Source organism: Leucoraja erinacea, chromosome 3, assembly GCF_028641065.1.
Source record: "Leucoraja erinacea ecotype New England chromosome 3, Leri_hhj_1, whole genome shotgun sequence".
NCBI lineage: Eukaryota > Metazoa > Chordata > Chondrichthyes > Rajiformes > Rajidae > Leucoraja > Leucoraja erinaceus.
The window spans coordinates 46,969,435-47,041,523 of record NC_073379.1 but is presented as its reverse complement, the minus strand read 5'-3'; positions in this window follow the sequence as shown (position 1 = coordinate 47,041,523).

The window sequence follows — 72,089 nt, the reverse complement described above, 5'->3', positions numbered from 1 at the left end:
ATTTTCATTATTCTCTTCAGGATATTTACACACCATAAGATATGCAGATTTGTAAAGTAATTTAACTCCCTTCCTAAGTTACAATTTATCAAGTAGATTTTATGGTCAGTGGTAAAGAAACTGTGCTCACTACTGACCTTGAAACATCAGTGAGCTTTTCCCTTTTCAGTCTGGGTATCATCTGTGTAGGATCCATTGAGTCCAGGAACAAGAAGTCACCATACAGGTTCAGCAATCAAGCACAATGAAAAATGCACAGAGGCTCAACACCAGTTATTATTGGATTATTTGTCATAAAGTCATAAGGGATAGGAGTAGAATTAAGCCATTCGGCTCATCAAGTCTACTCTGCCATTCAATCATGGCTGGTCTATCTCTCCCTCCTAACCCCTTTCTCCGGCCTTTTCCCCCCATAAACTCTGACACCTGCACTAATCACATTTGTCACTGAATAGAGGCAACATCATAATTTCTGGAATCAGTTTAACTGCTCAGTTTAGTTTAGTTTACTTTATTGTCATGTGTACTGAGGTACAGTGTAAAACTATTGATGCATGCTATCCAGTCAGCGGAAAGACTATACGTGACTACAAATAAGCCACCCACAGTGCACAAATACCAAACAAAAGGAATTCAGCAGTAATTATGACTGAACACACAATTAAAAACGTATTTTAATTATTAAGCTACAAAGGTGAACATTTTTAACAGCTCACTGTGAGAATAATGCAGAAAGCTAGAAAATTACTGATTCTCGATGTAACTGCATCTGCATAGACCGGCTATGTTGAGTTTGTGGAAGAACAGAATGTCATCAAGAGCAACTTTCCAATTTGTGCATTTAACTGAACTTATTTGGAAGCCAGGAGTTGGCACTTCTGTACAGGACAGATGGTGAGCTGGCATTTTCACTATAACAGCCAACTTTGCACCTTTGCAAACTTCTGAGATTTTCCCACCCTCATAGCACATTTCATATTTCCATTTTAATTTATGCAGCCGGATAATTGGAGTATTTCATTAATATGATGTGATTATCATCAAGAGACAGGAACGGTGGAAGAAATGTGCCCCATTTAAAGTTTTGAGGCTAAAGATGCTATAATGCCTTGATCTGTCCTGTAATTTGTAGAATAGAAAACAAAGAGAAATGAATGATCAAACAATTTAAGATGTTGCTGCTTTAATTTGATAGAGCCTGGTTGTTCAAGGCAAGTTCAACAGGCCATGACTCTCTTTATTGCCGTTAGGTCATATGGATCGGATAGGGTCAGGCTCCCCTTTTTAAGTAAGTGCATGGAGACTCAGTACTTACAATGTGCCTTCCTCTCATGAGCCCAGTGGAACTGATTTGATGCTCTTGGGCTAGGGTTGGGCTCAGACTGGCAGTGGGCAGGTATAATTTTGGTCAGGCAGACATACGTTATCTCTTATGCCGATACAAGAAATTGCAGATATTGGAATCAGAATGTTTTAGTCTGAAGATGGGTCTCGACCCAAAACATCATCTGTCTATTTCCTCCATAGATGTTGCCTAAGCAATTGAGTTCCTCCAGCACTTTGTACTTTGTGTCGATCTCTAATGCTTTTTACATCACTACAGTCAGACAGGTATGAATGGCTCCCACACTGTGTCAATTGGCGTCCACGTGCTTAGCGAGCTGAAACTCCCAAAACAGGATAGCTAGCCCTTTGTAAGATATGACTTTATAATTTCTGCTTCATACACAATATCCCCCACCTCCTTTCTCTGAAGGCTAAGTGACATTTGAAAGAAATGAGCTTTGTACCATGTCTTCATTGAAGATGGACACAAAATGCTGCAGTTACTCAGTGGGACGGGCAGCAGCTCTGGAGAGAAGGAATGGCTGATGTTTCGGGTCAAGACCATTCTTCAGACTTCACTTCACTGAATCTGGCTTTCACTTCCAGAATTCAACACACATCTTGTCTCCAGAGTACAGTTGTGGCTGCCAATTTTGCAGGATTATCTGATTTCACTAATTTGCAAAAACTTCCAACATAGTTTTGATCTTGCATTATCACTTAGCTTAATGGGGTAATGGACAAAATCGGGAGAACTAAGGGCTGTAAAATTGTAGGAAAATGGTTTCACGTAGATTTTCAGGGTGTGTATGTGGGGAGGGTGTTGAGGAGTTGGGCCGCCAAGCCTTAGTTCAACCTTCAAAATACAACTTCAGAATGATCTATCAAAAAAACATTGAGTGGAAAATCAAACAGTGAGATTTCGCTTTCAGAATCCAAACTATAAATGACTGCAAAATGCTACCTGAGGCTCATTAACTAACTATTAAATTGAGTAACAAGGTACAGGTCCTCCCCAGGGTTACACCAGGGTTTAGTTCCTGAGAACAGTTTGTAATCCGGACAGTTCGCAAGTCAGTAATGTGTCTGCGTACCGAGTTTTCAGACAGATGAAAATGCCCGCAGCCTGGCAGCAGCCAGCAATTCCATCCCGCTGTTCGTCCAAATGGGCCTGTTGGTCCTATACATAAGTCGAGCATTCGTATGAACTTGCATGTGCCGGCCATCACACAGAAATGTTGTCATCTTCAAAGTGAAACGAACACCATGCACTAGATAATGCACATCTGCTGATCCTGAGAAAATCAGCTTGAATGCATTCACATCAATCCAAGCTATGCAGAATTTGGGCATATGGAATAAAAGAGGCAGCACAATGCCATCTGATCTTGAATGTATGTTTTTTTCTCTCATTTTGGTTTTTCAGCTTCAACATGTCAAGTTTCCTGCTTTTAAACAATATAAAGTAAGTTGCCTGGTGGAATTCTCTCTTCCATGCAAATAAGTCCGGCTCAAGCTCAGATAGCAGAGATTTTTTTAAATTAACCATCTGCCTCCACAATTCAGCAATTTTACACAGAAATAACATTTATTACAGAAGGTAAATGCAATCACTGCATTTCAAGTGCCTCTGCTGAAGTTATAAACCACAGAACCAAAGACTGAAAGCTCAGCAGATCTGAAAAAAATGAATTACACTCATGACCCTATTACCAGCTACTTATTCATCATAATGTACCATTTATTTGCAAAAATATCACTGCATGCGACAGAGCAGCATAAAATAGGTAAAGAATGTCTTAAAGGGTATTCTAAGAGGTTACGTTTAAAGACAATATGACAGTGCTTGGGAATAAAATGTTATCCCGCTGATGAACCGGGTTGTTTTGGATGGTTTACAAGGCTGTGGCAGACCCTCCTGGGCATGTGTGTTTTAAACAATTAGATGGAGGACTGAGTAGGTTGCATTTTTCTTTGATATGATGGCAACAAGCTACTTGATCTTCCTCAAGCTCCCACCATCTAAGGTTTCTCTCACACATGCACACTTTCAGCAGGAGTCATCCATCAATGATCAGGGGCAAAGACATCAATGTGCATTCAAATCAGGAGAAGATCCTGATTTCACGGTGGCGCATTGGTAGAGCTGCTGCCTTACAGCACTGGAGACCTGAGTTTGGACCTGACTACAGGTTGTGGATGTACGGAATTTGTTCGTTCTCTCAGTGACCGCGTGAGTTTCCTCCGGGTGCTCCAGTCTCCTCCCACATCCCAAAGACATGTGGTAGCTTAATTGTTTTTTGTAATTTACCTCGAGTGTGTCATATGAGAAACTGGGATAACATAGAAACTAGTATATACTGTAGGTTATCCTTGATCAGCATGGACTTGGTGGGCCGAAGGGGGTTGTTTCCACACTGTGTCTTTAAACTAAACCAAAGTAAAATAAATGGTTAATTAAATAGGTGAGATTCTCAACAGGTAACGGGTTAAAATTACCACTGATCGTAACTCGCTGTTTAGGAATCAATCTAAACACTACATTATCAATGGAAGAATGACTGGAAAATGATTTCAGAGGAACTGAACAGATTTCTCCACTTGCAAACCACAACACTTCTCTAGTAACACTAACCTAATTCATTGTGAGGAACAGCCACAGGAGATCTGCTAGAACAGACACTATACACGCTAAATTGCAATCTGTTATTTGGTTGATTTTCTTAAATTCCAATAAAGATAAAAATAGAAAATAAGGCAGAGGCAGAAACAGCTGAAGTCAACTGGACAATAGATTAAATGGCATTACAAGAGATAAGCAATGGCAGATTTTTAAGAAATATTGCATAATTTTCTGCAAAGGTATATTCCATTGAGAAATTAATAATCCCAAAGAGGAAACGCTCCATATATTACCATTGCGAGCCACTAATCACACAGAAACATGCCATTCAATCATATCAGTCCAGATCAGCATTTATGCTCCACCCAAGTTCCTCCTTAAACATATCTGTACGATTCTCTTCAAACTCTTCCTGTGGTGGCAAAATCTTACCAGTCTATTTGTCAAGGTTGTTCTTCTGAATACTGTACTCGAGAAAATCAGTGACCAATTTAGAGTCATGGCCTCTAAATGTGCATACATCCTCCTTTCATCCAATCTATCAAAACTTTTCATCGTTTTAAAAACTTCTGTTCAGTCACTCCTTGGACTGGTTTCTCAAGAGAAAGGAGATCTAGTTTTGTCACCTCTTCTGATTATGTACTGGCAAAATCTTTTTGTTATCACTCTGATAAATCTTTGCTAAATTTTCTGAGTTCTCTCCATTAACTTCAAATCCATTAAAGTCCGTAAGGGTTGTATCATATTGAATGACGCACCATATGGCAAAAATGAATGGTAGCCTTGATAATCAGAAACATCTTCGGACACAGAAAAGGGTGATGAAAATAAAAATTGAGTGATGAGAGATTATGAGAGAAATATTGAGATAGATAAGAAGACGTTCTTATTATTAAAATAAAGATGAAAGAAGTAGTGTATGTTAGTACTTTTAGAATACGGTACAGAGAAATGAGTAGTGGGAAACAAAGAAATGGTAGAGTACAAACAAATAATTTGAAACTCTATTTACAGTAGAAGACTCCCAGAGCCAGTAATATCCCATTGATAGTAGTGAATTCAAGATTAAAATAGAGAATACAATGTAAAACTATCACTCTCACTGAAAAAGAATTTCAGCCAAATTAATAGGACCAAATGCTGATAAGTCATAAGGTCATAAGTGATAGCAGAAGAAGGCAATTCAGCCCATCATCTACTCCACCATTGGTTGATCTATCTCTCCCTTTCAACCCCATGCTTCTGCCTTCTCCCCGTAACCCCTGACACCCATACTAATCAAGAATCTATCTATCTATGCCGTAAAAATATTCATTGACTTGGCCTCCGCAGCCTTCTGTGGCAAAGAGTTCCACAGATACATCACTCTCTGACTGAAGACATTCCTTCTCATCTCCTTCCTAAAGGAATGCCCTTTAATTCTGAGGTTATGACCTCTAGTCCTGGACTCTCTCACTCATGGAAACATCCTCCCCACATCCACTCTATCCAACACTTTCACGAGCTACGTTTCAATGAGGTTCCCACCTCATTCTTCTAACCTCCAGAGAGTCCAGGCCCAGTGACATCAAACGCATCCTATGTTAACCCACTCATTCCTGGGATCATTTCTGTAAACCTCCTCTGGACCCGCTCCAGGGCCAGCATATCCTTCCTCAGATATTGTGCCCACAATTGCTCACAATTGGCCTGATCAGCGGCCTGACCAGTGCCTTACAGAGCCTCAGCATTACATCCCTGTTTTTTTTGTATTCTAGCCCTCTTTAAATTAATGCCAGCATTGTGTTTGCCAAGTCCCTTGAAGCTATCGATCTGGACGATAGCATCTTAAAATAAGTGGCTGCAGAGATAGTAGGTGGATTGATTGTGGTTTCTTCAGTTCTGGAAGGGCCCGAGACTGGACAAACTGAAAGTGTAATGTTTCTACTTAACAAAGGAAGGTGATCAGGGAAGAAACTATATGCCTGTTATCTTAACATCTGCCTTTAGAAAAATGTTGTGATCCATGAATAAGGAGCTATTGATGGACACTGAAAAAATCATCAAACAATTAAGCAGAATCAATATGGTTTTATGAAATGGAAAAGATATTTGACAAAGTTATTTGAGTCCTTCGAGGAATTAGATCTGCGGCCTCAACTACTTACAAGCTACACTATTAATTTAGGTGAAGAAGCTTTGAGATTTGGTACTAAATTTCCTGTGATACAAGGTAATCAAGACCCAAAACATCACCTATTCCTTTGCTCCATAGATGTTGCCTCACCCGCTGAGTTTCTCCAGCATTTTTAACTACCTAAGAATCAAATTCTGTACCTTTCCAAACCTTTAGTTTCCCTTTCCCCTGACTCTCAGTCTGAAGAAGAGTCTCGACCCAAAAGGTCACCTAATCCTTTTCTCGAGAGATGCTGCCTGATACTAAAACATTTTGTGTCTATATTCAATAGAAAAATCAGGGTGGTTTTAACGTGTATCATGGCCAAATAACTTTGTGTGTGCACTTCCTGATAGCAGCTGCCTCCAGCGCTTACAGTCACTGTATTATTGTCATACTGAGTGTTGAAAGGCAATTCAGCATCGTGGTCACCACAGTCAAGTTGTACAAAAGATATCAGGGAGGTAATGGAAAATGTGTCGGAAAACCTTTGTTTGGAGGTCATGATTTTTCAGCCAATTTTTGTCCGTATTCAGAAATGAGCTCCATACTCGGCATGATGTTATGAAATGCCAAGCATCAAGTGAGCAAACTTCAAATATATTGAGGTGAATTCATTTTTTTAGATTAGTTTTAGTTTTTTAGAGATTCAACCTGGAAACATGCCCTTTGGCCCACCTAGTCTGTGCCAACCAACAATCACCCCTACCATAGTACAAACCTGTACGTCTTTGGAACATGGGAGGAAATCAGAGCACCCGGAGAAAACCCATGCGGTCACAGGAAGAACATATAAACTCAATACATTAGCGATGTTACAAAACCTACCTTCAGTGGCGCTGCAGTTCTGCTACTGGCCGTGTGCTCGACTTTGGCGCCTTTGGATGGAGGGGATTATAATTAAGTTTTCTACCGCCTGTCCGAGGCAGATTTCATCGGGCTGCTAGCTGCTGCAGAATAATCGTTCCGACTTCCATTCCCGATTTATTTATTTTTAATCGCGAGACAATTTAATCATTATATTAAAATAAAAAGCGACTTCTAACGCCATCAACGTCTCAAGTACAGGACAAAACACGGTGTAAGTCGTCTATTTTACGTATAAACTTGCTTCTTGGGACGACTTTAATCAATCCTTTAATCAAGCGAAAATGTGATTTTGGCCCCATACGAACTGGCAGTGGTTTTCCTGCCGATATGGGGTTCAAATTCACTGCATATGCAACGTTCCAATCGATCGCGTTCCAGAAGCAAGATGATTAAAATTACCATTTTTTTTGGAGATAAGCCATCTAAATTGTCTATATTTTGTGTTATTCTCTCTCTCCATGATAATTATTTTTAAACTAAATATTCACAACAGTTTGAGTCACATGTATTGTGCAAAAAACAATAATTTGATTATATTTTGGGTTGATGTTTCTATATTAATTTATGGGAATTAAACATTAAATTCCTTCCATCTGGGATGTAAATTCATGACAGTGAGATTTAAAAATCATGTTATATTTTGAATTCTTGTGTGAATGGGATTAGTTTGTTATTTGGATACTTAGGCTATTTAAAAAATATATCATTTTCTTAAGAAATTGAATCTACAGGACATTGTTAATGGGAAATTAGTGGGCAGAAAGGCATGTCATGTGTGGTTTGAAGAGCAAAAACTTGTAGTTTACAATGCCAAATTTGAAAAGTTGAGGAAAAACAAGGTGTACAGAGTTGCTTATTGGTTACAATCTGAGGAGTATGATGATGCTGCTGATTATAATATGCCAATGTATTAGCTAGCAACTGCTCTTCTCCATAAATACGGTCTATTGCTTGAAATTGTAATTTATTTACGTATCTGTTACGAATTTACAGCATATAATACAATAATATTAAAGTTCTGATCTTGTGAATATCACATTTTTGAATTTTCAAGGCACGCTGGGAGTTTATTATTATTTCCGTCATAACGGTCAATTTTGTAATTAACTACAATTAGGTAATTAACTAATTATATGCTTTAATTTCAGGTCATCCAAGTAAGATTGTTTCATATTTGTTTCAGAAAGCTTCAATCTATAATAACTGAAAATTTCAATCAGTTCTCTTGATTTTTAAGAAAGTTATGGGCTTTTGACTGTCCTCGATCACAGCTTTTGTGTTAAGCCAACGGAAAAGCAATAGGGAACAAGATGCTAATTTCCGAGTATGAAAATGCCCATAACCTTTTTAATACTGAAGACATGAAAGTGAATTAGTTGTCAAATTAAACTTCTTTTTATGCCTTATCTGATGGGATAAATTGCAGAATTTGGTTTTTAAAATCTCAAAATTTTGTAACATTGCTAAATACAGACAGCATCCATAGTCAGGATTGAACCTGGGTCTCTGGCGCTGTAAGGCAGCAACTCCACCGCTGCACCACTGTCTGTAAGTATTCGGGCCAATTTCCAACGGGCCAAATTCGGGCCAAATTCAACCCAAAAATGGTCACTAGTTTGGCCTAAGTGGTCCAAAATTGTTTTTATGTGGAAGTAAAGAAATATTGCTACAAATGTGCATCATGTTGGTAGGGCCACAGATAGCGTACAGCATATTACTATGGTATCTGCACTTAATTACAGATAGATAACATTAGAGGAAGTTGCAAGAAGGTTTAACAATTAAATTCTGGAATATGAGAATTGTCTTATGAAAAGTTTGACCCTCCACTCATTAAACTTTTAAAGAATGAAGTGATCTTCCCCAAACAAATAAGAATCTGAGGGGAATGGTGACGTGGCATAATAAATACTGAGAGGATATTTTATCTAATTGGGATAACCAGAACTAGGGAATTTATTCACCAATTTAAGTAATTTCCTGTAATTTCCTGAGTTGCATAGTGTATAGATAGGTGTAAAAGTGAGATCTAACTCAGATCAGCCATGATCATGTTTGAAGGACAATATTTGTTACATTCCTTGGAAAACATTTCTATTTTATAGCAAATGTATAGCTTTAATTGTTAATCCCCAATTTTGTCTATGCCAAATGTTTCTTGCTCGCATAAACACAGTTTACTTGCGTTAATGCTGGTCCTTCTGACTGAAACAGTCAGTGACTGGCAATTTAAACACTGGTGGGTTTAGTTCTGCACATATACTGTCAAATATGGAAGTTCTAAACCTATTGACATATTTTATATGCTGAACCCATCCATTTGGCTTGTCACGGGATTCCACACAGTGCATAGTATCGCTGAGGGTTTCCAATAATAGAACAGAAATCAGCTTTTGGACACTGGTCCACAAGGGATCTGGATGAGGATCTGCAACTGTATTGATTTCAATGGGATACAGGGGCAAAGGTATGAGAAGTCAAGATAAAGTTAATTGATTCCTTCAAACAATTATTTCACTTTGGGGTGCTGTTTAAATTTTTGTTTAGTTATTGTGGCTAATCTTTTTTTTAATATTTAGAAAGACTATGTACAATTAATTTGTTTATTGGTTATTAATTGACCAGAATGCCTTGTGGAAGGCAAATTTCTTATAGAGCCTGTGTGACTTCAGATTTTTAGTTCAAATAATCATGCACTTCATCATTGTAAATGAAATTAGGCTACTGCTTGACAAGATATAATTCAGAAAATGTGTGCAAGGTCATCGCATTGATTGAAACAAATTACAAATAATGTAAGGAAACGGAGTCTTCAAGCATAATACGTGATACAATGACAAATCCCACCCTCAATTTTATAATTCTGAACAACATTTTTCAAATCCTGCCAATGCCTCATGCTTCCAATCTTCATTACTGTTCTACTGGGGAAATACCTCCAGCGACATAGAATGGAGAGTCTGGAATTCTTTCACTAAACCTCTGCCTCTTCTTTCCTCAGCCTTCTCTCACTACTGCTGCTTTTTGTTATTCTCTCATGCAGCTCAGTGTGAAATAATATACAAGCAAGCCACCTTAGGTGTTTTACTGTTTCAGATTTGCTTTATACTGAGTGGGTGTTGTATTTTATATTGTCCTACTCTTTGTCCTGCTCTTCAAGCGAACTTCACAATGCATAGAAGGAATTTAGTGATTCTGCAGAGGTTTTGTGATGAATGTTTAGTACCACTGTAGCTGACCAAGTTCCAGGTATCCTGATTCAGGGGATATCCACTGATCACATTGATGTATATTGAAAGCTATATTGAAGCAATTTATCAAGCCAAGCCTCGTTTCCATGCTTTTTATCTTCTTAGTAAAATACCTCTGAAATTCATTGTGACATTTATATTTTGAGTCATAAAGTTATCAGTGGCAGTTGAAAATTGTGTCATGTAAATAGCAATCCTACACTAATTCCAGCATTTAAACTCTACTTATCGAATGCATTAGCAGTAGCTGTAACCAAGCGCTAGAGGCCCACTGGTCCCTTTCATCATATATTTACTACCTTAGCTGGTTGGAGTGAATGATGAATTTTTGTCAGCAGCCAAGCAAAATCAAACCATTTAAAACAATTCCAAACATCCCTTTAATCATTGAGCTTAATGTGATCTCCCTCCAAGTAGCTTTTAATCTATTAGTTTGCAGAGCATCTGCATGGCATTTATTTGGAAAACAATCCCAGGGTTTTTTTAAATGTTTCTATGCACATATTTTTGCACCATGGTAATAATAATATTGGCATGAATCTTTTCCGCTAATTATGCTTACAAATTCTTGCTGTTGTAAGACATTACCACAACTCCAAGTGACATGTCAGCAAGCAGCAAGTGAAGTTCAACTACAACTACAGGCTCAAACTTAGGAAAAGAAGGGAGGTAAACTGGATACCACTTCAAATAGAGCACAGGAATCATTTTTGTGTTATAATTTAATGGTACACAAGCACATAATTAGCCCCTGTAATGGAATATTAGGAGAGCTGACTAAACATCTGAATGTCAAATTTGTGCTGCCTGCTTATCATCATGGTTTATAGTGGTGTCTGGTAGAGATCACACTGACTGGCTACATCACAGCCTGGCTCAGTAACTCAAAATTGCTTCAAAAGGGCAATTAGTATCATCAGACTGACACGACAGCCCCTGCCATACGCTCATCGCACTGCTACCATTGGGAAGAAGGTGCAGGAGCCTGAAAACTCCTGCAAAACCATGACCTCTAGGTTCAAGAACAGCTTCTATCCGGCAACCATAAGGTTCTTGAACCACATGTACAACCCGATCTCAGCAAAGAGCTACTATGTTTTTATAGGTTGTACTACATACTTTGCCTTTTTCTATTTTGGTCTGGTTACCGAGTATAACTGATAATTTATACTGTTATTGTTTATTATATATTTATTTGTCGTGTTGTTGTGTTAATGTGCCTGTAAAGCTGCAGCAAGTAAGAATTCCAGTGTAATATCAATTTGACACTCTTGACTGTCTTGATTTCAACAACTCGCAAATTGCATTGTTTTTGGCATTATTTCACCTTTTCAAAGCCCAAATTTGCGAATGGCTAGAGCTATTGATGATTTAGACCAGCAGCACATCCTAAAATTCAGCCACGCCCATCGTGGTCAGAGATGCTTACAATCATTCCAGAGAACGTGGGTGGAAAAGAGCCTCCAGAATTTCCAACACGGTATTGGATGTCTTGGAAAATGATGTAGAGGAGAAGATCATAAGATCGTAAGCGATAGGAGCAGAATTAGGCCATTCAGCCCATCAAGTCTACTCCGCCATTCAATCTTGGCTAATCTATCTCTCCTAACCCCATTCTCCTGCCGTCTCCTTATAACCTCTGACACCATAACCTGAGGGCCACCTACAAGGGTCCAAGGAAGCTTCCAGGCAAATGTTAAGACAAGAGTGAAGGAACCACATTTTTGAGGTCAATGCGCAAAATAAACCCCAACAACGTAGATACACAGCAGAAAGAAATATAATGATTTCATAGATGGGAGTCAAGTTGGTGAATGCCTCTTTAAATGCAATCCCTCACATACTACTCAATCCCTTAAATCCCAGTCACTGCTACCAATTACCATCACTCTGAACTTTGAGATAAGGCTTATTAAAAAAAATGAGTTTCACATCCACTTCATTTTATATACAGTACAAGTCATTGAAACAACAGTAATAATGTCATCTAAACACATTATATGACTCACTGTCATTCTGTTCTCTCCCTTCCAGAACAAGGTGGCATGCTATTATATGAAATAAACACTGTCAGACTACCTTCAGGTGGATAAAAGCAATGGTTTAAGAAGGCAGCTCATCACCACCTCCTCAAGGATGTTTGGGATGGGTTATGAATTCTGCCCTTGTCAATGATAACAATGGCTTGCAACTAAATGAATGATAATAAAAAATGTTATTGGCAACATAAACCAGCAGATTTTGCTGTGAATGTAATTTCACACTCTATCGGAAAGGGTACCTCTGGACGGGCAGAATGAGAATAGTAAAGGAGATGCTGTGCTCAAACTGAATCTTCCTCAAGCCCCACTTCCACCCTCATTTCACAATCTCTTCTGATTGCAAGCTGGAGTTGATGCATCCCACACTTCACAGCATCCTAACACCCAAAGGTCACCCTTATGCCTTTTCCCTTTCTGATATCCGTATATACTGCCACCTCCTCCCACATCCTCTCTCCACCTAAGACTCAGCAGCAGGAGAGCGAAGATGAAGGCACCCATCATTTGATCAGACACTCGTAACTATGTACATGGAGATCCAGTCTCCATGTACATAAGTTATTGTACGCATTGGAGGTGGGAAAGATTTGCTCAGTTGCCAGCTTCCAGGAAGGCAAGATGGCATACACTATATAAATCCTGCTCCAGAAAACGCAGCTGAGAATTTGTGTGAAGCTGCCTGCAGAGTATATCTGATGCTATCTACAATGGCATGCAATGTGTCAAGATGCTTGCCACAGTGAAAGGCCTGCCAGAAAGTAAGCATTCAACATCAAGGAGCATGGGGAGGAAGGAAGGGTTGGCATGGATCACCATAGCCACTCTTTTCAGCACAGAAGTGTTGAGACCTTTTCCCTAGTTGTATTTCCAACCATCATACAATCTGTCCTCGTACAGTGAGAGTTGATGAAGCTATGCCCTGGAAGTGAAGCACATGTCCTCCATAACAACCTCATTAATGCACAATCTTGAGACCCTACTGCCATTTTGGACCTTTCCTGAATCACAAAATGAACTGAATGCCAAATATATTAGGCATTACCTATTCATGCATTTGCAGTGCAAAACTATTTTTCTCCACATGTAGGCATATCATAGCTCTGAGGTCCACAGTTATTCGTATCTTGTCCAACTTCAAAAGGATTAGACGTCATTGTGCCTCAGCCACCATCATCCAAGATAGTTATACATGAGTATACATATTATTAGAATTGCATTCCCTTCTAACTTTACCATGTACTCTGTACTGCCAAACCCATCCCCAGTTCGAAAATCAAAGTTTTAGTGGGAGTAAAGTTAATGGGCTTGGTATCAAGCACAACATTATCAGATTCAGGATTGTATCGATGTACTATTCTTGAGTCTGACTCAAGGGAAAATAATCATTACAGTGTACAACTTACAGAAAATAATAGACACCTATTAACTTTAGAAAGAATGAATGACTCCCATCGATTTAGATACCATCATAAAACAGGCATGGTTCTCCCTGAGGTGCTATGAAAACATTGATATTGTTGTGTACTGGCTATTTGTTTAAGTAACACATGAACTGAGATGTTTGTGCTATGCCATAAACATTCTTTGAATCATTTTCTGGTCAGCGGCAAATATCAGGCTGGTATATATCAATTAACACGTAATACCGGACATAATGTGCGGGGATTGCTGGTCGGTGGGGACTCGGTGGGCTGAAGGGCCTGTTTGCGCTCTGTATCTAAAACTAAAAGTAAAAACTAAAACTAAAATATATAATGAATCATGCAATTTAGTCACAAATCTTTGGTATTGTTCAACCACTCTCTGGAACATCATCGCAACATGCCAAACACTTAACTTGAGTTAGCTTGCAGCGAGGTGTTTATGATATGCCAAATCTTGAAACATTAATAAAATGAATCTATGCCCCATCATGACAATGTGAGAATTTGAAATCTGCTGAAAATGTGTGGAGATGAAAATGTTTTCAATACTGAAAAAAAGTAATTGTGAACCTGTCAGTGTCATAACATTTTATTTGGCTTATTAACTTATTTTTAGAGTCACCGAGCTTTATAGCATGGAAGCAGGCCTTTCGGCTCAACTTGTCCATACTGACCAAGTTGCATATCTGAGATAGTCCCACTTGGGTACATTTGGTCCATATCCTCTTAAACTTTCCTTTCTATGTACCTTTTTAAAAACCATCAGTAGTGTCAGCATACTCTTACATCCCATATACTCAAGGGATTTGCTTGAATCCTTACCTGACATATACTTTCTTCTTTTAACATGTACGTCCTGACCAGATCAGATTCAGATTCAGATTCAATTTAATTGTCATTGTCAGTGTACAGTACAGAGACAACGAAATGCATTGTTGATCCGCAATATCCTTCATCAACCAGGGTTGAACAATAGTACCAGCCTTGCCCTTCATTCTAACAGGAACATGCTGGTCCTGAACTCTCCCTATCTCTCTTTCAAAAGACTCCTAGTTGAGAAGGGAAACTGCAACACTTCTTCATGCTGGCCTATATGTGGCTCAAACTTTGCACCACTGTGGTTGATTTCTCTGAAGTAGTCATTTAATTTAACTTGTAAGGAAAAAGCTGATAAAGTATTAATAATAACAAAAACTCCCAGTTCAGTTTGAAAGCTCTCTTCCCAAATCTTGCCCAGAGCTATTCTGACAGCTCCAGTGGTACGGAAGTGACAAATGGCCAGAGACTACTGAGGAGATGAGAACTGCAAAGAATAAAAAGGAAGGATATGGAGGAGAGGAGTTATGGATTGCAAGAAACAAAAAGTGCAAGAAGTGATGAATGAAAAGACAAGTAACCAATGCCAAGCCAGAAAAATAAACAAGAGTAAAAGAAATGTAGAAATAAAAGAGGAGAAAACAGCAAAGGAAGAGATCAATGTTCTTTTGCAAGATAAACACTGCTACACAGAGGCTCTATCTGTGGAATATAATTTAATAATAGGTGTAGTGGAGGTATGAGGATGTTGCAAAACTTTGTGGTTAGTAATTCTACTATTCAACTGAGATTGCATGTCTCGGGTCATGGGAGTCAGTTAAATGTTCCCTTTGGTGATGATTTCCGAAGACACAGGAAACCCAGCATTCAAATGGACCCTTGTAACCCCAAGACTGATAGTTCCCCACTTGTTTCACTGTCCTCCTGATTAATTTTACTGGGTGTATGATTCGTTGTCTTCTTCTCCTCAGCCAACAATGAGCCATTCTACATTTCCTTATTAATTGTCTGCTTTGATCTGTTGGTTTCACAACTTACCCTTCCATATATCTAGTCTCCCACTCCCCCGACTCTCAGTCTGAAAAAGGGTCATGACATCACCCATTCCTTCTTTCCAGAGATGCTGCCTGTCCCACTGAATCACTCCAGCATGTTGTGTCTGTGTTTGGTGTAAACCAGCATCTGCAGTTCATTCCTGCATTGATAAAACTTTTCAGACAGTTGTGGTTCTAAACTGGCAGTCCCTACCCCTACCTATTCCACCTACCCTTCCTCCCACCTCCCCACCTTCTCCTGATCTTTCAAAAAACCCTACATGATCGCTCCTTTCCATGTGATTAATTCACTCGATCCAACCCCAGTTCTCTCAGATACCAATCCCTTCAGATGTCCCACTCTCTCTGCCATTCACTACAATTTATTGCATCATCCTTCTTTTCAGTGGCAGCCCTCTAGATATTGATGCTCAGATGTTGCCATGTACCACTGGCTACTTCTGCCCCTCATTCTCATCAGCTGCTAAGCAACAGAGAGGGCAGAGGTATTTGGATAAAAACTTGTCGAATTTAACAGGGGAAATCAGTATTTTTCTGACGTTTCCTGCTTTATCTACCACTGACAAGCATCACCACTCATTCCCTACCCATAAATATAATGCGAATGGGTCTCTTAACTGGTTAAATATATCAAAAAACCTATTTTGTTCTTGCCAACCTTGAACTATGCTGCAAGGGAAACACATATGTTGATAAGCACATATGTTGATATTGAATAACGACCCTTTTGTGTTTAACCCTGTAAACTATGGTGCCACAGCTTGCTAGTACATTGGGAATCATGTTTGGGTTAAATCTTGTAATTCAGGACCTTTACTTTAAGAATGTATTCTCATGCTTTAATTTGACACAAGACATAATCACTTTAGAAAATAGCAGTAAAATTGGAAGTACAAAGCTTCACATTCAAATAGTAAAATACTGAAATTTGAAATGTACCATGTAATTTAATTTTAATGCAAAATGTAAGTTCACGGTGCACAAGTTCTAGGCAAAGAGCCTTATTGCTTTGTGAGCTTTTGCATTAAGCTGTAGATTAGATCATGTCAGATCAATTGAACAGAAATAATATCAAGAAATATCAGAATCTGTAATGCCAGTGAACTACTTGTATTTGATGTTTTAAATTAAGATTAGTTTGTGGTCTAAATTGCCCAATTCTGATAAAACAGTATTAAATTAAGCATAGACACAACAAACTGGAGTAACTCAGCGGGCAGGCAGCATCTCTGGAGAGAAGGAGTGGGTGACGTTTTGGGTTGAGACCCTTCTTTTCAGATGTAATAATTTTCAGGAAAATGATTTGGTTATCAAAGCTACAAAAGAAGGTAAGGTAGTAACATTGCAGGACTTTTGTGAAGAAAGACAAAGATAGTTTTATATGCATTACACTTCCTGGCTGAATATTAGAATCTTGTCTACGTTACACACACAGAATAAGATTTAAACTCACACTCACACCATATCTCCTGTGAGCTTCCAGTAAGTCAAAGGCGGCTAAATGGAATAACCCCTGATAACATGCATAGCAATGCACAATTAACCTACATCTGTTGATTATAATTAAGACAGCATGCCAACAAACAAATTGATCTCCAGGGCATGGTGTGCCTCCTTTGGCAGGACAGCGTGTTAATAGTTTAAACAGACATGTTGCAAGCTGAATTTAAACCACAAAAGTCAAAGTAAGCATGGTAGCATGCAAATAAGTTTAAATACCCAATAACTAAACTTGAGATCTCCTGTGGAATTGCTGTAAATACATAGGGTCAGAATATTCCTGTTCGATATATCAATGTTTTTGAATGAGTCAAATTGCATTTTTCATTTAGAGCACTGGAGAGAGGACATTTTAATTTTCAATGTATATACCTGTATTGCAAACAAAACCGGAATAAGTCAAATTTGTTATTGCTACATGAACCTAATTTTATCCTTTTTAAAGAAGAGGATATTAGTTTATTATTATCATGCACAGTTAAAAAAAAAACCTTTGTTTTACATGTTATCCATGTAAATGATACCATACATGAGTCCATGAGTCCAATCCAACCATGCATAAGTACAGCAGGTAGTGCAAAATGTGAAAGGAAACAGAGCACACCGCCAAGGACCGCACTGAGGCAGATCAGTAGATCATGATCACATTCAGAGCATATGAGAGGTTTGTTCAATAGCCTGATTTATAGAGGAGAAAGAGCAGTAGCTGTCAATGGAATATTAACTTATGGTGGTAGTTTTGGCTGAGGATACCTGGGATACATCTGGCATTTGTTAATATGACATTATTATTATTATTATTATTAGACTGAATTATTACATTATTACACCGAAAAAGGTGAATTTATTATGGGGAATAAGGATATGGCATGTGAGTTGAACAGGTACTTTGGATCCGTCTTCACAAAGGAGGCCACAAACAATCTTCCTGATATAGTAGTGGCCAGAGGATCTGGGGTGACGGAGGAACTGAACAAAATCCACATTAAGCAGGAAATGATGTTGGGTAGACTGATGGGACTGAAGGCTGATAAATCCCCAGGGCCAGACGGTCTGCATCCCAGGGTCCTCAGAGAGGTGGCTCTAAAAATAGTGGACGCATTGGTGATCATTTTCCAATGTTCAATCGATTCAGGATCAGTTCCTGTGGATTGGAGGATAGCTAATGTTATCCCACTTATCAAGAAAGGAGCGAGAGAGAAAACAGAGAATTACAGACCAGTTAGCCTGTCTTCGGTGGTGGGAAAGATGCTGGAGTCAATTATTAAAGAGGTAATAATGGGGCATTTGGATAGCAGTAAAAGGATTAGTCCAAGTCAACATGGATTTATGAAAGGGAAATGCTTGACTAATCTTCTGGAATTTTTTGAGGATATGACAAGTTAAATGGATGAAGGGGTGCCAGTGGATGTAGTGTATCTAGACTTTCAGAAAGCCTTTGATAAGGTCCCGTACGGGAGACTGGTGACTAAAATTAGAGCACATGGTTTTTATATGCATTCCCCCCATTTTGCCTCATCAGTCGGTGCTTGTTCAAGATCAAGCAGGACTCTGCCTCAGGCGTTTTGGTAGTACCCGACTGGCCTACACAGCCATGGTTTCCACTCGTTCTGGGAATAATAACACAGCCTCTAATGGCTGTCCCCAAACGCAGTAACCAGCTGGTTCACCCTGTTAGTGGGGAGAACCATCCACTACATAACCGTGTTAATCAATTGGTTTGCAGATTCTGAGGAGACCGTACCTGGGGCTCGGACTATCAGATTGTACCGTGGATGTGATCACCACGGCCTGGAGGGATAGTACCAAAAAACAGTACATCTCTCATATTAAGAAATGGGAGGTGTTCTGCTCACAGTCGAACATATCATATCACACGGCACGCATATCGGATGTGTTGGAATTTATTTCTACACTATATTTTGATGAGCGACTAAGCTATAGTGCCATCAACAGTGCCAGGAGTGCCTCATCATCGTACTTATGGCTGGGATTGGGACAACACTCTGTTGGGTCTCACCCTTTAATATCCAGGTTCATGAAGGGTATTTTTAACTCTAATCCCCCCCAGGCCCAGGTACTCGGAAATTTGGGATGTGAGTGTGGTACTCACGCTGCTTCGCCAGTGTTAAGGACGACAGATAGCACAATGGGCTAAGAGTTCGGCTGGCGACCGGAGGGTAGCCGGTTCAAATCCCGCTTGGAGTGCATACTGTCGTTGTGTCCTTGGGCAAGACACTTCACCCACCTTTGCCTGTAATGGAATGTTACGGCGGCAGGCGCGGGCACACCGCGACGCTCTGTGTCTCCCGACGCTCTGTGTCTCCCTTTCAAGGGAGATGCTAAAAATGCATTTTGTTGTCTCTGTACTGTACACTGACAATGACAATAAATTGAATCATTTCATTTCAATCATTTTTTCAGTGGACTCCAGCTACATCCCTGTCTTTGCCCAAACTCACTCTCAAAGTGGTCATGCACATGGCACTGGTTTTAGCGTAACGGGTCCAGGCATTGCAGAAGCTGTGACTGGACAGGATGGTTTCATCTGTAAATACCATAACGTTTTATGTTTATGATTTATTTAAGCAGAGCAGACCAGGGGCGTCAGGGCTCAAACTTATTTTTACGGCATACCCCATGGACCTTCGGCTGTGTGTAGTTACGCACTTACAGCAGTATATCAAGGTCACCAAGGGCCTCAGAGGCTCCGAATTAATGATATTCATCAGTCACAAAAAGCCTCATAAGAAGGTGTCGGTACAGACCATTTCAAGGTGGCTGAAACAGCTTCTGGCTTGTGTGGGAGTAGACACTGACATTTTTAAATCTCACTCCACCAGGGCGGCATCAACGTCAGCAGCGAGGGTACTGGACGTCCCTCCTGACCATATCCTCGGTCGCAGGATGGTCAAATGAACTGACTTTTCAAACGTTTTATAATAAACCTCTTGCCAGACTGGGGGTATTTTCCCACTCCATTTTAGATTCTGTTTTATAACTTCCCCCTGGAAGAGAGGGGTCGCTATTGTTTTCTTTTGCTAATTAAAGCATCAACATGCTTAAATCTATGTCATGTTTCTATACATTATTTATTATTCACTCATCCTGGGTCAACTGATGCAGTGTGTGACGCATGGACTCGTATCACGGCATAAAATCACAGAGCTTTGAAGTCTTCACACAGAGAGTGGTGAATCCCTGGAATTCTCTGCCACAGAAGGTAGTTGAGGCCAGTTCATAGGTTATATTTAAGAGGGAGTTAGATGTGGCCCTTGTGGCTAAAGGGATCAGGGGGTATGGAGAGAAGGCAGATATAGGATACTGAGTTGGATGATCAGCCATGATCATATTGAATGGTGGTGCAGGCTCGAAGGTCCGAATGGCCTACTGCTGCACCTAATTTCTATGTTTCACGGAATCACTCACGTGACTCCGAAGTAAAATAGTAAGATTAAATGAGAACTTACCAGTTTGAAGTTTGATATTTAATTTATGAGGAGTTACGATGAGCGAGTACGTGCCCTCCGCTCCCAACCCTCGTATCATGAAGGTCATCTGGTAGTTCTAGTCTTCTCTAATTTTACTATGTCACTTCAACTACTGTTACAGTATTTGTGATTTCACACCGCTGCTTTGAAGATTGACGCGCATGCGGACTGGTGGGCTTCTTCATGTAATCGCTCATCGTAACTCCTCATAAAATAAAGACCAAACTGGTAAGTTCTCGTTTAATCTTACTATTTTTGTTCAGTTACAACACCAACATTAGAAAATGTGAGGTGCACTTGCAGCCCTCGTGTTTAATCATCAAGACCACACATCAGGAAGTTGCATTTACACACTTCACAATCTTCCAAGCATTTAAATCAATAATAATAAATAGAAAGAGACTGTGATTGGACAGAATTCAACTCTTAATAATGCATGGAGACAGAAGAGACTGTAGATGATGGAATCTTGAACAAAACACAAAGTGCTGGAAGAACCTAATGGGTCAGACATCTGTGGAGGGAATGGGCAGGTGTCCTTTCTGGTTGGGACCTTTCTGCAGACTGATTGCAGTAAGGGAGAGAAAGCCAGAAAAGAGGGAGGGGAAGGACAACATTTGGTAAGTGATAGGTGGATATCGGTGAGGAGGGAGTTGGATTGACAAATGGATGGAATTAGTGACAAAAGCCAAAATATTTTCAGAAAAGGAGGGAAGAGCCGTGAAATGTAAAGCCAGTGGGAGGGATAGAGCTGAGGGGGGTTAAAAGTTAATTGAAGGATCAGTAATGGGAGATGAGCATATGAAGGAGAGGAAAGTAGCAGCATGGCTGAGGGGACAGGTGATAGTGGGAGAAATGAGTGAAGATGGGGATTAGTCCCAAGACCAGTTAATGCATTTCGTTGTCTCTGTACTGTACACTGACAATGACAATAAATTGAATCATTTCATTTCATTTCATTTCATTAGAGGTGGTACAGGAAAGGAAGAGGGTGTTGGGAGGTATTACTTGAAATTGAAGAATTTAATGTCAATAACATTGGGTTGTAAGCTACCCAAGTGGAATAAGGGGTGCTGTTCCTCCAGTTTGCGTGTGGCCTTACTGTGGCATTGGAGGAGGCCAAGACAGGAATGATTAGAATGGGAATGGGAAGGGGAGTTAAATGTTCGCAACCAGGCGATCCAGCAGGCCTTGGTAAACAGAGCACGTTGCAAACTGATGGGTCTCCCGATAGATTAGTTTGTACTATTTGTATAATTCTCAGTTGGCTAATATAAATACATGAGCATGGTGGAAGGGGGAAGGGGGGAAATCAATTATTTTGCCATGGGAGAGGGTGGTAACTGGTAAAACATATAGTTTAATTTAACTCCAAAACATTTAAAGGATGCCATAACAAGTACCACCAGTTAATACAATGGTTTTTCAACATGTAGAATTATTTTAAAAAAATATCAGGAAGGGATTTACAATAAGGCACAGTGCGTATCACATGTGGTAAATGTTAAGCTCTCATTGCTGGCACCCATGTTAAATGCAGTGGTTTGGCTTGTATACTTGATTGTTTAATAATTTGCCAGTCTGATACAATGTGCAGCATTGTGCATTTGTCATTCAGACTAAGTGGCAAGGCAGTTGAAGTCACAAAAAAAACACAGGAAAACAGTGTAAAACTAATCAGCTAATGCCAACTTAGACCGTTCCTTTAAACTCAAGCTGTTCCAACAATCTGAAAGATGAGCAAAATGAGATCCATTTATGCGTCTCAACGACACACATGTAATAGGTCTGTTACAATGAACAGCATTGCGCTGAACTGTCAGCAGTTCTTTTCATGCTGCTCTCTGCAGCCCTCATTACACGTAAAAGAGTAATGATGTGCACTTCAACTGTATAAGAGTCAAACCACAGTGTGCACAGATTGAGCTGAATTAAAGCCCTGAGCCCTCGTGTTCTTCGAGTTCTCTTTTTGCTTGAAAAGGATAAATTGTAATGGACCTAAAATAGATAAACAGTTGACAAGTCAACTAATGGATGGATATCATCTGTGGTTGTTCTGCTGCATACCAACTTGCACATTTAGATTAGTTTATGTTAGATATACAGGATGAAAACAAGCCCTTCGGCCCACTACGTCCATGCTGACCGTCGATCACTTATTCACACTAGTTCTATGTTATACCTCTTTACATGCACACACTTGGGGCAATTTACAGAAGCAAATAAACACAAATTTTACATCTTTAGGGTGTGGGAGGAAATCGGTGCACACATAGGAAACCCATTCAGACAAAGGGAGAACATGCACACTCTACATAAACAGCAACCGATGCCAGGATTGAACTTGGGTTTCTGGCACTGTGAGGCAGCAGTTCTACAAGATGTGCCACTGCATTACCAGCTATCGTCTCTTTAATAAAATCGATTGCCAAGGAAAATTATGGACATCTTACCTTGTTTGGAAGCTGAGAAATGCATCAGACTCATTGTATGTTTAAGAAAGAGCTGCAGATGCTGGAAAAATCGAAGGTAGTCAAAAATGCTGGATAAACCCAGCGGGTGAGGCAGCATCTATGGAGCGAAGGAATAGGTGATGTTTCGGGTCAAGACCCTTCTTCAGACTGATGTGGGGAGTGGGGGGGGGGGGGAGACTGGAAGAAGAAAGGAAGAGATGGAGACAGTGGCTGTGGGAGAGCTGGGAAGGGTAGGGGAATGAGGGAGAAAACAAGGACTGCCTGAAACATTGACCTCCAATTTCAGGTAGTCCTTGCTTTCTCCTTCCCCTCACCTTCCCAGCTCTCCCACAGCCCACTGTTTCCGCCTCTTCCTATCTTCTACCAGCCCCCACTGCACATCAGCCTGAAGAATGTCTCGACCCGAAATGTCTCCTATTCCTTCGCTCCATAGATGCTGCCTCACCCGCTGAGTTTATCCAGCATTTTTGTCCACCTTTGACTCACTGTGAATATTTTTATAACTTTGATCATATTTGCTCATTAGAATTCAATGGCTGACTCATTGATCATCAATTGTGCCATGGGAACTGAATAGCTGTTTGGCTCCAGGAAATGGATTACGAAGTTTGGCCGATAACATTGATTTTGAGGCTATAGTATTTGAATTTCCATTGCCAAATATAATACTTTCATATCATCTCAACCATAGGAAGTCTTACTCCTCTGACCTGAATTAATACATTGTCCCACCTTCACTCAGCCTGACTTTCACCAGTGGCATGCAGCAAGCAATAGATATGCTTTGGCAGTCAGAACAAGAATGTTCAATTTGTATATATCTCATAACTCTCTAATTTTCTCAAATCTTCAATATCCTTCATTATCTTCATGACCAATGTATTGACTCATTTTGGAATTTTAGAGAACCAACTTGAGTTAGCTAATACTGTCACAAACATCCTGATCCAGTGGTAAGTTTACTGTGTCACTCATAACAGGACCAGTCAGGGAAATAACATGAGTCTTGCAAATATAATGAGAATAGACGTGCAAAATAGAAAACTAGAAAAACCACTGGTCTTATATAACATCATCTAGCACCAGAGTCAATGAAAGCTAGAAACATAAACTAGGTGACTATAGGCTGCTTAGCATAACATCTGCCATTGGAAAAAGCTGGAATCCATGGTTATGGACATTAAGAGCAGAACATTAGAAAGTCATAAGGCAAACATACAGAGTCAAAATGGTTTTAAGAATGGAAAAAGTGTATGATAAGCACGATAGAGCATTCATCAAACACGTTCGTGAAGCAGCAAAGAGGCGAGGTAAAATGGAGGCACAAAAAACTTCAGATGCTTTAATATGTAGCAAAAAACAAAAAAAGAACTGCTAAGGGAACTCAATGGGTCAGACAACATCAGTAGAGAGAAATGAACAATTGACATTTCAAGTTAGGACCCATTATCTTCCAGTTTAGATAAAGGTTCTCATCCTGAAACATTCAGTATCCATTTCCCTCCACCCAATGAGCTCCTCCAACAGCTCTCCTTTTTTTGGCTTCTGGAAGTAGTTTTTTGAATTTCCAGAATGTTTTCACAAAGGTGACGCATATAAGGGTTCTGCACGAGATGAGATAGTAGAGATTTAGTCTGGAGAGGGGTGGCAATGACAAAATCAGAGAGAGGGAGAGATGGGTCATTTTCAGATTAGCAACTAGTGCAGTGTAAAAGGGACAATATATTTACATTCACATTGGTGACTTGGGTGAAAGGACTGAATGTCGAAGGCTGTGAGGAAATCAAGTGAGGAATGAGAATGAGAGTGTTTGAGGTCAATATTGAATCAGCCACAACATTATTAAATTGCTGAGCATGTATGTGGGGCCAATTAGCCTAACCTTGACACTGTTTCTCATATTCAAACCATCATTAACTATTTAATGTGGATCTTCCTGCAATGCATCAGCAAATAGACAGGCAGGCATGAGGTTAACTCTTCCATACAGATATTCTAACTCAGATGACAGTAAGATGGAGAGACCCTGCCCTTTTGTCACTTTCTTTAGACTTTAGAGATACAGCATGGAAAAAGGCCCATTGGCCCATTAAGTCCGCGCCGACCAGCGATCACCCTGTACAGGAGCAGTATCCTACACACTAGGAACAATGTACCAATTAGCCTACAAACCTGTATGTCTATGGAGTGTGAGAGGAAACTGGAGCACCTAGAGAAAACCTATGTGGTCTCAGAGTGAATGTACAAACTCCATACAGACAGCTCCTGTAGTCAGGATTGAACCCGTGTCTCTGGCGTTACAAGGTAACAGCTCTATAGCTATGCCACTGTGCCATCGCTTTCCTTTAGTCACATTTCCTTTTCTTTAGGCCGATCTAGTTTGCAACTCAATGCTCAGGAAAATTTTCTGTTGCAGACTGCCACCAGGAATAAGAATCATTTGCAGTGCCATGTTGTTGGGCAAATCATGACACAATGTCATAGAGTTGTATGGCACAGAAACATGCCAGTCAGCCCAACTATCATGCCGACCATGATGCCGATCTATGCTAATCCCAATTTCACTGCATTAGATCCATATCTTTCATTTCCTATCCAAATGCTTCAACCACAAAGGCATTCTCCTGCTCCCCAGGGCGGATGGGCAGGAGTCTTACCAGAAGAGGAGAAGGGATGGGGGAGTCTTATAATGGTGGAAAGGCAGGCAAAACTCAGATTGGTCTCCGATGGACATGTGGGGCTTTGACTGAGCGAGCAACTGTCTCTAGTGGCGGAAGGGTTGTAAGCAACACAAACAGGTTTCTGATGGAGTCCCATCGTCATAGAGAGATACAGCACAGAAACATGCCTTTCTGCTCATCAATTCTACACCAACCATCAATCACCTGTTTACACTAACCTTACACTCATCCCATCATTTTATTCTCCACTTAGTCTCACTGGTCTCCTCGCATTCTAGCACTTACCTACACACTTGTGGCAATGAGCATAGGCCAATTAACCTCCCGACCAGCTGAGCTCTGTGATGTGGAGGAAACCAAAACACTCAGAGGAGTATTTCCGGTATTTTATGTTTTTATTTTAGATCTCAAGAATGTGCAGATTTTATGTTTAATTAAACCCTGACATTTCAACTCCTCAAGTATTTGTTTGGTGTTCTTGGTAAATATTGAAATTGCTTTCTCCATGCCTGAGCCCATCAATTATCTATTTGCAGGAAGGAACCGCAGATGCTGGTTTACACCGAAAATGCTGGAATAACTCAGCAGGACAAGCAGCATCTCTGGAGAGAAAGAATGGGTGACGTTTCTGGTCATTAATCATCTATCCATCCATCCATCCATCCATCGGGAAAGATTGGACAAGTGAGGACTTTATTCCTTGGATTGCAAGAGGCTGAAGGGAGATCTTAGAATCATCGAGAGGTGTACAAAATCATGAGGGCAATACTAAATATACTGAGTCTCTGAGTCGACATTGTTGGGTAATCAGGAACTGATAGAATTGAATGAAAGTCTCCAAGCAGCTCCTGACATAGTCAAGGGGGAGGGTGAACAGCCAGAAGTTATTGTGCATGTTGGCACAAATTACATTGGTAGGAAAATTAATATAGGGAGTTAGGCAAAAAAGTTAAACAGCAGGACCTCCAGTGATTTCAGGATTACCACCAGGAGCACATGACAGTGAGGATAGGAAGAGGGAGATCAGACTGAGGCAGGTAAAAGGCTGGAAGTTGGTATGGAAGGCGATGTAAGAAAGCTCAGTGGACAGGATAAGCAGAAGCATGGCGGGGAGTGAGGATTGAATTACATTTCTTTTAATGTGAGAGACCTGATGAGTAAACTGGGTGAACTCGGGACATGGACGGGTGCATGACACTGGGACTTTGTAGCTGTTACTAAAACCTGGCTACGAGAAGAACAGGACTAGCAGCTTAATGTTCCAGGGTACAGTTGCTACAGGCGAGGTAGAGGAGGGAATGTCACTTTATTGATGAAGAAGAATGTAATGGAAGTAGTCCAAGATGACATTACTGATGGTTCATCCAGTTAAACTGTATGGGTGGAGCTGAGAAATAAAAAGGGGATGATCACCTTATTATGAGAGTACTATAAACCCTCCTCTTCTGTTCTCTGCTCACCAGGGGACGAGCAGGGTCTTGGCTTGGTGGCTTCCCGCTTCCAGGCTGCAGCACACTGGGTCTTTCTGTGTCAGCCTGTGCGACCCAATGGGTCTATCCGGCGGGATTTTGGGTATGCAGCAGGCGAGCCAGGCCTGCAGTCAGGTATGCAGATAGAGTCAAAGAATGATACAGTGTGGACACAGGCTATTCAGCCCAACGTGCCCACACCGGCCAACATGTCCCAGCTACAGCCAACTAGTCCCATCTGCCTGTGCATGGTCCATATCTCTCCAAACCTGTCCTATTCACGTGCCTTACAAGCTCTCTCTTAAACATTGGGATAGTCCCTGCCTCAACTACCTCCTCTGGCAGCTTGCTTCATACACCTGGTTTTCCTGTTCTTCTCTTAGCTAGGTTTTAGTTACAGCTACAAAGTCCCAGTTGTATGTACCTATCCATATCCTTCTCTCACATTAATAGAAATGCAATTCAATCCTCCCTCGCCGGGATCGATATGCCACATGGCTCACCAGGACCCTTCTGCCACCACATATATCGTATTACATTTGTTGTACCCCTTCATTTTTTGAGCTTTAAGAAAGATAGAAATAAAAGAAGTAAGGAAAGTGAGAGAGAGTCGTGATAGTGCAGGAAAGTGTTGGGAAAAGAGAGCCCATTAGAAAGAGAGTTAGAGAAGAAAGTTAAGAAATAGACCCTAGAAAAGAAAGAAAGAAAGAGAAACAATCGCTCTATTATAAAAAACTCAGCAAAAAGGGATATACCAACCATATTTTTCACCCCCCGTTACCAGATCCTGGCACCAATAAATAAATATACTTACATTTCTTTACGCTTCTGCACCATTTTTTGAACTAACTAGTATTTTCAGTCGAGTGACCACATTGTGGGGGCTATCATAGAGCAATCTCATCCTTTTTTTAAAATACTATGACATGTTGATTATTGCACCTTTGGCACACATTTCCTCCCTTCAGAGACCGCTTTATTTCCTGACATCCTGACAAGCACGGATCACACATTGAAAAGGAAAATATTATGGCACAGTGATATGGGAGCAATAAAGTATAATGATATGAAAGACATGCAATCATAATACATTGAAGTGGAACAGTTGGCTGTTTGGCCCATTAGTTCTATTCATAGGTGTATGAATATGGTTCAAACTCACTGAATAGGTCTCTCATGACTTTGTTGCTGGTGAGTTACAAGGTCAAGAAAATAATAAAGTTCAATTAAAATCTTACAGTTATGGGCAACTAATTTAAAACCATGGATGATTTTCTGTACAAAGCTCCCAGAAGAAATCTTTCTCCTTGTGGTGTTTGCATCTCAATGATCTGCCACACAACTGAAGTGGCGTGTGCAATGTTGCAGCCTTATCTTAGCCATTAACCTAATTCCTTCATAAAATAAGCAGGCAACACAGCAATTATAGACAACTCTGTACATGTGTCATGAACTCCACCCCTTCAATCTGCTATCAAGAACATCACAAGGAGGCATCAGGATACCACATGGCTTGGCTGAGGTCTCTTGGTACCTGAATGAATAGATGCACCGTATTAATAGATAATGAGGTGTCATTTTAATGGTAGGATTTCATGTTTTAATAGTGGGCGGGATTCTGCTGTGCTGCAAATAATGAATATTTTGAATCTGACTCTCCCCCACATATGTTTACCCTGTAACATGATTTCCTTGCGATTTTTGTAAACAGAATGTTGCAGCAGTAGCAGCCGTAAGCAGCAAAGTAAAATTTGAATTGTATAGTAAATGAGAAAGGTATCAAATAAAGTTTTGGAAATCCTATTAAAACCAGACTGCGCCAGTCATTTTAGTTTCTTGTCAGTCATGTTAATCCCTTATTTTGTATTCATCTCAGCAGTCAGTCTCCAATGCTACCAAAGCTTTTGCTATCTGGAAACGTTATTATTATTTTTATTTCCACAGAAGCATGTATGTATTTATTCTCTATCCCTCCTTCTCAGCATCAGTGAGATAAGTGAAATAACAACGTGCCTCATGCTGATATCAGCCTGGCAACACTGAAGAATAATGCCCTTCACCCGTGATATTCAGCCATACTTGCTCATTGAATTCAGGTGACCATGAAACTAAACCCACGGCTGGATCAAGGCAAGGAAAAATGGGGGAACAAAATCTCTGAAAAATACACGCCTATTAAAAATGTGGTGCTGGGTTGTTGCCATATATTCAACGCAGATGCCTTTCTCGAGTGAAGCATTTTTTGTGTTTGTCTGGAAAGATCTTAGAAGATGTCAATTCAATAATCACAAAACATAAAGTGAGGAAGGATTAGTGGCAGGAGTGGGTGATTGAATGGGAGCAAGTATTATTACCTACTGCAGGCTTGCAACCCGCTGCCAATAGGAACCGCCAAATAGCGAGCAGAAGAGCCTTTATCCATCTCTCTAAAATTTGCACTTTGAATTAATCAAATTGCTGAGAACATCCTGCAATCTTAATGTCAGTATTTGGGATGGTTGCAAAGGAGCTAAACAGATGATTTTATAAACAGAGACAGGGTGCTTAGAATGTTAGCTCTAATTGCATATCTACGCTGTGCATTCCTTCCTTTACATGTGTGTACTAATTTATTCTGGACTTTGACAGCCATCTCCAAAGGATTGTAAATGCTAGTTGAAAACACCAGCAAAAGTCTGAGTCACACTTTCTTAGCTCTTACCAACAACTCTTACCAATCTCCACAGATGCATCACAGAAAGCATCCTATCCGGATGTATCACAGCTTGTTTTCTTAGCTCTGCTGTCCAACACTACAATAAATGCAAAGTTGTGGATCCACTCCAGTTCATCACACAAATCAGCCGCCATACTCTCAACTTAATTTGCACTTCAAGCTGCCTCAGAAAATATACCAATTTAATCAAGAACCACCCGCACCCAGTTCATTCCCTCTTCTCCCCTTTCCTGTCAGCAGAAGATACGAAAACTTGAAAAGCACTAGTTTCAAGAACATCTCCTTCTCTGCTGTTATCAGACTGTTGAACTGGTCTCCTATAATTTAACGATGAATCCATGATATCCTAATCTTGTTGAAGCATTTGCACTTCAGTTGCAACTCAAAATTCTGCACTCCATTGCCTCTCACATTTTGCACAATCTGTTGGATTCATGTAAGAGATAATTGTACTCATGTATGGTAAGATTTGACTGGATAGCACACAAAGTCTTTCACAGTATTGCGGTCCATATGTCAATGATAAACTAATACCAACATCAAAATGTTGTGGGTGCTTTGATATAATCAGTGAATGTGACAGAGCATGCCCTCTGCAATGAGTCTTGTATGTAGTCAGAAGTGTGCTGTCCAGCCAAGGCCGTATCAACTCTTGATATGCCAGGAGGAACAAACTTCCATTGCACCTGATTTTCAACAGGCTTCTCAGGTTGTAGAGAATGCAGTGGACATATATCAGTACAAGATAATTCTCATTTTCTATCTGTGGAGACTGAAGAAACCTTATCGTACAGCAATGGACTAAAAGTAAAAATACTGTGCAGCAACAGAGTATACTTGCACAAAACAAAAGTTGGAATACCAATTATTCAACCCAAAGCATAAATGATAGCAGTGCATCCCTTGTCTCTGCAATCCAATTCAGAGAGTCACTTGGAAAAGGTGATCTAAACCAAACCTAAATATTGGGAGGACCACAATCCCAATGACACAATATTCTCACCAGACAACTAATTAATGCTTCTTTCTGGCAACTGCTTGAACCAAGATGTTTGCAATCTTGGTAGCACATTCGATCCTGAGATGAGTTGTGGATTATAGATCCATATCGCTCCATCTGTTAATTTTCTCTTCCATAAAAAGGTCTGTTTTGGTTCCTGCACAGCTTATCTATCTACAAAACCTACATTTGTTATTTGGAAATCTCTAAACCTTCCATTTCAATGAACTCCTGGCCGATAAAAACAAATTATTAGACACAAAGTGCTGGAGTAACTCTATCTTCGGTATAAATCAGCATCTGCAGTTCCTTCCCATTACCCACAAATTATTAGCAGGACAAGAACACTGGAGCTTAATATGATGCTGGCTACTCAGTTTTTATCACAATACCACATTACTGTCTATCCATAGTAATCACCTTCTTATGTTTCTATATCTGTCTTAAAAATATTTGAAGCCCCTGCTTCCTTTAAGGAAAATAAAATCTGAAAAAAAAAACATTGAGCTCTGCTCTAATTTAAATAGATGACCATAAATTTTAAAATAGTGACACTTTATTTGAATTCACCATCATCAATGGAGATGCAGACGTATAAAAATGCCCTGCTAAAGTAAGGGCAAAGCACCTGCTACAGATGATACGAGGAGATAATGGAAAAAAGTTCTGAGTCAATTTAACCACCAATTTTTTCTTACTTGCTATCTCTTCATTCAAGGATTTCTCATTAGGATTACAAGATTGCATAATTAACCTGAGTGTACTCCTTGAAGGAAGGAAGTGGTTTAGGAGCAAAGTGAAGTTTATCTAAATGAAGAAGTGAACAGAACATCACCAGTTTCTTGGTCATTACTGATCTGACAAAACCACGCATCAGTTAACCAACCTTCTGGGATTCCAGAAGGGAAGCTGTTAGTCCATCTTCTAAAGTTATTAATTTTGCACACAGATATTACTGACTTTGTCAGCATTATTACAACATTCATCATTGGTCGGGTAGGTGGTGGTAATCGGTCTTCTTAAACCACTGTTGCCCTGGTGAAGTGTTGTTGGCAGGAGGGGTTGCAGGATTCATAAAGGAACAGAAATAGATTCAGGTAAGTCTAGGTGGCGTTTCCACATGCCTTGCCTTTCAAGGGTCTGGGAGATATCTAAATTTAAAAAGAGAGTAACTGCAGTGCATTTTGTAGATGGTATGCCCACGAATCAGGGAGCGATTTTGAACTTTGAATGTTGCCCTCTGTGCTCGGATGAGATTGTATCAAGAACATCCATCTCCATACGATAGGGTGGGATGATACACAAAGATTCCAATGAATCTGATCAGATCTGCTCTTCATATCCTCAATACATTTTAAAGTATTTATCTTTGTCGTTTCACTGCTCAGCAATGATTGAAACTTAGATTTTGCAAATTCTTGTTCTAGGTGAGATAAGCAGAGTCAAATAATCAGATTGAGGGTCAATTGTTCCGTGTAGGTCAAAGTTTCTATTCAAATATATTCTTTTTGGCATTTAGCTTCTCCAATGTGCTCCCATTATTGCACTAAACTATGCCTCTTTTGAGTGCCATTTATAATGATAGTAGGTTAAGCAGGTATCTGTATGAAATATATATATATTGCATATAATGTAATTTGGGAACACTGTGGTTTTGAACCAAAATTAGTGAGATGTTATTCAAGAGTTGGTCAATGCACACCTGATAGTTACCTCCAGGAGGAATTATAGTTTACTTTCATCACCAGTGAAGATTTAGATGTTCACATTCAACACAAACTCAAGAAACAACTGAGTAACCTGAATCAAGGGAAACAAATTATGATGCCTGAAAAACATGGGCCAAGAAATCAGCTTGAGGCTTTTTTTGCTGACACAGTCCTTTATTTGTCTCATTCCAAAGCATCCATCAATATTGAGGTAATTTAACTAAATTCCCAAACAGGCTTCACACAGGGAATGACTTCTGAACATTGCTTTAATTGATTCAACATTTGATAATGTCAAAAAAGGCCATTTACACCTTGGCGGACCTGAAGAGGAATTCAATAGTCGGCACTATATCAAATTGTTCATGCAAGTTGAAACATCAAAATGTTACACTTTAATGTAATCGACTTGTGAAACATGGCCACATTGTCATTATCACATTGTTGACATTATCTGTTAGGACTAATTCAGCAGCCAAAGTTAATAATTATGATATGCTGTATACCGAGAAGCAAATAGACAGTAGGTAGACTCAAAAGGCTGGTGTAAATCATCGGGTGAGGCAGCATTAATGGAGAGAAGGAATAGGTGACGTTTCGGGTCGAGACCCTTCTTCAGTCCACTGAGGAAACTACTCATGACCATGCAGGCGACACCCCGGCAACCACCGGTGAACATGTGGCGACCATGTGGCGATCGCATAGTCTCCTGCAGTCGCCTAAAAAATCGCCTAAGTGGGACAGGCCCTTTAGTCTAAACTGCTGGTCACAGTTTTAGCCACATGCAATTTTGTTGAAGCATCTGATTCCACATTAACTTCCTATTAAAGGTGTCAACGGTATTTTATTGTTATGTGTGCCAATTAAGGTACAGTGATATGCGAATTACTTTGCTTTTATCTTTTGGGTAATTTTAAGTCAGTTTTTTTTTTTGTCTTCCTACTATTATAACAGTGCCCTGGTCTTTAATGTGCAAGGACTCATACCAGATATTGCCAATGTGCGAGATGAGCTTGATTGGCGATCTGCATCCAGTTCAGTTAAGTGTGATTTGATGAGGTGATTTAGCTGACTTTAGCCTCTGGTGTCAGTAACACATCTTCTCCAAGGTAAAGGCAGGGTTTCGTTCATGTTAACTGTTCATAACATGTAGTAGGTTTGTACGTGCGAAGTGCAGCCACTAACCGAGTTCCCTCACGGCAGAAAATACCTGTCGCCGTGCAGCAGCCGGCAAATCCGTCTCGTCAGTCTCACTTCATATGCATGGGTTGTACATAAGTTGGGTATTCATAAACTGGAGAGGGCATGTGCCCTGAAATGCTTTGCACTGAAAGTTGTTTGCATTCTTTGAAGGCAGATTTCTCAAATCTGCTCTTGTTTCAGTTAAATGTAAAAAGTTGTGTATACATTAAAGGGTTATGGGTCAGTGGGTGATATATTACTAAGTGCAGATTTCAAGTAAAGGACAGTGTGGGGAGAAGACATGTACTTTTGCAATGATAACTGCTTTGCACAAGACCACAAGAAACTGCAGGAGATAGCCCAGCATAACCCACCAACCAGCTGCCCCCTTCTCCACTCCTTCCACCACACTCAGCTTAATCTACAGTTCATGCTGCCTCAGGAAAACAGCTAACATTATCTAGGGCAGCTCACACTCTGGTCATTTCTCATCTCCCCTTTCCTGTCAGGTAGAAGATTAGATTCAATAGAATTAGCATCTTGTCCGACAGGACAGATTATGATTGGCCTAAACACCCTGGAGTTTGGTAGCAGTAGAGATCTCATTGACATACAGAATCCTGAGGGTTAGACAAGGTAGAAACTGTGGGAATGTTTTTTTTAGAATGGAGAGTGTGGAAATAAGGGCCATAGGCTAAGGACAAGCATTGACCTCTAAGCACAGAGATGAAGAGAAAGTTATTTTCTTAGAGGGATATAGATCTTCAAAATTCTTTATTCCAACGTATTGCAGAGCTTATTCTGCAGTCACTCATTTTGTATTGGCAAGACAGAGGTTAAGAGAGTTTTAAATCATAAGATTTCTAATCATCGTACATAATAGAAAACAAGGTACAAGATCAAGCATGATCCCATTAGACAATGGAGCCAAAACCTGCTCCTAAGTCCCATGTTCCTAAATACAACGCATAACAATCTGTGATGGTGCACCTGGTTCACCTTTTACTGGTGGAAAGTAAATTAGTGTGTGGACCTTAAATGGGGCCAAATTATACAAGAACTCAGTTCACGCAGAACTGCAGATGCTGGAATCTTGAGCCAAGCACAATATGCTGGACAAACATGTCGGGTCAGGCAGCATCTGTGGAGGGGATGGACAGATGATATTTTGGGTTGGAAGCTTTTTTCAGATCCAAGTGTCAGAAAAAAGGGAGGAAATGGACATACAGGTGCACAACCTTTTATCCGAAAGCCTTGGGACCAGACACTTGTCGGATTTCGGAAATTTTCGGATTTCCGAATGGAAGATTTTTAGCATAGATTAGGTAGGTAGCGCGGGTGGCTTGAAAAGTCTGGAGCGGCTGCCTCCTCCCTGGAGACCGGGGAATCATTATAAATCATTGCATAAATGTTAGTCAGTTAGTTTGGAGGGATTTTATGTGGTGGGGGGGGGTGAAGGGGGAAACTTTAATTCTCAGTCCCCTACCTGGTCGGAGAGGCGGGGAGCGGGCAATGCCTTACCGGGTCGCTGTGCAGTAAGCTCCGGAGCGCTATGGCCGCCGAGTCCCAACATTGTGGAGCTGGGGGCTGCGGGCATCTTCCGGCCGCGGGCGGCGCCGGTTGGAGCTCCGACCCCGGCAACTCTACCCCTGGCTGCGAGGCGCTCCAAATCCAGCACCGCTCGCGGAGCGGATGGCCCGTAGCTGGGGACCCAGCGCCGCGATGTTGGAGGGACCCCGGCAACTCTACCCCGGCTGCGAGGTGCTCCAAATCCAGCACCGCTCGCTGGGATACCAGCTCCGCGGGGAGTCGGCGGGGCAATGGATACCAGCGGGGAGCGGGCAATGCCTTACCGCGTCGCCGTGCGGTAAGCTCCGGAGCGCTGTGGCCGCCGACATACAACATCGCGGAGCTGGCGCTGCGGGCGTCCGGCCGCGGGCCGCGATGGATTTGGAGCGCTGCGCAGCCAGGGGTAGAGTTGCCGGGGTCGGAGCTACAACCGGCGCCGCCCGTTGCCGGATGCCCGCAGCCCCAGCTGGGAGTTGGCAGCCACAGCGCTACGGAGCTTACTGCACGGCGACCCAGTAAGACATTGACCGCTCCCCGCCTCTCCGACCAGGTAGGGGACTAAGAATTAAAGTTTCCCCCTCACATAGAAGCCCTCCAAACTAACTGACTAACATTTAAGCAATGATTTACAGATGTTTAAGTGTCTCCCCGGTCTCCGGGGAGGAGGCAGCCGCTACAGTAGTACAGACCTGGGTTGACCGTGGGTCGTTTCGGGTCAAGTTTGGCACCAAACACGAGCTTTGGTGTGCAGACGACATCCTGGAAAAAAAATGGCCGGTTTTCGGAGTTTTTCGGTTTCCGGAACACCGGATAAAAGGTTGTGCACCTGTGCTGCATTTTGGGTCAGGACCCTTCTTCAGATTCTGAGGTCTGAATGGTCCCAATTCATGGCATTGCCTGTCCATTCCCTCCACGGGTGCAGTCTGAGCTGTTGAGTTCCTCCAGCAGTTTTGTGTTCGTATCAGTTTAGTTTATTGTCTAGAGCTCAGTTTAGTTTATTGTCATGTGTACAGAGGTGCAGTGAAAAAGCTTTTGATGCGGGCTAATCAGTCTGCAGAAAGATGAAACATGTTAATAATCGAGCCTTGATAAGGGAATAACTCACTGGATGGTTTGATTTTCTGTAAATGCCAAAACCTTAATTTATCTTACATTCACATACTTATCAATTTTAAGTAGTTATTCACAGGGGGAAAAAAAAATTAAGGATTCACAAATGTAAGGAAAAATATTCAAAACAACTTTTGTAATCTCACAGTGTTAATTTGTTTTCACTGGTCATGGCTTCCAGGAGAAGCAAGGAAACTACAGCTGTGACTGCTGTTTTCTGAAATCTATGTCAACACGCTGAATGATTGAATAATTAAGTGTTTTATTACTACAAAATCATGTGTCATCACAGCAGTGCAATTCTGTTCAGATTTGTGCCATTAGCTGATGCTAGCTTAACAAGAGAGGGATATTAAATCCTGAAAAAAAATCCTTTTAATAACTCTCTGTTTGCAATTTTAAGCATCGGATCTATTATAACTATTATGCACAGTCGTTCCTTAATAAAATGCTTCATTACGACCCAGACACAAAGCAGCACGCACCTTCAATAACATCCCATTAGTGTTAATTATGATTCTGGTGTAGGCATCCCAGCCTCACAAAGCCTGCACTAAACACACGCCATTTAGTGAAAGTGTCCATTGGAATTTGAAGAGATGGAGTAATTTCCAGCATAATCTAAAGCTCTGCAATTTGAGAAAGCACTGTTCCGGCACATGTACAGACTGCTGAAAGATTGAGTGGCTCCCAGTGCTCCACCTTCATTTTCTCTTCAAGGTTGAGCGATTTCCACTGAAGCTCAACACTTCGGCGAAGTAATGGCGGTGAGGTTGGTGGGTCAGAAAATAAACACTGTTATGTTAAACTTTAACCTGGTTCTTCATTACTTGTCGTCATTTCTTGATGAATCTCATTCTTTAATCCACTCTGGGTATACAATATGATAAGCAATCGGTGTTTTAATTCACTGTATTGATAATAAATGATTTGATTTTATCACTACTTAAAATTGAAGAGGAACTTTGAATTTATAATCAATTGCATGGCACCAGTGATTTATTTTTCTGAAATCGAAGAAAGGAGTGTCTGTCCTGAGGAAACACAACAGCTCTGTGAACTGAGTGCAGGCATCAAACATTCCCAGTTGAACCGGGGAATTGACTTTGCCCCCAAGACTATGCCTGGAGTAACAACCTCAGATGAACAAACTCTTTGCACCAATGTGACACCATCAATTTCTCGTGCCACACATCATAAAACAATTCTGTCAGAGACAAATTAGGGGTAGTTTTGTGCTGGAATTTATTTCCACCCAGGAAAGAGATTATAAATGCCCAAACGCATATTGGAAATATCTATTACGGAAAACCTCAGAACCATTATGTGCAGGCTGAATTCCACAGGCATCCACATAAATAAAAATAATCTCTGAAGCTTACCATCTAGTTTTACCTCTCCTGCTGAAAGGCAGAAACAATCGGTACGTTGTCTCTTCTTTTCAATGTATTTATCTGACATACAGTTTATATAAATCAAAAAGAAATACCCACTTCATTTCTCCAGATGGTACTGTTTATAAAAGCCATCTTCACCAGTTTATTTAATTCTGATGTAGGAGGGCTCCCCAACTTCTGCCAGCCCTGTGAGCCTTCAAACTCCTCTCGCCTCAGGCAAGTGATGGATCTGTTCAGAAATGTACTGCATCTGGACTCAGGCTTGTGAGCTGGATGTGAGGAATGAGCAACTGCTGAATTACAGCGTAACATGATGGATTCAGGTTTTTAGGCTTAGTTTAGTGTTTAGTTGAGAGATACCAGCCCTTCGGCCCACCGAGTCCATGCCAACCATCAAACTCACATTCACACTAGTTTAGTTTAGTGTAGAAATACAGCGTGGAAACAGGCCCATCAGCCCACACCATCGAGTCCGCACCGACCAGCAATCCCCGCACACTTACACTATCCTACACACACTGGAGAAATTTACAATGATACCAATCCAATTAACCTACAAAACCTGCACGTCTTTGGAGTGTGGGGGACACCAGAGAAAACCCACGCAGGTCTTGGGGAGAACAAACAAACTCGGTACAGACAAGCACCTTTATTCAGGATTGAATCTGGGTCTCTCGCGCTGTAGGGCAACAACTCCACCGCTGTGCCATCGTGCCACCGGTAGTTCTATGTTATCCCACATTTGCATCCATTCCCTCCACAATAGGGGGAATTTACAAAGGCCAATTAACCAGGAAAATCATACATCTTTGGGATGTGGGAGGAAACCAGAGCAGCTGGAGGAAGCACACATAACCATATAACAATTACAGCACGGAAACAGGCCATCTCGGCCCTACGAGTCCGTGCCGAACAACTTTTTTTTCCCCTTAGTCCCACCTGCCTGCACTCATACCATAACCCTCCATTCCCTTCTCATCCATATGCCTATCCAATTTATTTTTAAATTATACCAACGAACCTGCCTCCACCACTTCCACTGGAAGCTCATTCCACACCGCTACCACTCTCTGAGTAAAGAAGTTCCCTCTCATGTTACCCCTAAACCTCTGTCCCTTAATTCTGAAGTCATGTCCTCTTGTTTGAATCTTCCCTATTCTCAAAGGGAAAAGCTGATCCACATCAACTCTGTCTATCCCTCTCATCATTTTAAAGACCTCTATCAAGTCCCCCCTTAACCTTCTGCGCTCCAGAGAATAAAGACCTAACTTATGCAACCTTTCTCTGTAACTTAGTTGTTGAAACCCAGGCAACATTCTAGTAAATCTCCTCTGTACTCTCTCTATTTTGTTGACACATGGTCAAGGGAGAACATGCAAACTCCACACATGCAGCACCTAAGGTCAGGATTGAACCAGGGTCTCTGACACTGTGAGGCAGTAGCTTAACCAGCTGTGCTGCTGTGTCACCAGTGGTCTACATTTCTTTTCTTCTTTTGTGAATGCACAGATCATGAGATGGCCAGAATTCTCCAGGAGCAATAAAGTGCCATATATATATAATCACATATGAATCTCCAAATATGGGAACTGGCAACCCATGTACAACTGACTTGCATACCGTATATCCATTTTCACCATGTTCATAAATGGTAGGAGCAGAATCAGGCCATTTGGCCCATCAAGGTTACTCAGCTATTCAATCATGTCTGATCTAACTCGCTCCCTCAATCCCATTCTCCTGCCTTCTCCCCATAACCACTGACACCTGTACTAATCCAGAATCTATGTACCTCTACCATAAGAATATCCATTGACTTGACCTCCACTGCTTCCATATGAACCCAGTTCTGTCTACTGATCATCATAATGTATAATAGCAGGAATTTGACTATCCGTTTGAACATTCTTGACATGCAAGTTGGTGGCTCAATTGGCCTGTAATGTCTAGGTCAGTGATAGAATATAGGGAGAGTTGGTGAGAATGTGGGGAGAATTAAATAATGTGATTACTGTAGGATTAGTGTAAATGGATGGGTGATGGTGACAAGGTACTCAAAAGGCCGAAGGGTATGTTTTTCACTGTATCATGGATACACATGACAACAATGAACCAATTCATTGGTTCCTCTCTGGGTTGTGTTCTCGGTCCCTTGCTCTACTCGTTGTATCATCTGTGACTGTGTGGTCAAGGATAATGCCAGTTCCATCTTTAAATTTGTTAATCACACATTGCACCGATGTGCAACAATGCTAAAATGAAATATAGCAAAGACTTCAAGACCTTGTGTCATAGTGTCAAAACAACAACTAGCTCTTAATGCCAGCAAGACAAGGGGGTCAGTCATTGACCTACAGAATAGTAGACAAGGCTGAACATAATCCAATCCACATCAATGGAGCTGCTGCAGAGATGGTCAACAGCTTCAAGTTCCTTGGCATCAATATCAACAGCATTCTAACCGGTTCTTTCCTATTGTTCTCCGATCAAGAAAGTGCATCAGCGTATTTAAGCCCCTCTCACACTTTCATGACCTAATTCATGACCAATGCCGAGTTTGCCCTTGACTCATACTCGCAGCATGGTCGCAACGAGGTCGTAGGAGATCATAGGAGGTCGTAGGAGGTGGTAGGTAGGTCGTAGCAGGTTGTGTTGTTAGTCATAGGTACTCGTGGCATCATGTAGGTCGCGGCGTTTTTTCTAACCTGATAAATGTCCACCAGTAAAAAAAAGGTTGGCATGGAAAAAATCAATATATTTTACTCGTAGGTAGGTCGTAGGTAGGTCGTAGGTAGGTCATAGTAGGCCGTGATGCTAGTCGTAGGTAGTCGTAGGTGGTTGGAGGCAGTCGAAGGTAATAGCTACGGGGTGAAAAAAAGGTCACTAGAAAAAAAAAGGTTATTTAATCAGAGAACGTCTAGGCATGTTCACTCCAAGGCATGTTCATTCATAGCTGGAGAGTTTTTTGGAGAGGGAACTTGTGTTTTAGAGATGGCATGAAAAAGGCAGCAGCGCAGGGGGAGGGCACAACCCTAAAACAAAAACGGCCATGCAGGTGTTGCCCACCCAGAAGGAGGAGTGGCAGGAGGTGATGCCACAGGAGGTGACTGTGCAGGAGGAGGTAGCCCTGCATGAGAGACCCCTGGAGGAGGAGACCAGGGTGGTAGTATATGTCCCCAACTCCACCCCATCCTTCACTGCCTCATTTGAAGGCAGCAGGGCAACCTTTTCTCCTGTGTCTGACACAGCATCAGAGGCAGATCCCCATTGGTGGTGAGGGAGGACCGGAGGAAGGTTATGCCCTACACCTTCACCAGGCAGCAGGAGGGGGCCCTTGAGGAATGGTTCCAGCAGAATGCCATCCTGTACGAAAAGGAAAATGAGGGGTACAGGGACAAGGACACGAATGGCATGCTTGCCATCCACTGCCCCACATGTGTGCTTAAAGTTCCATCTTTTGTCAAAGCCTAGCGCCATTCTCTTCCAGTCATCTGGTGTATTGGGACAGTCCATCACGTCATCTCCATTCACCCATTGAGAACTCTTCTTGTGCTTCCTCTTCACCCTTGCTCTTCCCCTTCTGCCTTTCATAAAAGGTTGCTGAAGAAAAAGGGCTACTGCAAACAGCAGTAAAACATATATGGTCAAAGCCAGTCTTCAACATGGTAATGGGAGGTCTTCAACATAGTCGTAGGAGGTCGTACACATAGTCATGGAAGGTCGTTGGAGGTCGTACACATAGTCGTGGAAGGCTGTAGGAGGTTGTAGGTTACCACGACCTTGGGTTTTTTTTAGGTCGTTTAGGGTCGTCAGAAGTCGCGAATTGGGTTGTGAAAGTGGGACAGGGGCTTTACTTTCTCAGAGGTCTGAGAAGATTCGGCAAGTCCACGTGATTTGTTCAAACTTCTACAGAAGCACTCATAAAGTATTTTGACGAGATGCATCTCAGCCCAATATGTCAACTGCTCTGTCCTTGACTGTCCAAAACTGCAGAGAGTAATGGACACAGCCCAGTCCATCACAGGATCATCACTTCCTTATATCCAGCCCATCTTCACCTTCATCAGGAAAGTTAAAAGTATCAGCTTTTCTTTTTTCCCTCTTCTACCTTCTTGGAAAGATGCAGGAGCTTGAAAGCCCAGACATCCAGACTTAAGAACAACTTCTTCCACACTGCTATGAGACTGCTGAAGCAATCACCTCGATCACACCTCCTTCCTGGAGGTGCTGTCACAATCTTACTCTGACCTCTTCCTTATTCCGTTATTCCATTACTATAGTTTAATGTGTATGCACTACTTCAGAGTGCATTACAATTTTGTGCCTTTCTGCTGTTTTGGACGTCATTGTATTGTTTACTCTAAGAGCATCATGTGACCAACAAATTTCAGTGACCCTGGAATATATGACAATAAACTAACAGAGTAATACTGCATGGAAACAGGCCCTTTAGCCCAATGTCCCTGCCGACCAAGATGTCTCATCTGCATTTGTCCCACCTGCCTTCATTTAGCTCATATCCCTCTAAACCTTTCCTATCCATATACCTGCACAAATGACCTTGAAATGTTGCTATAACTCGATCTAATCTGAATTTATCATTTTGTTCAATGACCTTATGTTTGTGGTAAAAGTTGGCAAATTCATCTTTTTAAGCCATCTTCAATGACTACACTCACAGTCTCAGACAGCCTAATTCACAATAACACAATGCCGTATAACAATAGATGTGCTTGGTATATCTGTGCTTGTTTTACTAATATATTTGCACGCAGCAAATCTCCCTGAATTACTGTTACAGCAGCCTGGGCTTAGTTCCCACCACCATCTGGCAGGATAGCAGGAATGTGTAAATCTCAGAGCACTCACACTTCACAAGTGTGAAATATGTAGAGTTCAAAGTCTGCTGTAGTCCAAATTATGATCCACAAATCCTGCAATAGGTGTTTGTTGCAGGCTCAGCTCCTTGAAGGAACAGTAAAGTGATGCAGGCCAATTGGGTTCATAACTACCCAGGAGTTGCAGGAGATAGTTATAAGGGACTATTATATGGGGGTAGGATTGAAAACATTGAAGGCGTGAAGAAGAAGGGTAATTGCACTTTAATTGAAATTAAACAAAAATGTAAGAATATATTTGCACAAATGAACAGAGTTCCAGAGCACAAAACTGAAGGACACAGATATCAATCCTTAATGTTCTGTTAATAAACATTTATAAATGTGCTTCTGTTTGTTGATTATGTCTCTAAGATGTTACAGATGCACATTTTATTCAAAGAAGTGGAATGATATAGTTGGATTTTTAAAGGTGATATTATTTTCAGGCAAAAAATGTTGTGCTGTGAAGTGAATCAGCACGCCATCTTCTAGATTTCTTTCCATTCTGTCAATGCTTTGTACTTCAATAAATCCAAAGTATGACGTTATTTATTTAGTCCCTATCGTGCACCTTCATATCTGGCACTGTGCAGCAAGTTAGTAAACTGCAACACCGTCGTCCCAAAGGCATACCCATTGCATGACATGTTCAGATACTTCTATGATGTAGAAGAAGGCCCCCTTGGCCCATCAAGTCTTTGTGGACTCCAGTATCATCCCAGCAATCTCATTCCCCCACTTTATTCCCCTGTAGCCTACTCTTCCTCACGTCTCCATTAATTCTATTTTAATCCAACCACCCACAAAAAAAGGGGTAGCTTGCAGTAACCAATTTACACACCAAATAACAGGACTTTGGGCAGTGGGAAGAAACTGAAATATACTTGCCATTCTTGCACTAGCGCTAGGTATAAAAGCTGGGATAGGAATACCAAGCCCTTTCACTTATATACAAAAAATGTATTCCACTGTACCTTGGTACACATGACAATAAAGAATAATTGAGCCATTGAACCATTCAATGGGGAGTATTGGCTGCAAACAGGTAGGATGACAATAAAGTAATTTACATTTTTCAAAAAGTTGCAATTACTGTAATACTTTTATATATTTTAACTTAATTCTTTTATTTGAACAATTTTTAAAACTGGAATTGTTTCATTTTGTTAGGAACATGCAGAAAAAATTAAAGCGATAAAGGTTTGACAACTAAAGCTCAGGGCATAGCTGTCATTGGCTGTCAAAGCTTCTTTCAGTCACCACCTGGCTTTCTGGGGGGAGAGGCTGATCTGGCCACTGCAAACATCAGCATTACATCTCTCAAAGTAAATCGATTGCACCATTTTATATTGACACAACTGAAGGTATGTCAGGATAAACTTGAATAATTTGATCTGGAATTAAGTTCTGGTCCAGTTGAAATTTAGGGCGAAGTGCTCAGCACAGTTAAATAATGTGGCTGCACATTCCAAAGGTTTAACTTTATATAATATATAATAGATATAATATATAATATATAATTATATAATAGATAACAAAGCAGCAACTCTGTAACTTAGTGAAATTTGTTAGAAAGCTGCTCACAGTTAGCTGCTTTACATCAGCATATGATATGAGCTATCAGAAAGAAGAATATCACTGTGAATAAGATTGAAAGTTAAAAAAAAGCAATGCCGCATTTCACACTATTTTCAAGAGATTGCAAGTGATTTGGTGTAATTTATATCTACAAATTGTGAAGCAAAACAAATGTGAAAGGATTTGTCTTCTCATAAAGCATTGACAAATTCAACAGAACACAATTAATCTCCTTCTTCCTCCACCCGCATCCTATCTTATTATGATATTTTTGACTTCCTGAGCTGCTCACTATTTTCGCAGACAAGTGATTGCACCACCCCACTGTTCCCAGATTTCTAACAAGGTCAATTTACACTGAGGGAAGAGGTAAATATAGTGAAAATACACTTGATACAGCATGATGGTTGGAGAAAGTGAAGTTCAGATTTGCAGGATTTTTCAACGTAATCCTGCAACTAACAGGAGGGATCTATTTAATTTTATGCTAAGTCAATGCAACAGCCTCCATTGTCATTTCATAAGGTCATAAGTGATAGGAGCAGAATTAGGCCATTCGGCCCATCAAGTCTACTCTGCCATCCAATCATGGCTGATCTATCCCCTCTCCCTCCTAACCCCATTCTCCTACCTTCTCCCTATAACCTCTGACATCCGTACTAATCAAGAACATATCAATCAATGACTTTAAAATATTTGGACCCATCTTCACACATTTGACTTCACTGACTTCATTAAATATCAGCAAGTAAGTGCAACTTGCAGAATAAATTATTACACACTTTTTGGGCTCATGATGACAATATTTCTCCATGGTATCCATACTCATTGTGTACTGGTTCATCATTGGGTACAGATATGTCAGTAAGCTTGGTTTTAATTGGATTGGTGGATGCTCATCAGAAAATGTGTGGGACTCCAACTTTTAGCTCACTGTCTCATCTTAAACAATTAATAAATCTGTTTATATTCAGCCAACGACTACTCAGGAAGTAGTAAATGGTGTGCATCTTTACTCTTTTGATGATGAAACTGACTATATTCATTTGCAAAGAGAAATTTCAAAATTATTTATAAATAAAACCAAAAGGCTTCTTGCATTTTGGCAAAATGGAGCTATCATTCAGAGTTGAATATGACTTGACTGAGTTTGCACTCTATTCAAGTTGCTAACAATCATTTTTTTATTTACACAAATGCATCAGTTGCATCCATTTCTCTTCTCTTTCGGCATCATACAAATAAGCTCAACAGGTGGCTCCACAACTTCTTCCAAGCAGTTAAGGAGTTGCAACAACAACCTGAACCACCAAACTTCAGTTGTTTTCCTCTTCCACTGCAATACATTAATCTAACATTGCATTGTCAAACACCATTAGTCATAGAGTGACATAGCATGTAAATAAGCCCTGTGACCCAGCTCATCCATCCATTCTGACCTAGTTGCCCAACTGAACGAACCCCACTTGTGTGCACACGGCCCATATTCCTCCAAACATTTCCTAACTGTGTACCTTTCACATGCATTTTAAATATTATAATTGTACCTGCCTCTATCACTTTCTCTGACAGCACATTTCATGTCTTCCCCACCCTTTGTGTTAAGTTGTCCCTCAGGTCCCTTTTAAATGTTTCTCCTCTCATCTTAAACCACTGCCCTCTAAACGAGACTACCCTGAGAAAGACTGGTAATTCACTTTATCTATGCCCCTCATGAACCTAGAAATCTCTACTTGCCAACCCCTCAGAATCCTCCGCTCCAGGGACAAAAATTGCCTGCTCATCCAGCCTCTCATTATAATGCAAACTTTCAATATACTTGAATAATCTCTTTAGATTCTACCTGCCCTTATCTGTCAAAGCTACCTGTCTCTCCAGCTTCTACAGATGTGCCATAGAGAGCACTTTATCAGGATGCATCACAGCACAGTTTGGGATCATCTCCATCCAAGACCGCAAGAAATTGCGGAGAGTTATGGATACACCCCAAACAATCACGCAAACCAACCTCCCTTCTATTGACTCCATCTACATTTCATGCTGCCTTTGAAAAGCAGCCAGAATAATCAAGGACCAATCTCACCCGGCTAAAACCCTCTTCTCCCTTCGCCCATCAGGCAAGAGGTACAGAAGTTTGAAAAGCATACTTCCAGATTCAGGGACAGTTTCTTCCCAGATGTTAAACCTCCTATCACTAACTAGAGAGCAGTCCTGAAGTCCCATCTACCTCATTGGAGACCGTCAAACTTTATTTAATCGGACTTTACTGGACTTTAACTTGCACTAAATATTATGCCCTTTATGCTGCATCTGTACACTGTGGACGGTTGGATTATAATCATGTAAAATATATTCACTGACTGAATAGCACAAAACAAAAAAGATTTTCACTGTCCCTCAGCACACACGACAATAATAAACTAAACTCAATTATCTCATGTCCTCATTTTTCTGATTTTCTAACTTTGATTTGAAACATTTTAGGGGGACAAAGCTATCGAGTGGAATGTAACATGGACCATTAATCATAATAATTATGGAAAGCCGCAGGTTAACTTATCATCAACAACAGATGAAGCAGTCTACTCCTGCTAATTCAAAGTAATTTCTTGTTCAACAAAATCAAAGTAAGTAGTAATTTAACCTACCAATATTTGTCCATTTAATCTTGAATTAAGAGGAAATTAAGAAACAGTGTGGTATACAATTCCAATTACAATACAGGGCTAACATCAAATTAGAAAAATAAATGGAACAAGTCTCTCAATAGCTGGTGAATTGAGTTAATGGACACATTGTATGGTTGTGAACGTTTCACCAGATGCCAATGGTGATGGCTGTAGAGAGTTGTCATAAATGGCAGAGGCAAATGGCAAGATGACAATTAAATTGTATCTTGTATTGTATCTCTTGTTTAATAGGTTTGGTTATTTCAGGAGTGCAAACAAAGGAAATGTGATACAAGTAAAACTGTTTTTTGAATGCAGAAGAAAAAATAACGTTTCAAATGGAACCATTGTGATGAAGAGCTTGACCTAAATTGTTAGCTTATCTTTCTCTTTCAGATGCTGACTGATTTATCTTGTATAGACAATTTTTCTTTCATTTTTGGCAATTTTAAGACAGAAATCTGATTGTTATTCTCAAATTAAAATTCATAATGGATAGATTTTATGGAAAAAGTGATGATGAAATTATTGATGTTTGCCATTATTGTTCGACAAAACTGACAAAGGTATTGGGATTTATGTACGTGTAGTTTAATATTAAAATCCTGAAGCCACTGTCAATGATTGAGTCTTACAATGCAGAATGCACTGCATGAGCCTTCTCCACCCCAGTTATGGAAACTCAGAGTATCTCACTTGAAATTCAGTAATCAGTAAAGTCTAGTTTTTTAGTTTAGTTTAGAGATACAGTGCGGAAACAGGCCCTTCGGCCCACTGAATCCACACCGAACAGCGATCCGCGCACATTAACACTAGGGACAATTTTACACACACACCAAGCCAATTAACCTATATACTTATACGTCCATGGAGTGTGGGAGGAAACCGAAGATCTCGGAATAAACCCACGCAGGTCACGGGGAGAATGTACAAACCATACAGACAGACATAGCCGTAGTCAGGATCGAACCCGGGTCTCCGGCACCACTAGTGCTGTAAGGCAGCAACTCTACCGCTGCACCAATGTGGCCGTCGAAAGTCGAATTACAATACGCAGTAAACATCTAATGGTTTGTTGCATTTGATTTTTGGATCTTGTTTACCCACAGAGCCAGAATGGTTTTTTTTCCGGCTGGAGGTTTGTGACCAGTGGTGTTGCACAGGGATCAGTGCCGGGATCTTTATTGATTGTGGTTACATATAAATGACTTGGGTGTAAATGTAGATGGGTTGGTTAGTACATTTTCAGATGACACAGAAGTTGGTGGAGTTGCAGACAGTGATTCAGGCTGTCAAATGATAGATTAGTCGCAGGTATGGGTGGAGAAATGGCAAACTTTAATCCAAGCTAATGTAAGGTGTTTCATTTTGGGAAGTTGAATGTAAGGGGGATGTATACCTTGAACCGCATTGATGCAAGAGGCATTTTAGGGTCAAAGTCCATAACTCCCTGAAAGTGGCAACACAAGTAGATAGAATGATAAATAAAGTGTATGGTTGCTTGCCTTCATCAGTCAGGGCATTAGGAGTCATGTTGCAGTTTACACAACTTTGGTTAGGCCAAATTTGGAGTATTGTGTATAGTCTGATTGTCCCATTACAGGGAGAATTTGGAGGCTTTAGAGAGGGTACAGAAGAGGTTTACCAGAATACTGCCGGGATTAGAGGAAATTGGCTCTAATGTTAGGTTGAGCAAAATTGGATTATTTTCAATGGAACATTGGAGGGTGAATGCAGAGCAGATGGAAGTTTCTAAAATTATGAAAGGCATCGATAGGGAAGACAGACAGAACCATTTCCCAGAGTGGATATGGCAAAGGCAAGCTTTCAGGTCAGAGGGGGAAATTTTAAAGGAAATCTGCAGGACAAGTTTTATTTTTAACACAGATAATGCTAGGTGCCTGGAACACTCGGTCAATGGTGGTGATGTTGGAAGCAGATATGAGAGTGATATATAGGCGGCTTTAGGTATGAAAGTGTATATACAGGGAATGTCAGAGGAGATCATTTTAACTTGGTATCATGCTCCACACAGACAGTGTGGGCTGAAGGGCGGGTTGCTGTACTGTTTTATTCCCGCTTCTACGTTTTACCAGATCCAGACCACTGAATGGAATATTAACTTATTCTTGCTTTTTAGTCACCTGCCATAAATTTATAGAGATACACAAAGTTGTTACACACCACAGAAGTAGCCATTTTGCACCAACTCGACTATGTTGACTGACTTGCATCATCCTATTTACCTTTCAGTCCTTATCCCTCTGATCTTTTCTAAGTATGTACCTGTCCAAATGTATTTTTTAAACATTATATTGACCATGACTCCTCTGGCACTTATTCCCTTTGCCCAGCTCCGTATATGTGAAATGCTTGTCCCTCAGATAATTATTACAACAATTATTACAATACGTTTTACCGCTTACAAACAATCAATTTGGTCAGAGGTCCTCATTCTAGCAAAGCACTGCTGCCTATTTCTGATCAATCCTGTCTTTGAGAATTGATTATAGCCATTAACTTATTCTTCCAATAACTTCCTTACTATCGATGTGCAACTCAACAGCCTGTTATTGTTAATCCTGGCCAGATTGGAGGGGCTAGGACATTAAAATTGAGTAAAGGCTTCACGGCTGCTAAGCCATTTGGTCAATTTGAAAATGGTCTCTGTAGAACTGGGACAAGCTGCAGAGTGGTGCCAGTTTGTCTAGAGCCTAGATCCGAGCTGCATGAAGGGAATGGGAATATCTGTGGATCCTGACAATTAGGTGTAAAATGCATGGATGGATTGGATGACGGCAAACCAGACGTACACCTTGTAAATATTTGTAAATAATGTTGCAAAGCTTTAATTTGCTGAATGTTGATTGGATGAGGTATTGAGTCTTGTCTGGTTTTCTTGCATATCAGAGTGAATGTTGCAACATTCACATCCTCTGAGAAACACTGTTTGATTATAATGTATTAGCCACTGTATTATTGCATTAGGAAAATGTTTATGATGTATGGGGTTAGTCGATATCTGTAATTGGATTGTAAAGAGTCCACCCCTATGTGGTTTGGCCCCTCGAGGTCCGAGGACCCCTTCTGGGAGAGCGCTTCGGACTACATGACCTTCTGGAGTGTCTCTGTTTGAGCGAGGCCTACAGGTCTTGAACAGGCAGATAGGAGGATCGAACCGGTGGCGGTTAGGTACAGTGGTGGGAACTGTAATTATGTTTTGTCAAAATAAAGATTAGTTCCGCAAGTGCTTGATTCAGTGGTTTATTGGTTAGCACTCCTTTGGGATAAGGGCGCAAAACCGGGCGTGGAGTGGCCCACAACATGGTGGTAGTTGGCAGACTGCAGCTGCTTTAACGAGAGCGTGACACGCTTTATTGTGCGAGGAGCGGCCCAAGTTTAGATTTGGTATCCAATTGGTGGGGTATTGAAACATAAGGTATTGGGGTATCTTTGCAGATTGGAAAGGTGCGCTCTGAAAATCGGCATCGACGAATGCCAGCACGAAGAGGCTAGGCACTGAACCTTCATTGCCTAGCAGAGAGGAGTGCCTGCATGAAGGTATCTGAGTCACTCCCTAGAGTGACGGACAAGGAACCTCATTAAGGTACAGGGCCCGGTGGACAGAGTATAGATTGGCTGGGAATACTCTAGTCCATTTGAGATTTTTTCATTGGGTAATTTAGTTTAATTTGCAAGCCCGCGTATGTGGAGTGGTACGCACTAAAACTAGGAGTTCGAGAACGAGTCTAGATTTGCAGTATCAAATTTCCAAATGCAGAATTTTACATTGAATTTCTGCCCATAAGGTAGAATTCGAATTCTTGTAGATTGAACTTCGGAGTGGTGCATGTCCGTGATCGATTCCAAATAGCGGCTGATCAACAGTGAATAGTAACCCTCTGGTCGATTGTTGATTAATACCTGATAGCGAAGAGTACCTGAGAGATGAGAACCTGTTTACTTGGTGAAAAGTAATCCAAATGTGATGGGTACCCCTAATTCTGTAAAACTTAGCGAGGAGGGATAGAGGTCCCCCTATAGAAGTCCAGTCTTAGCGTGAGGATAGTAACATTCGGAAGGAAAAGTAGTCACTTAAGGAATAGTACCTCTCAGCAAAGTGTAACCTAGGAAGGGGAAATTTTTCGGTATCATTGTTAGGGAGAGGTTCATTGAATGATAATAGCATGATGCGGCGTTGAGATCGAATGTTTGTAAACTGTGCGCTAGTGCTTTAAATCATTTTTGTAAATTGTTAAAATCTAACTTTTTGTATTATTATCAGATCCGAATTGTGTAAATATTCTGTGTATGTAAATAAATTACGAAAGTTAAGATTTAGAAAGTTAAGATTTAGTGTGTGTTAAGTTTGCGGACCGCTGTTTGTATTGCTGCTTGTGCGAGTGTTTACAGATTTAGATACTTGAAGTAAAAGTGTGTTTGAGTTAAATATTTGTAATTGTTTCGATCATAGTATTGTGAGAATGATGGTGGTTCGATCAGGGGTTGTATTCTTTCGATCGCTGTGTCGGGGAGGAGTCATTCTGCTGACCGATTGTGCCACGAGGAGGATTTATTAGAGTGCATGATCTATAATAAACAAATGTTTGTGGTTTATGTAGGAGTGTGGTTGTGCGTGATATCCTGCTTGTGTATTGTGTTACTTGCGTGTCTGAAGATCATTTTCGGGTGTTTCGATTGACAATTAAATGAGCGCGGGAATGTGTTTGATTGTGCTTGGATGTGTTTGATTGTTCCCTGGAGTACTCTGATCCTTGAATGACTGGGGATTGAGAAAGTTGCAAGGTTGAAAGGGTGTGGACTTGTGGGAGATAGGAGAAGAATTTGAATAGGAGAGTAGGATTGGTGGAGCAAAGGAGAAAAGAGTTACGAGGTTGCGATAGCTTTGAACCAGCCATTGTTTAAAAGCGAGCTTGATAATTTATGGATCAAAAGGTAGGATTTAGGATTTCTGTTTTAGGTGTTCGGAAGCATGGGGAATAATGTGGATTGAGATGTGACAGAAGAGGAAAAGAGTCCATTGCAACTGATGTGTAATGAATTCCCTCACAAGGCAGAGAAATTAAGAAAATTATCAGGAGCGTTAAATAAGAAATTAGGAAACAAGTTATGGCCACCGGGGGGCATTAGAACAGTAAAAGGGATAAAACACATAGAACGGATTATTTGGCAGCATAGTAATAACAAAATTGCAAAATAATTATTAGGGTTATGGAGAAAATATTACGAGGAACACAAGGCGAATAAAAAGGTTAAGAGAATGGCTAGTTGGGAAAAAGCGATCGCTAAACTCGGAATAGAACTAAAAGAAAGTGAAGTAGATCGACCTTCAGGCAGTAGGAAGGACAGGAGTGGTGAGGAAGGGAAACACACAGAACAAGGGAAAGGCAGATCTCCTGGAAGGAAATTAGTTCCTGTAGAATTAAAGATTAGTAATCCGATTGTTAGTGCTGACTTTGGGGGGGAAGGAGATAAATATTTGGAAGAATGGACAAATGTTAATGCTAGTGGAAGATCGCAGCTTCCACCATGTTCCTCTTGCATTTCCCAGGCTTCACTAGCAACTTGTATGACGTCTCCGTAAGAAATAATTTAGGTCTCCAGAATCTATAACAACTCCTGCAGATTCTACATCTGAACAGATTCTACCAACAGCAGATACTGGGGTATCAGATTCTTCGACCCTATCCATGCCATCATTGATAGATCGTCCAGTGGCTTATGGCACCCGGAGTGGAATGAAAAGGTTTGCTCAGGTGTTTAATGAAAATGAAGGTATGTTAGATATGGTGCAACCGCCATAGTATTCCTGTGAGCCACAATCTAGACAGATTACACAAGTAGAAAGGAAGAGGAATGATTTATTTGGGCAGTATCGGGATACCCCTAGCAAACGGGGTATTTTCATCTGAGGGTGAGACAGTGATTGAAGATACCGAGATAGATTTTGACGTAATCGAAAGTTTACAAGTTAAGCAGATATCCCATAGGCAGTTCCCAGTAAGGGAAGGGCTGGGTGCAGCAGATTCGACCAGTGCAGTAAGGATGAATAATCCCCGTGCCACAGACGTCCATACTACCTATAAAAGTACCGCTGCAACAAGGTCTAGCGTCGATCTTCTTGGAGAGCGCTTAGGACTGCTTGACCTTCTGGAGTGTCTCTGTTTGAGCGAGGCCTACAGGGCTTGATTGAACAGGCCGATACGAGGATCGAACCGGCGGTGGTTAGGTACAGTGGTGGGAACTGTAATTGTGTTGTGTCAAAATAAAGATTAGTTGCGCAAGTGCTTGATTCAGAGGTTTTTGACTGAAACTAGACTGGGGGAAGTTTAGAACGAGCAATTTACATTATCACCAGGCTCATCACTACTTACGATGTTATAATAACCAAACCACATTTGCTGTGCTACGATTTTCTGGCACCTCAACAGTTATCAGTAAAGATTTGAAAGTGTTTGTCAGAGCAATTGCGTCTTCTCCCTTTCCTCCCTCAGCTTGTGGTATTTGCTGGGTATAGTAAGGTACGCTGGGTGTGTTACCGTCAGAGACTTTGAACCCTGCAGTCGCTAACTCACCTGCTAACGCCCCAAAGCCTGAGCTCCATTGCCAATGTTCAAGTCAGGGGTGAGATGGTATCATGTCTGACGAATCTTATAGAATTTTTCGAGGATGTAACTAGTAGCGTGGATAGGGGAGAACCAGTGGATGTGGTGTATCTGGACTTCCAGAAGGCTTTCGACAAGGTTCCACATAAGAGATTAGTATACAAACTTAAAGCACATGGCATTGGGGGTTCAGTATTGATGTGGATAGAGAACTGGCTGGCAAACAGGAAGCAAAGAGTAGGAGTAAACGGGTCCTTTTCACAATGGCAGGCAGTGACTAGTGGGGTACCGCAAGGCTCAGTGCTGGGACCCCAGCTATTTACAATATATATTAATGATCTGGATGAGGGAATTGAAGGCAATATCTCCAAGTTTGCGGATGACACTAAGCTGGGGGGCAGTGTTAGCTGTGAGGAGGATGCTAGGAGACTGCAAGGTAACTTGGATAGGCTGGGTGAGTGGGCAAATGTTTGGCAGATGCAGTATAATGTGGATAAATGTTAGGTTATCCATTTTGGTGGCAAAAACGGGAAAGCAGACTATTATCTAAATGGTGGCCGATTGGGAAAGGGGGAGATGCAGCAGCGAGACCTGGGTGTCATGGTACACCAGTCATTGAAGGTAGGCATGCAGGTGCAGCAGGCAGTAAAGAAAGCGAATGGTATGTTAGCTTTCATTGCAAAAGGATTTTTGAGTATAGGAGCAGGGAGGTTCTACTGCAGTTGTACAGGGTCTTGGTGAGACCACACCTGGAGTATTGCGTACAGTTTTGGTCTCCAAATCTGAGGAAGGACATTATTGCCGTAGAGGGAGTGCAGAGACGGTTCACCAGACTGATTCCTGGGATGTCAGGACTGTCTAATGAAGAAAGACTGGATAGACTTGGTTTATACTCTCTAGAATTTAGGAGATTGAGAGGGGATCTTATAGAAACTTACAAAATTCTTAAGGGGTTGGACAGGTTAGATGCAGGAAGATTGTTCCCGATGTTAGGGAAGTCCAGGACAAGGGGTCACAGCTTAAGGATAAGGGGGAAATCCTTTAAAACCAAGATGAGAAGAACTTTTTTCACACAGAGAGTGGTGAATCTCTGGAACTCTCTGCCACAGAGGGTAGTTGAGGCCAGTTCATTGGCTATATTTAAAAGGGAGTTAGATGTGGCCCTTGTGGCTAAGGGGATTAGGGGGGTATGGAGAGAAGGCAGGTACGGGATACTGAGTTGGATGATCAGCCATGATCATATTGAATGGCTGTGCAGACTCGAAGGGCCGAATGGCCTACTCCTGCACTTAATATCTATGTTTCTATGTTTCTATGTTTACTCTCCACTTGCCTGGATGATCATAGGTCCAATGACGATCAAGAAGCTGGATGCCATACAGGACATAAAGGCCTATTTGATAGGCACCCCATCCACTATGAGTCACTCACTCAACCACCAGCAATTTGTAGCATGCGCTGTGGCAACTAACCAACACTCCTTAGATCTTCCAAACTCACAAACCTTACCAGCTTTGAAGGACAAGAGCAACAAAAGCATGGAAACCCCACCATTTGGAATTTCCCCTCCAAGCCACACAACATCCTGACCTGTGACCCATTCAGAAACTCTCTCCCTGACAGCTTTGTGGGTGTACACATAAATCTCAACAACCACAGTGATATAAAAAGTTGTTCACCAACATATTTTCAAAGGACATTAATGAAGGGCAATTAGCCTATGAAGCACAATCCCTTGAATAAATATATATTTTTTAAATCTCCTCAGATCCTGGGAAGTTATTCACCTTTAATCCCATTATGACTTCTAAAACCTCCTTTTTTTAAATAACATGTTTTAGAATTTTACTGTGCTCCTCAATGGATTTCAAACTACAGTGTCCTTCCCATTAATTAATAAAGATGAGAAAACTTAATTTAACACCTAATTCCTCTGACTTTGCACAGGTTGACCCTTTGGTCCACAATGCTTGAGTCAGTAGCACTAAATTTCAGAAGCACAGTTCAATGCACGTGATGCCAGGAATACATTTCTACCTGATTCTTGGGTCTGCAGACAGACACAAAAAGATGGAGTAAATCAGCGGGTCAGACAGCATCTCTGGAGAAAAGGAATAGGTGACATTTTGGGTCGAGACCCTTCTTCAGACTCTTTGGTTCTGCATGTGAATTGTGCATTAAATTTTCTCTGGATGGTAAGGGCTTGCTTGCATTGAATAACGTGCTCATTTAATAATAAGTGTTAATTTTCTGACAATTAATTTGTTTTGTCCAGATAGCCCCAAATGATCTGATTATTCCTGTCTGTAGTAAATTCATATTACTTTATTTTTAAAGATACAATATGGAAACAGGCCATTTGAGACTTTGCTGATCAGTGGTGGCCCATTCGCACATTGTCCAAGTTATCCCACTTTCGCATCCACTTCCTGCACACTGGGGACAATTCACAAAGGGTGATTAACCTGCTCATCTTTGGGAGGAAACTGGAGTGCCCAGAGGAAACACACACATGATCACAGGGAGAACGTGCAAACTCAACACAGACAGCACTTGAGGTGAGGATTCAACTAGGGTCCCTGGTACTGTGAGGCAGCAGCTCTACAAGCTGCACTATTGTTCCACCTTCAAGACAAATTTAGAACAAAGAACATAAACACAGAACAGTACCGCACAGGAATGAGACCTTCAGCCCACAATGTTTGTGCCAAAACATGGCAATATCATTAAACTGATCTCATTTGTACACAATCCACATCCCTCTACTCCCTGCAATTTCATTTGCCTATTTAAATGTCTCTACAATGCCACTGTCGTATCTGTCTCCACCACCACCACTGCCAATGCACGCCAGGCCCCCTCTACTCTGGGTAAAACAATTCCTCCACAAATCTCCATTAAACTTTCCCCCACTCTCCTTATATCTGTGCCCTCAAGTATTGGACATTTCCACCTGGAAAAAGGGTTCTGACTGTCTGCCCCACCTATCCCCTCAACCTCTGGCACTTCAGAGAAAACATTCCGTCTATTCAATCTCTCCCAGTAGCTGAAACCCTCTAATCCAGGCAGCATTCTGGCAAACCTCCTCTGCACACTCTACAAAGCCTTTACATTTTTCTGTAATGGGTAACCAGAACTGCACACAATACTCCAAATGCAGCCTAACCAAAGTCCTATAGAGTTGCATCATGACTTTCTGACATATTCAATGCTCCGGGTAATGAAGGTAAGCATACAATGCCTTCTTTACCACTCTATTGACTTGTGCTGCTACCTTTAGTGGGCTATGAACTTAGACTTCAAGATCTCTCTGAACTTCAATGCTGTTAAGGGTCTAGTCATTAACTTACATTTTCCCCTCACATTCAACCTCCAAAAGTGTGACACCTTACACATGCTTTCCTCCGTCATCAATCTCTGCTTATTTTCTCAGCTCTTGAATTTCAGCGATGACTGTTGGTTCTGCGGTGTCTCAAGGATGCCCCACTGCCCTCAACATGTCATTGTCAGCCATCACTTCTGGTGGGTTAACATGGCAACAAAGTCCTAGTTAAATTGGTGCAGGGAAAGTCTCATAACATATGGCAAACTTCAGCAGTATTTGGCCCATTATGTTTAATTACTAAAAGTAATTGCTCGGTTTTCATTAAAATTTGAACTAATGGCAACGAGAAAAAAAAGTTTAAATGTGGTTTGCATCATTATGGAATGTAAGTATCTCCTGTGGGGTTTGCTGGTGCGAATTCCACAGACTAATAATAAATAGAGGGTGAAATACAATCAGGACGCACATTCCAAATTTTATTTCACCAATGACTCCAGGGCTCCACATAACAAAGAAACCAAATGGGAGGCTTTGCTTTGACAAAAAATAAAACAACATTTCCTTACTGATGTGGCAATTAAAAAAAATTGGTTTCCTAACCGTAGTGGGTTTTTTTATTGGCCATCTAACATCAAATGGCCCAATATATCAATAATATTCTCACAGGAGTCAGAAGATGAATTCCAGATTTTCACTGCTATCAACACTGCAAACAATATCTCTTATTATTCGCCCAATATGTCTTTCCAGTCAATTTAATGATCGTCTGGCAGGGTTCAATATACTCTCTATAATCTAGGTCTCTGTTTTTATACCGAGCCAAAGAAACAGCATAGCAGCTTCTGTGCTGGACTATTTGCTCAGCATGTGAGCGATGGAGTCTGCCGCTGTGGTCAGATGTGGAGGATATATTCTCCTATTTCATTGTCTGTCTCTGCATCCCCACATGGGTTCCTTAATTCATGGCAGTTCTTGTTATCCCATCGTCAATTTTACTACAGAGAAATATACCGGTAAGCCTAAGGGTTCACTTTTTCATTTTCATGTGGCAGTTCCATTGATACCTGCGTTTAAATAAAACATTCTATTTTATTCTTAAAATTAGTTACAGTTTTACAATTATAGTTCTGCAGTGAATGTACATGTAATAAATGTTACAGTAATTTAGAATAAATTATATTAAATGCTTACTCTTAACAAAGACCGGAACTGATTGCATAAATGGTTCAGGTGATTAAGGGCTGCTGAGTTGTAATTAATTCCTGGGGTTACTTCCTCCGGTGAAGTGGTGGAAATTTTAATTTCATCCTTTAAAAAGCTAAGATGAATAATTCCATTTTAGAGTGTCTGTGTTGTAATGTGATTAAATAGGTTCTTGCCTAATAGTTTGCTGCCTCAAATCACTCAGAATGTCTACCCCTGCTTTCGGAGATGAGGGGGAATTGTGGGAGGGGTGGGTGGGATTGTCGGAGTATTGGAATTGAGCCAAATCCTGTCAAACAGGCTCCTTCTGAAGTGATGTGAAGTGAAGCCTGTGGTCACTTTCTAGACCTGCAAAAATGGCGTTCCACAAATGGCTAACAGAAAGCTTCCTGACTGGCTCCAGAGACCCTCTGTGATGGGAGACGAGAGCCCCATTTATAATGAGATGATGCAGCCATGGTCCTGGCAGAGAACTGACAAAGCAGGTTTGCAGACCATTTTAGCATGCTCCTGGACCTGTGGCCTCCTGATTATGAGGTAGGCACAGTGCCATCAGCAGTGCCAGGCTTCTGCCATCTGGTCTGTTCTCTCTTGTTTAACAATGGGATGGCCCATTGCCAAATTTACTTCTGATATGATGTGCAACCTCAAATCTGATATGCAAGATACATTTATTTGTCACATGTGCTAGTTGGCACAGTGAAATGTATGTTCACCATACAGCCATACAATTGAAATAAAGTACTCAACACATGATAGAGTCCAACATAAAACATCCCACATGGCTGAATCAACGTTAACCAATCTGAGGGAAGGCACCAAAGTCAGTCCTCTTCCTCTGTTGTTCTTAATGTTCACCCGTGGTCAGGGCCTCCCGAGCCCTCCGCAGTCGCCGCTACGGGTGGCCCGATGTTCAGGCCCGCTCGCCGGGATGGAACTTCGACGTCGGTCCAGGAGAACAACCTCCACGGCTAGGACCTCCGAATCGGCCGCTTCCTACCAGAGTCCGCGGCTCCTGGAGTTCACAGGCCGCGCTGGGCTGTGACTCACGCTGGCGGCCCTTGGCAAAGAGTCCCAGGGACTCCGCGATGTTGAGGTCAACGCCGCCCGTGTCGGGAGCTCTTCAAACCTCAGCTCCACGATGTTGGAACAGCGGGCCCAGCACTCCGGAGCTTCAAATGGCGATCCAGGTAGGCATTCCTCCGCTCCGTGGTGAATCCAGCACTGCGACTCCGCTGCTGAAGGAAAGGCCGTTCCGATCCAGTTGGCAGGCCGCGTGGAGGGGGCGAGGATGCTACTCGGAGAATAGTCGCGTCCTCGCCAGGAAGCAACCGAGAAGCGGTTTCCCCCTTACCCTACCCCACATTAAAAAAAGTAAAGAAACTCCAAACACACACTTTTAAGACAAACTAAAATTAAAAAAAGATAGAAAAAAACGGACAGGCTGTAGGCAGAGGCTGCCTTCAATGCGGCGCCCCTAGTGGATATGAATGCTGTGATGCTTTAAAGATGCAGGCCAAATAAAACATACTCTCTTTATATGCAATGCTAAATTTTATATTTCAAGTTAATGAAGTAAAAACTTTATGACAGAGTGTATTCAAGTAATAACAAATCACTGCCTTGTATCTCCACTCAGGACAAAGTTTAAAAAAAAGCCTTGGCCTCAAAATGGACAGAACCCCAGGATTAACTTGAACTTTTTAAGGCTTAGATTTTGGTTTACCAGTTTCACACCCACAACATATCTCAGAGGTGATGATAAGATGATGTTAAACTTTAATTTTCATCTAAAAGCATTGACATTTTTTGTTATATTGAAGCAATCTGATATGGATTTGACACTATATGTGAATCGTCAATAATTCCTATTTGGGAGTCAAATGCAAATTATTGACAATTATTGACAGTGTTGTGTACACATTGAGTGTGAGCGAGTGCCTGCACACATGTGTGTGTGTGTGTGTGTATGCGTGTGTTTGTCTGTATGAGTGAGAATATATTGTATACACATATGTGCACAAACATGTTCATCTATGTTGCAAGTGGGGATATTATTTGCTGGTAAGTCCATTTCATGGAGTTCTTAGCCATATCCCAGCATAGCCTTACAATTCATGTGCCTCCATAGATTTGTCATATTATGCTGTGAAACAAATCACATTTTGTTACATTCTTCATCAGTAGTATTGTTTGTTATTGAATACTGAAGTCCAGGAGGTCAATTTCTGCAGAAGGAAAATAAAAAATGGACTTGATTGTTCATCTCCATCTGTAGTTGGAATCATGGTCTGCAATGGTGATGAGATAATAGGAACAGACCCAACCTTGAGAGTTGCTAAAGCCCAGTCATTGCATTACCAGCTGTGAAAGCTGAGGAAATTGTAATGGTATTTTAATAGCTGACATTCAGATATTTTATAACTGATAGAAGTAACAAATTCAGAATTTTCAAGCAGCTAAAAACACAGAAAGAATGTAAATAATTAAAAACATTAAAATAATCCAAAATAATCTTTTCCACTTTGCTTCATATTTCCAGCACAAATTGAAATAATTAAAATCATATCGCTTCATTAACAGTCAAAAAGAGAGCACAGCAGGTACCTGGATAGGCAAGTAATCTAGGGGCGGTACGGTGGCACAGCACCAGAGATTGATCCTGACTCTGGATGCTCTCTCTATGGAGTTTGTATGTTCTTCCCATGACTTGCTTGGGGTTTCTCCGGGTGCTCCGGTTTCCTCCCACACGCCAAAGACGTACAGGTTTGCAAGTTCATTAGCTTTGGTAAAATTGTAAATAATCCTGAGAGTGTGCTGGATCGTGTTAGTGTATGGGAGTCACTGGTCGGTGTGGACTTGGTGGGCCAAAGGGCTTATGTCTGCGCTGTATCTCTAAACTAAACTAATTTACAATAATTCACTCACTCCACCACTGACACACAGTAGCAGCTGTTTGTACCATCTATAGGATGTACCTCAGCAATTCCCCGAGAATTCTAAATTGCACTTCGAAACCATGACCACTACCAACTAGAAGAATAAAAGTCAGAATTATACAGCATGGAAACTGGCCCTTCAGCCCAACTTGTACATGCCAACGATGATGCCCCATCAAGATACCAAAAAGCAAAGGTAGGGAGCAAACTGACAGATTCAACATTTGCAATCAATCAGCAAATTGAGCATTTACCCGTCGAACTTTAATTATGTACAAGTTGTCGACTTGCTTCCATTCCCCAGCAAGATTTAGTGGTACATTGGTGTGGATAGTAGAGATGCTCCCTCATATGACCGGGGGTTCAATCCTGATCTGGAAGGTTGACAGAGTGACCGGGGGTTCAATCCTGATCTGGAAGGTTGACAGAGTGAGGTTTGCATGTTCACCCTGTGATACTATAGGTTTCCTTTGGACGCTCCAGTTTCTGCCCATATCTGAAGACATGCAAGTTGGTCATTTAACTTGCCTCTGTAAATTGTCCCTTGTATGTAGATGAGAGGTGGAATCTGGGGGGAGTTGATGGAAATATGGGGAGAATAAGGAATGGGATTAATGTTGTTTTAGCATAAATAGGTGGCTGAAGGGCTTATTTCTATACTATATGACCTCATAAAATCCAAGCTAAGAATTCAGTAGATGAGTTGTTGTGATGGACAATGTTGTCTCAATAGATGTAGAAAACAATATTGAAGGAAAGGCTATGGGGCTTGGGTAAGACTCCAATGTTCAATAAATCCTTTTGATCAATTTCAATGATTCATGAGACCTAACATTACACTTCAATGCATACTGTAATGAAAGTTCCATAGGAATCATTTTATTTTCTCAGATCTTTGCAACACGGCTGATAAATCTGGTGGGAGTTAAATTAACAGGGAATTCAAGAGAAACATCCTCATTGGGAAACCCCTTCAGAACATGGAGCTACTAAATAAGGATTGGTTGGGATGAGCAAAACTGATTTGAAGGCAACATAAACGTGCAAGGGGAGGGGGGGGGGAATAAAATAGTATGATAACTGAGGTTTGATGACTAAGGATTGGTGGAAGCCTGTATGGTACCATTAATTGGCATGTATTTATTGCACTGAACAGCCTGCTTCTGTGCTATAAATATGATTTAATATTGTATATTACATTATAGGCAGAACTATTGTCCAATCGAGACTCCTCATCCACAGGCAACAAATCATCTACTCTGTTCTTGTCCCTTCTTCACTTTAGTATGATCTGTGATGTCCAGTGATGACTGAGTAAAAGTTTAGGATATTTATCCAACTAGACTCTACTCTTCAATGATTACTTTTCCTCAAGACAACCACTCTCTCCATGGTGGAACAGTATCTACTGGACCCGTGGAAGAAAGAGCTTCAACATCTTTGTAAATATCCCGGGACAACAAATATTATGTGTTGCTGATACACATTGAAATCAAAGAAATCTAAATGTAATATTAAAGAGCACACAAAACATGATGATGCTTGGCCAAGACTCCAGATGCACACATTCTTTAAAAAAAAAATATTTGTCTGTTCAAGTTGAAGGAAATAACTAAAAATACTTTGTGCTTAATAACTGCAGCCAGACATGAAATACGATCATTGTCCACATCATTACTTTTCTGAATCCAGTTAATCAGTGTTTCAGCTCCAATGACAGAAACATTTTGTTGGTAATAACTAAAATGCACAGAGAAATGTTTCACCCAATTTACATAATAACATTTTTAAGGCAAAGAATTTAGGTTATTTAACAGAACAGACATTGAGAACAGCTGTTATCCTGAGAGGATAAATGAACCTCCTATTTGTGAAATTTGACAGCCTTTGAAGAGATAAAGCTGGCAAAATTTGATGTCTGGGGCACACAAAATCCCTCAAAAGAATAGTAAATATAAGACTAATTTCAGCTTTGAGTGATAATGTGAATGATCAATTATGAAATCACAGGCATGGAGCACCTCCAGTCTGGATACATAACTGATGGCCCCTGGGTTCAAACACATGATTAAACAATTCAAATGTCATAACTCTTCAGTAGGTCAAAGCTTCGTCACATTTCACCAACAATGTTGTTCTGCTGCTTACATTTTCAACGGTTTTAAGAACCTTAAAGTAACAAGTTATTTAAAGTACACACGCAGCAGGTTTTTTCATATCATGCTGAGAAATAAATCTCAATATCACTGCTGGTTAAACACTATCATACACTTATGAGACCTTGCCACCAATTTGACAAGTGATATATTTTATAGTTTGGGATTTTCGCAGCTTGATAATGACTACACAGCTGCTCAAATATGGTGAGATATCCTTACCTTTCCTTGAAAAAAAAAAACAGCTTAGGTTCAGTCAAAACTCAGTTGGTACAATAAATTGTTCAGAAATTTGTCGCATTTTAGGTCACAAATCACATCAGAAAAGCAAAATACATCAGTTCCATTCTATATGTATGACACATAATGAAATATTACCCTATGTGAAAATGCCTTGTTGGGAGAATTTGGTGGGCCTTCAGCAATTGTTGCAATTCTTGAGTGAGGAATTCCATTAGCTTCAACTTATATCAAATATATTGACATGGAAGTTACCTCTGGAGCTGGCTAATAGAACAGTCACTCTGAATTGGAAGGAAGCTGAGAAAATAATGCATTTCCCCATTAAGATACAGTGGCCAGAGGCAACAGGTAAGCTTGAAGAGCCTGTCCTTGAATTTTTTGTTTCAGTGACAGAATATAGTCCTCAGTTCAGACCGAATCCTAGATAGTCTAATCCAACCATAGTGAATTCAAAAGAAATGGTGAGACCTACTGGTATGGTGCCAATGGCCAGTTTGACAATGCATTTGAGCATAATTAACATAATTGCAGAAAATGTTCAAGGAATTGCAATTCCATGATCAATGTATCTCAATTATTATTGCAGCTCTCAACAGCATTGCGTTCAGATCAGTCCACATCAATCCTGATTTCAGGTGCTATTTGTGTAGAGTTAGAACATTCTCCATGTGACTGTGTGGGTTTCCTCTGGGTGCTCTGGTTTCCTCCCACATTGCAAAGACATTAAGGGTCAATTGGCAATGGAAAATTGTCCTTCATGTGCAGGTGAGTGGTTGAATCTGGGAGCTAAAGACTGAACAAATGGGGCTCTGAGGCAACGGTTCTACCAACTGTGCCGCAGTTCTGCATTTTGTGTAAACGAATGCTCCTTGACTTGTCTATGGGTGGTGTTTCTCTCATGTTTAGTTTAAATTCCCATGTCCTGGATTCTCCACAATAGAAAATAAGATCCTATATTTCAAGGCCATTAAGATCTCATAAGTTCATAAATTCCAGGAGCACAATTAGGCCATTTGGACCATGCAATCTACTCTGCCAATCAATCATGGCTGAACGATCTTTCCTTCTCAACCTTATTTTCCTGCCTTGTCCACATAATTCCTGACACCCTTATATCTCAATTATATCACTCCTTGTTCTATCCACAAAGGTGAACAAGCCTAATTTAGCATCTTGTCTTTTCACTTGGTACAAAGTCCACCAGAAGTGAAGCTGAGGTTTTAAATCAGTTTGTATCAAGAATACTCACAAAATAAAATACTTTTGCATCAAATAGATTGAGCAAAGGAATACAGAGGAATATATATTGATACATTTTCAAGCATGTTTTGATTACTAAAAATAACAAATTCATTAAAACAGAGATGCTACCATTATATTTTACGGAGAAAAAGTGTGTCTGGATTTCAGTGTAATTGGTTTGCTACGCAGTAGTAAAATTCACTGTTAATATAATTGAAGTGCCTTTCTGAGCAACATGAACATAAACTGTCTCATCACTATCTGGAGACTTGGTCACCTGCCAATCGATTTGCAGTACAAAGAAAAATGTAAAATCAAAGCCTCATCAATCACATGGTTGAATAATTATCCTGACCCTGAACAACAGCAATTTATTGTCTGCCAATATTAATCAACAGTCTATTGCAGAAAAAAATAACTGGAGACTTGCTTCTACTGCAGAAAATGATTGGAAATTAAGGATGTATCAAACTTTAACTATACCATGGAGATTTCACATCATTCATCTTCTAAATCTTATCCTAATGTCCTTCATTAATGATAATATACTGTAGGATCAGAGAATAATGCAGTACAAAAAAAACCAATTCAAGAAATTGTGTCTGCATTGGATGCTTGGTAGAATTATCCAATTAATCGCAATCTTTTGCCCGCCTAGGTATGTAATTTAGTACCTTTCAACTATTTTTCCAAATCTTTTTTAATGCCATGATCAAAACTTTTTGTCACCTTATTCATTGGTGCCAGAGTATAGATTGCAGTGTAAAAATAATATTTCCTCGTGGTACCTTGGGTTCATTTGCCAATAACTGTAACTTTGTGCCTTCTGGTTATCAATTTTTCTTTCACTAGATTTTTAAATATATACTCCATCCATGATTTAAACATCTCAATTAATCCTCCTTGTGCCCTTCTCCATTCTAAACACATTGGCTTTTCCATTCCCAGCAAATAACTGCAGTCCCTCATCCCTCGTCTCATCCCAGCAAATCTGCACTCACTCCCAATCTGTGACATCTGTACTGTGACATGGTGTACTATATTCAACACATTTCTCCATCTAAAGCATAGCAAGTGTTTTATTATAAAGGTTCAACATGGCCAGATGCTTTTTTAACAGCCTTCTCAACTTGTCTGATCATCTTCAAATATTTGTGAAATTGAACCCCAGGAATGTTTGTTTCACTGCTGTTTTTAAAAATGTAATATTCTCTTCAAATTATTTTGCCTCATCAAGAGTCAGGAATCAGTTGTTTTATATGCTTTCCACATGTAATCAAATAAATGTTTTTAACATATTTTACCCATGAACAAAATTGGCATCACAACATATTAAGAATGTGCAGGCAGCTAATTAGCATAACAGCAGGATGCCGTTAACATTCATTGTAAACACATTCATAAACAGTACATGAAAGGACTGTTTCTGATAAGTTCCATTTGTCCAACAGTTGTGAATGACATGTTTGATGCCTTTCATGCTGATGAATAAACAGCAATGTATGTGCTAACACTTACTTTTGACATGCTTTTCTGTTTGGATGCCAACTTTCTGTGGCCTTACTACAATGTTGGGGAACCTGGAGCCAATTTTTGTCCATGATAGAATTCCAAGGATGCGACTTTAACAAAAGATCAAAGGATATTGACAACCTGGATATTGACATGGGATCGTGGGTAAATTAATTTCAGAAGTCACAAAACGTTTACACCTACATAAATACTGAAATTGCCTCTGAAAAATTGTGCATTAATTGGTTGTTGTGATCAATATGCACTTAAATGAATTGCATTGCCAAGGGTCCAATGACTACCTTGGTATGAAATCGGTACTCATTTGTTATACATTATAAATGACGTGTCGCTGTAAATGGGAATAGATTCCGTTTCATTGGGGTGGGGTTCATTTAAAAACCCCCAAAAACTGCGAGGAAGCAGAAAGGGGGGGGGAGGGGGAAGTGGGGGGAGTGAGGAGGGATAGAGGGAGGAAGGCAGAAAGGGGGATAGAGGGACAGGGGGAGGGGTGGGGCGGTAGGGAGTTAGGGGGGATAGAGGGACAGGAGAGGGGAGGACAGTAGGGGGGAGGGTCAGGAGAGGAGGGAGAGTGGGGTGGGATAGGGGTGGGAGGGGGGAGTTGTGGAGTGGGGGGGGCGGGGGATAGAGGTAGAGGAGGGGTGTGGAGGGGAGAGGGGTTATGGAGGGAGGGAGTGACTGAGGGTAGGGGAAAGGAGAGGGAGAGAGAGGTGAGGGAGTGGGGAGAGGTGAGGGAGTGGGGAGAGGAGGAGGAGAGGAGAAAGAAGGGGGAGGATGAAGAGGATGGGGAGGTGTGTGCTGGGGGATGAGGGGGAATGGAGGAGGAAAGGGGCAGGAAGAGGGTTGGTGAGGCGCAGTTGGAGAGGGTTGCCGTAACTCGCGTCACAACGGCGTTCTCTGGCATCACAACGGGAACCCATCAGCCGTGCCTGTGCAGTTGGGGGCTATGGGTGAGTGGTGGAACGGGGCCCAACGGGTCTCACTTGGTCTAGTATACAATAAAACTAGGCTGCTGTCCTATATGTTCACTATAATTACCTACAGATGAATAGGGGTTAACATGAATCAAAATATATTTAAGAATTGATGGAATTATGTAATGATGATTCAGAAATATGCTCAAGAATTTATTTTATTAACGTTTTTAACATGAGTATAATATGGAAACATCTACTTTGCCACTTGTCATTTGATATAGACACTGTGTGTTCTGTTATGTGGAATGATTAATGCTTTGGTATCAACTCACCACATTGAAAACCTATAAAATCTATGCATTAAAGAGGCACAACAGTAAGATTATCAATGCAATATCAGTAAGTGGACAATTATGGATGCTCTTTGAGAATAAAACAATCTGTCGAACATTGCACAGAGGACACTCTAGTCAAGTCAGAATCCATCATTCTGGAGAATAAGAAAATCTTCCACTTTTTGCAAACCAATATTTAAAGAATACAATCCTCATTCTATATATGCTTATGCTAAGTTAATTGATGTTTGGACTTAATGTTCATTTTCAAATAAGAAATGTTTATGCTGGTCTTAGTGTAGGAATGAACCGTTCTATAAAAAGAGCTAAAAATTAACACACAAAGCTAAATTTAATTACAGCTATTTTTACAGAAATGTCATCATCATCATCATCATCGTTGAAAACATCAACAGGCACTGTGCCTTACAATGCTATGTATGACAGTGATCGCAACTTCTACTGAAGTGTGGATGGCCGTTGGCTCGCTAGGAGGTCGTCCGCCCTTTGACAGGTCTTGTGTTTGGTCCTGCTGGGGGTCCATAGCCCCCTCCTCACCTGGCAAACCAGATGGGAGAGACAGTTTAGTCGCCGACTATCCGATCATGGAGCAAGTAGCATGGGATTACATGGTACCCGGGGCGGGGGGAACACCTCCCGACCAGAACAGAAATGTGCATGGGTGGTATCTAGTGGCACAAGGTAATTTAATCAATTGAGGCTGTCAAGATCTCAAAGAGGTTGCAATTGAAATTCACTAGAATGGTACCAAGGATAATGGATTGCAATCCTGTGCAGATATTAGAAAGGCACTGTTTTCCTTCGTGCAACAAAAAGTGATTGGGAATATAACAGAGATGTTCAAAATTAGGAGCAGTTTTGACAGGGTACGAGAAGAAGCTGTCTCCATTAACAGAAACCAAAGGACTTACTTTAGGATGATTAACACATGAACCAGAAACAAAATCGGGAGACTTCTCTATTGTATTTCCAGAGATCTGGAATGCTTTTGTCAAGTGGCTGCTAATCGCAGGTTTAGTAAAACATCCAAAAAATAAATGAAAACGTGAAATGGAAAACCTTTAGAGAATGATCTGCTTTTATGCTAACGATTCTGAGGTTTGAATTCAGTGCACAGTCCATTTGATTAGCATATCTACAGTATAGAAGAGAGTAAAGGTCAGATCAACGCAAGGGTTCATTGTTTTCTTGTTAATAAGGCCAAACCAGATTCCACAGCTTCATGGAATATTAAAGATTGACTTCAGGGACCAGAAACTCAACAGGGGCGGAAAATTGGTTTGAGAGTAATGATGCACCAGTTTGACCTGAAGCCCCTTGAACCTGAAATTCATGCACACACCTTGCAAATTCATTATTGTGTTTAAATGGAAGCAGTCATGCCACCTTGCTCAATAGTGCACGACTATAGGGAGCACTGCAGCTGCATCTAATTGGAATTGATTTAAGCCATGCCTGCACCTTCTAAATGGCTAGCTCATGGCCTGCAATCACAATGGGAAGACATTCTAAAGCTTTTAGTGCAACAGAATCAAACTAATCATGGGAATGCTTGCCATGATCTTCCAATACATCGCGAGATGTCCTCTGCCTCTCAAATCATTTGGAGGTGGTTGAGATTTCCTTTAAGTAAATATTTTCAACGATCTGTCGTGGACCAAGCACATTGAAGCGTCGGCTAAGAAGGCACATCAAAACCTCTGCTTCCTCAAGTGTCTGAGTATATTCGGCATGTCTCTACTGCTCTCACAAACGTCTACAGATCCACCATAGAAAGCATACTGATGGGTTGTATCACAACTTGGCTTGGGAACAGCAGGTTTGTGGCCAAGACCACAAAAAATTGCAGAGTTGGATGTATCCCAATCCATCACATTGACTAGACTTCCCACCATTGACTCAATCTACACTTCATACTGCCTTGGTAAAGCAGTAGACTGATTCAAATATGTTTCCCATCTCAGTCATTCCTTCTTCTCCCCACTCCCATCAGACAGAAGATGCAGAAGGCTGAAACCGCGCATCACTAAATTCAAAATTAGCTCCTTCACCTCTTTTATCAGGCTGAAAAAAAGTCTTTCCATATGCTCCGGTACATTCCGATTCTCCTCTACCTCATTGTAAGCATTGGACTTTGCTCTGGAAGTGTTGTGCTACAATGCTGAGAACTATATTCTGCAGTCTGGATCTTTCCTTTCGCTTTACCTATTGAGTTTGGGTTGAATGTATTTATGTACAGTATTATATGACTTGGTTGGAAAGCATGCAAAACAAAGCTTTTCATAGCTCCTCATTACATGTGAGAATAATGAAACTACACCTAAATTTGGTCCAGTGCAGCCATTGAAATTTGATAGGAATTTCAAATTTGAGAGTTTCACATGTGGAAATATTTTTTGTGTGAATTTTTTTTTCCCCTTGCGTGCAATCTAACATTCCCCCAAACACCCTACTAGTCTGATGTCTGGGTAAATCTGCACCTTGAGCTGCCTGCTGATTTCTCGTAATGGAAAAATTACCCTTTCCTTGAACAGAGGCATGTTTTTGATTGATGGACTGGTTGAAAGATACTGCATGGAAACAGGTAATTTGGCCCGTGGAGCCCACATTGACATCATTTACCTATTTGGATTAGTTCAATGTTTTCCAACATTCGCATCCATTCCCTGCACACGGGACCAATTTATAGAGGCCAATTACTTACAAATCCGCACATATTTGGGATGTGGGAGGAAACTGGAGAGGGAACACACTAGGGAACCCCACGCAGTCGCAGGGAGAACGTGCAAACTATATGCAGAGAGCACCTGATGTCAGGATTGCGCCCAGGGTCGACCCGTTGTGCCACTGGGTTGCCCTTGCTCCACTGTGCTGACTTGTAATGTGACCTATGATGTGCACAAGCTCTGCCTACAAAATGTGCTCAATGTAGGCAGAAGGTGGTCAATGTTTTTGTTTAGTTTATTGTCACGTATACTGAGGCACAGTAGACCTTTAGGAGTTTGCTAACTAATGAATGGAAAGTCAATACATGATTATAAATGAGCCATCCACAGTGTAAAGATACATAATAAAGGGAATAATGTCCAGATAAAGTCCAGTAAAGTCCAATTAAAGATAGTCCTAGAGTCTCCAATGAGGTAGATAGTAGCACAGGGCTGTTCTCTCATTGTTGGTAGGATGGTGAAGTTGCCTGGTAAGACATGGGAACAAACTGTCCCTGAATCTGGATGTATACATTTTCACACTTCCGAACCTTTTGCCCGATGGAAGAGGGGAGAAGAGGAAGTGACCGGCTTTGAAAGTTTTGCCCTTCATTGGTTCTTGTAGAGAATCATTTGATCTTGTCCATAACCTTCCACATCCATCCATTTCTCTCCACAATCACTACTAGGTCTGCTGAGTTCCATCACGCTTTGTTTTTAGCTAAGCAGACATTTACCCAAATGTTTTATGAGAACGATCTAGCCATATCTCCGGAACCTACAAATCTGATGAATCTGAAGGACATTTCTGTGTGTGGCAAAGGAGATTCAGGTTTTTACTCAATGCTCCTTACAGCAGAGCTAAATGTACAAATCCTTACAAAGCTGCCAGGGCCTCCCCCGAAGCCCTTGCTGTTCACGTGATAGCCCAGAATGTGGACAAAGCTGGGTCCATTTTTTTTATTCATTCAACAGCTAGTCACAAAAGGCACAAATGAATCTCCATGGGGAAGGAGATATTTAGCTGCATTTTCCCTTTTGCCAGCCTAAGGCTCTGCCAGCTGTGCCAGTTGAGATTATCAGCAATCACACCTGGTACCCTACAATCGGTACAACTCAGTATATTAAACAAATCACTGAACCGTTGTAGAGTCGGCATTTGATATTTCAGTTTGATGTAAAAAAATTCCACTGAGGAACATGATATAAAATGGAATATTGATGATTATTTTGTACCAAGGTATGTTTCACAAAGTCAAGGTGTGCATTTGGAAATTCTAGTCAAAGGAACACATATTCAACAAAAGAATGTGGCTCAGCACATTTACTGATATCCTAGGCACATTTTTGTGGTAAGTCAATGAATATTTCTTGAACATGTTCAGGTTTTTTTCAACTTTTAATGCACTGGCATGTCAGTTAAAACCAAATTTTATTTCAGTTGCCAGCAGTCTGCCAAATAACATTCATAGACAAAAGCTATTAGTGTTGGTGTCAGTCTGTGTTAAAGACATGATTACATGGTAGTCTGCATGGTTGGAGGTAACCAGTTATGGGTTACCAGCATTGAAGATATAATTGCAAGCACAAAATAAATAAATTCAACATTCTCCCTGTTTGCATACCTGGGGTTTACTGGGGAACATTTAGGACAGAAAGACATGAGCCAATGTCATATTTGTGTGGAATTTAGGAACATGGAGGTTTATTGAATCAATAATTCTTGTTGGATTTGGTTCCTTCAGATATAGGCATCTGAGACATTGAACTGAAAGCCAAGGGAGTAATAAATCTGCATGTGCCATTGTTTTTCCCAATATGTCAACAGTGCAGGGCACCACAGAATGATGTAGCTTT